The sequence below is a fragment of the Pholcus phalangioides genome, unplaced genomic scaffold (assembly GCF_987345545.1).
Source record: "Pholcus phalangioides strain wild (caught in Gottingen) unplaced genomic scaffold, Ppha-v1.0 ptg000003l_1, whole genome shotgun sequence".
In the NCBI taxonomy this organism is placed as follows: Eukaryota; Metazoa; Arthropoda; class Arachnida; order Araneae; family Pholcidae; genus Pholcus; species Pholcus phalangioides.
Window position 1 is genome coordinate 3,659,371 of NW_028301596.1, and position 67,752 is coordinate 3,727,122.

Here is a 67,752-nt window from a genome sequence, read left to right on the forward strand (position 1 = left end):
TTTCGAAACAATTCGTCGTATAGTTGGATAAGTATTTATAAAAATAACAGTATTGTATATCTTTGTATTACTCTATTTGAAATTATATTAAAATTCGTATTAACATTGTTAGCATTCCTATAATATACTCGCATCATTTCGTTTAAAATTCACTAAATCCGATGTCATTTTACTTTGAACTGTTATGGAACATGTTTCGGAGTTTTTATATTATTTTTATGTTCTGTTGTTAGGGGTCATTCAAGTATTACGTCAGCATCGAAGGGGGGAGGTGGTTTCGGATTTGCTGACTTTTGATGAAAAGGGGGGAGGGGGGTAGGGTTGAAGGTTGCTCACGTAATAAACCACCCCTTTTTGAAGATATGGAATATTCTAAGCTGCTGACGAAATTTTGCTGACGGGGGGGGGCGTGTCAGTGTTTTGCTGACAAGGGTGGGGGGTCAAAAATGGCTGAAAATCTGCTTACGGAATACTTGAATGACCCCTTATGTGTTATGCTGTGTATTTGGATCACAATTGTGGAGAACCAAATCATACAAATCCCTTTTGGCTTCCTGAAAGGACTAAGTGTCGTGTCCCTTGGGGATACATAGCATATATTCGTTATTATGTCTTTTTTTTCTTTTGCACTCTTAGTGTCCGTAATTGTGTAATGTGTATGTGTGTGTATTTTGTGTATTTAAAAATAAAACTTTCCATTGAAAGGAAACTTTTTTTAGAAATGTTTATGATGGACTTATGACTTATTATATCGATTCATGAATATTGATTTATTCATCATTAACCGCTTCGGTGATCAGAACGAGTCAACTCGTCCCAATTTAATTGAAGGTTTTCTTTTTATGGAAGAGTAGGTAAACTTTGCCGGATAATGCACAGAAAAATCACAAAGAAGACGGCATATACACGGAAAATACAAAACTCCTTATGCATCTCGACACGCTATGTGTGCCATCTACAGAGGATAAAAAAATATCACGCTGACCGAGGATCCCACTTGGATTGATTACCAAATCTTAACTCTCGGTTGCTCAGCGGAAAGAAAAAAGGTCAAACTTCTTGGACGCATTAGTAACTAAATAGAAATCACATTTCCAAACCTCTGTCCATCGTAAACCTTTTTCGGTCTCACTACCACCTAATTTTACAACCATCTAATTTCATCCCATGCAACAGAAACTCTCGGTATTTCTGCCCGTCCACTACTACTGTATTGCGTATATAAACCTTGGCTATTTAGCAAACATGGGATGGGACTAGATTTTGGGACTAGGATGAAAAAGACTTTTTCCATTCAACTCAGTTGTGATGACCGGTTTCTGATAAGTCTATAATATACAGGGGTGCACGACGTTTTCAGTCCGTGGACCCATTAGGCGAGGATACGGGATGTGGGAGAAATTTGCCCAGCGTCAAAGGTGGAGCCGTCTGATCTAATCTATGTGTATGTATGAATTGACATCATCATCATCATCATCGTGCCGCCCCCCCCCCCCCCACAGACTTTCAAGTCTATCTCCGCATATTCGTGGGCCACTGGAAGAGATCTCACCAACGGGTTAAATCCAGTGGCATTCTGACGTTTATTCAAGTCTGCGGGCCAGATATATGCAGTAGTTCTGCCCGTTCGCGGGCCACGAATTTGCATGTGGTGACCATATGATGTGTAATTTTGCGGGACATTCCAGTGTGTGATTTTCGTCGTCCCAACTTTTTCTAAAATTTCCTGTTCCCCCCCCCCTCGATTACAACGAGGATTACTTGAAATTTTGAAAATTAATTATATAAGATAATTTTCGTATTTTCCATTTTTTTTAGGGCTGTCAGGGCCCCAGTCTTGAGGCCCCTGAGGATTGTCCTCATTTTTTGTTTTTTCACGCTATTAACTGACTCGTGAAAAATATAGGCATGGGGGCCCGCTAATGGTCCAAGCTTAAGGGCCCTGCTCCAGGATGTGGGTGGAGGGGGATTTAAGGGAGGGGCTGCACTGTGCGTTCTCCCCGTACTCCGACTTTTGAAAGGTCCCGAAAAAAAGCCAACTATACGCTATTTTTCTAATTTAAGGGTCCCAATATTTTATTGGGACAGACCTTTATCTGCTTCTGGATGTGAGTGGTCCCCAGCATAAAACAACCCACGTGGATATAGGACTTATATCCTGGAAAAGATAGAGCCCGGTTTTAGAAATAATATGAGAAGACAGACTCCTTAAAATTAACCCAACGTAAAAGTGTTTGGAGTTTTTTGAAGTTACACTTCCATTCAATAGATGCCAGTAAAATACAAGGTGTGAAAAATATAATCATATGCTGCCATCTACCGCAACAATTTATAACAACTTCTTATGACACGAACTTCTTAACTACACATTTTAAGTGTGTTAATAAGTGTTTCTTGTACTCAATTGTATTCAAATTATAGAAAATATAAAAAAAAGATATAGTAATGTTTTTATTTCTGTAGTTTATTCGTTAATGAAATTTTAATAACTTATAAAAATTGATTAAAAACAACGATTTGTGTTAAATTAATAGAAAAGTATGATAAAAATTATGTGTTTTGTATAATTAAGGCTGGTCCGTTTAATCAGGACGGGTAGTCACAGTGAAAAAATTTAGTGGTTAATATCGGCTCGGATCCATTCGATTAAAACTTCTGTTAAAAATTTGAGAATAAAATTGACTTTTTTGAAAAAAACCCACTAGATATCTCATAAACCATGTTCTATACAGAAAATTTTGGATGAGTGACCATATTTAAAACTATTTGAATTAATATTTTGATTAAATTAGATTCAATGAAAACTGATGATTTCAAATTGAGTTTGATGAAAGTTTTAGAATACAATACCAAAATTTATTGTCTTCACTATGAAGAGTAGTTCATAGAACATCAGCTCATCCAAGGGTGTAGCGGGTGTGTTAACGCCCCTGGAATGTGAGAAAATGACCGACAAAATTGAAAACGATAGCCAAATCTATTGTTTTCTCTTTGGTCCCCCGAATGAAATTTCTGGCTACGCCCCTGAGCTCATCTCTTCACAAGTACCATTCGAGTTTTTGGGAAACCAAGCAACTGTATAATCGAAAGTAGTTTCGAAAGTGAATAAAATAACCGATTTTAAAAAAAAACACAAGATCCTAGTGAAGAAATTACAGGTTTAGGCAAATTATATGTTCAGCATATTAAATTGCGTGAAGCCTTAATTAATTAGCATATTCCTATATTTGTTAACATCTACCGAATAGGTGAGTTGAAATGAATAAAATATCTTTATATATACATATATATAGCATTTATTATATCATAGCTGCCAAGTCTCCCGAATTTTTCGGGAATCTCCCGAATTTTAGCTTCATCGCTCGACCTCCCGAAAAGTTCTTAAATCTCCCGAATTTTTACGAAAATCACAAAAATCCCTAATTGTCCCTAAAAATTTCCTACTTCATTAAAAAAAATCCCCGCTTATGAAAACAATCCCTAAGGAATTTCTTGTGGGGCATGAAGCAGGGCCGTCTCTGCATGAGGCCTCTTTTTTTCCCTTTCGAAATGATGTCACACGTCGTAAATGGGGAAATCCCCTTTTTAAGGAAGTTTTACAAACCCTCTGATGGTAACAAGAAAGTTCTTTGTCTTATCGTGCAGGGGAATGGCTTAGCAGCCAATAGTCCTGGATAATAATTAAAGATTATAGTGACGCTCATATGGTCAAAATTTCTTTTGTTGGAGTTACGTACGTGCGATATAACAAAGCATGAATACTGATAAGCAAAAATATATTTAATCAATTTTAAAGATACTTATTCTGATGAATTTCCTTTCATCAAACGTTCCAGAAGAGGGCCGACTTTTCCTTTTTGAAATTGACGTTCTTTCCTTCATCTTCCGATGATTTTGGGGTCATTCGCGCAGAATGTTTGTTCACAGCGTTTCTGATTGAACACAATATTTATTTTTACATCATTGAAGTTTTGGCCTCCAATTTCACTTGTTTTTCGCGTAGGAATTTTATTCCCAAGGGTTTAACTTCCATGTGTGTAAAATCCCTATTTTAATTTGACTTCAGTTTTTGAGTAGGGATTTTATTCCCTACGCTCTAACTTTTATGTTTGGAAAATCCCTATTTTATTTGGAAAAATCCCTATTGTATTTATTAAATAATGAATACAATACAAATACAACGCCACAACACAGGCAAATTGCCCAACGAGGTGGCTGACTTAAGAACATCATGGATACCCGAGCCATTTTTTGGAGGCCCTACCTACTACTGCTACACCACACATGCACCCCCCCCCCCCGCGGAACCCCCCAACGAACCCCCCAACGAATCGGTACATGCGAGAATGTGCGTGTACGTGTAGTGCAACCTGACGTAAAGTTTGTTTCTGTGTAATGCTTGTTATGTGTTGTCATCCGCCCCCAGTTTTACTAACTATGAGTGAAGTGTTATGGTTGAATGATTTACCGTTGTAGGACTGTTGCTCTCTGTGGCGAGACTTTTTAACGGGGAGATCGGCTCGCATTTGCGCCTTGAAGTTGGGAACCACAGAAAACCAACTTCAGCCGACCACCACTGTGGGGTTCGAACCCGGATCCTCGCATCACGAGTCCGGCACTATAACCACTCGACCACCACAGCGGCCACCACAGCATAAAATACGGGTTTGCGCGAAAATCTCCCGAATTTTCATTTTCAAAAGTTGGCAGCTATGTTATATAATGTATATATATAAAGATATTAATATATATATATATATATATATATACTAATATTATATGCTCACAAAAATATTCGATTAAAAAATTTTGATTAAACAGTTAAAAATTTTAATCGATTCGCAGCCTTAGTTATAACTATGCTCTGGAATCCCGATAGCACCAATTATGGCTGTTTTCGGGTGATTTGGCACTGGTGATTCTATTCATAACTCACCAGCAATTATTTCTCTGTTATTTTAATGAAAAAATGAATGAAGCTACGTTCATTCACGCAAACGTCGTTTTTAATAAAACTAATTTATGAGTTATATAATAACGCTTAGTAAACATTTTTTTTTTATTATTTTATTTTGTACATCAAAAACAGTAATAAACCATAGTTTTTTTATTGCCTTAGGGGGGTGTGCCAAAGGTGACCGGGCCCCACGTTTATGGGTGTGGGGGGAAAGGGAGCACTCTGCTGAGAGATAGGGAGAGTAATTTATTTCCTAAATTCTGAAGTTTTCTTCAATCCTTTAATTATTTTTTTTTCATAAATTGTGAATTTTCATTACTTTGGAAAAAATATTTCATTATTTCTGGAACTGTTTCTTTCATTAATTCCACACGCAAACTAAGTACATATTTGAAAAGCGCAGAAAAAATCCTCTAAGTTCACAGCAATTTCATTGAAATATCTGGTTTTAATGGAGAGCTGCACACAGGCACTGAAAGATTGGCGAAATTGAAAATCGAATTGTCGCCAAAATTTTTAATCGCCAATTCTGCAAGCATCCTTTTAACTATAATCGGCCAAAAACTCGTCCATTTTTGTTTTTCTAGAATATCTATGTAACATTTTTCACCCTGTTCAAACGATGTGCATACGCCTTTCTATTGATGAATCGGATGATTCGAATTTTGGATAATTCGAACTTTCTTGCTGTCCTCTTAAGATTCAAATTTACCAAGTTCGACGGTACTACTAACTATATAACTGTACATGCACCTGGGAAATTAAAAATTATTTTAAACAATAATATCAATAAATTCTATACTTTATGCCTATGCATATTTTTAGACACACCTTTGATCACTATATTTTTGAGATCGTAATTCTTAAATATTCCTGCAAATATTCAAAATATAAATTCTATTATTTTTCTTATACAAATACAAATACAAATACCACGCCACAACAGGCAAATTGCCCAAACGAGGTGGCTGACTTAAGAACAACATGGATCCCCGAGCCATTTTTTGGAGGCCCTACCTACTACTGCTACACCCCCCCCCCGCGGAACCCCCAACGAATCGGTACATGCGGGAATGTGCGCGTACGTGTAGTGAAACCTGACGTGAAGTTTTTTTTTGTCTTACCAATTACTCAAACCTAGTATGACCATACATCCCGTATTTGCCGGGACAGACTTTTTTCCAGAAATGTCCCGCTTTCTCACGTATTTTCAAAAAAGCCAATTTGACTTTTATTCTTCTAATCAACGATTAAGATTATCTTCCCACCTAAGGAATTACATTACTATAATTATGACTACAAATAAGAATATTTCTTTCACATTTGTCATGTTTTTACATGGGCGGAGATACAGGGTAGCGGAGTGGCAATCCCTCTTCCTCAGCGTCAAAGCTGAAGCCGACTGATCTAATGTATTTGCGTATATATGAACTGACATCATCATGCTCCCCCTAGACTTTCAAGTCTATGTCCGCCCGTGTGTTTTAGCTCACTGCAATTTATAGTGCTTCATTTACCCTGAATTAGCGACTGTGCTTACTTTTGGCATCATTTTCGGCAATTATTATCAATGTCCCTTATTTTCCCTGTATTTCGCAGCCCAATTTCACATATTTTTCTCGATCAAATATGGTCAGCCTACTCTAACCGGAAGGGACAATGTAAATGTATGGTACAGAATTAATAAAGTTTATAGCGGATATACATTGCTGAGAAAGTGCTGCCATCTATGAGCAATATCACGAATTTTCAGTTTCGATTTTTATTCATTGCGCGTAGCTATAACTTTAGTTATTTTTTAAGTCAACGTTACCAACCGAGAAAAATATATATTATTTATGTTTGATTTATTGAATATAGTATTCAATTTCAACTCCATAATTCGGAGAATTTGAATACATTGAAACTGATATTAGGATCGTGGTAAATAAATTCGGGGGCGTCCCTAGAGCTCGAATTGGAGCGAAATTTTTTGGAGAAAAGAAATTGGCATCCAACAGTAAATATATTTATCTTTTATATTATATCTATTTTTATGATTTTTATTTGTTATACATTATTCGTCATATTTAGCATAGTATTTTATCATATTTATATATTAATATTACAATCTCATATCTGATTGTTGATCTACAAACTACTAATATACAAACTACAACGATTCCAGAAATGGCATCAGGTGCTTCACTAGAGCACCAAAATTTTTCCGCCCCACCAATTTGCACAAATATTTGAAGGTGTCAATGTCTTTCCACATCAAGGAACTATCTCAAAACTACTTCGAAAAAGAAGAAAGGTCGCGTCACCAACATCTGAGAGAGATCTCCAATTATGATGCTCGCGGATTTCTGAAACACCTAAGACCTAAAAACATCCTGCATACAAAATATGTATCCGAATTCTGAAACATGTGCGTGCGCTTGTATAAACATTTTGTAAATATCCAAACATTCAATAGTTCATCTTTTAAGGCAATGTTTAAGACAGTCTCATGAACGAAGACATCAAATGTGTGACAAACTGGTGGATAAGACAATTTTCCGCAACAAAATGTTATTCCTTCCCCCCCCCCTGTAAATATTTTCATTTTATGCCATATTTTATACCAATGTAATATTGTGATACTCCATAATGAAGGAGAATAGGGCTCTCTTGAGCTCGGCGCTCTGTATAATGGTCACGGTCACTGTTGATCTAGACAACAATCAGATATGTTGTATAATAACGCGTAATTAGAAACGCAGAAATCTTTTGAATTTCAGAACTATCAAAATTCCAGAATCATTCAAATTTCAGAATAATTGGCGATTGAGTAATTTATGGAAAGATTATTTGAGAATAAATGAAAATATTTTGAGTAATAAAAATTCAGAATTTATGAAAAATATGAGTTTAGATATTAAAAGAATTTATTTTAGAATTAATGAAAAAGAACATATATATTAGAAAATAAATGAAAAACATTATTTCGAATAAGAATAGTTCAGAATCAATGACAGAAATAATTTCGGAAATATTTAATGAATTAAATGAGTTATAATTAATTAAATTAATTAATAATTGACAATTAGTAAAATTTTTGAACTTTTGAAGAAGAGAAAGCAATTTCAGAATTAATTAAATCAATAATTAACAAATGAATGAGTTAATTAATAGTTAATGAAATGAGAAAAAAAATTAACCTATATTTTTTCAGAATTAATGAAAGTTCATCCATCATTCATAAAGATTCAGAAATAATGAAATATATTGTTTCAAAATTTCGATGGAAATTCAGAAACAATAAAAAGAATAATACTGTATTTCTAACATCTGACGAAAATTCAAATTAATGAAAGAGGAAAATTCAGAATTAATAAAGAACAATAATACAGAATTTCTATGGGGAAAAAATTCAGAATTAATGAAGGAAGAAAATTCAGAATTACCGTATTGAATACCCTGAATTACTCAAAGTTCGGAATTTTTGAACATTCAGGAATAATAAAATAAGGAAGTAACGTAAACTTTCAATAAATAAAAAAAAAATAATAATAATAATTTCAAAAAATAACAAAATAAATAATTTCAAAAAATAACAAAATAAATAATTTCAAAAAATAACAAAATAAATAATTTCAAAAAATAACAAAATAAATAATTTCAAAAAATAACAAAATAAATAATTTCAAAAAATAACAAAATAAATAATTTCAAAAAATAACAAAATAAATAATTTCAAAAAATAAAATAAATAATTTAAAAAAAATAATTAAAAATTCAGAATTTATGCATAAATAATTTCTCAGAATTGTAGGAAATAGTTATTTTGAATTCACAGACTTATTGAAAGAAAGAATTTTCAGAATCATTGAAAGAAAGAATTTTCAGAATCATTGAAAGAAATAATTTTCAGAATCATTGAAAGAAATAATTTTCAGAATCATTGAAAGAAATAATTTTCAGAATCATTGAAAGAAATAATTTTCAGAATCATTGAAAGAAATAATTTTCAGAATCATTGAAAGAAATAATTTTCAGAATCATTGAAAGAAATAATTTTCAGAATCATTGAAATAAGTAATTACAGAATACCGAAGTATTGAGTCTTCAATTAATACCGAAGTATTGAGTCTTCAATTAATACCGAAGTATTGAGTCTTCAATTAATACCGAAGTATTGAGTCTTCAATTAATACCGAAGTATTGAGTCTTCAATTAATACCGAAGTATTGAGTCTTCAATTAATACCGAAGTATTGAGTCTTCAATTAATACCGAAGTATTGAGTCTTCAATTAATACCGAAGTATTGAGTCTTCAATTAATACCGAAGTATTGAGTCTTCAATTAATACCGAAGTATTGAGTCTTCAATTAATACCGAAGTATTGAGTCGTCAATTAATACCGAAGTATTGAGTCTTCAATTAATACCGAAGTATTGAGTCTTCAATTAATACCGAAGTATTGAGTCTTCAATTAATACCGAAGTATTGAGTCTTCAATTAATACCGAAGTATTGAGTCTTCAATTAATACCGAAGTATTGAGTTTTCAATTAATACCGAAATATTGAAATGCTTCAATAACTCTAGAATACCGAAATATTGAAATTCTTCAATAACTCTAAAATACCGAAATATTGAAATTCTTCAATAACTCTAGAATACTGAAATATTGAAATTCTTAAACAATTCCATAATACCGAAATATTGAAATTCTTAAATAATTCCAGAATACCAAAATATTGAAATTCTTAAATAATTTCAAAATACCGAAATATTGAAATTCTTAAGTAATTTCAAAATACCGAAATATTGAAATTCTTAAGTAATTTCAGAATACCGAAACATTGAAATTCTTAAATAATTTCAAAATACCGAAATATTGAAATTCTTAAGTAATTTCTGAATACCGAAATATTGAAATTCTTAAATAATTCTAAAATACCGAAATTCCCTTGAATGTTTTGCATCATTTTGGACTGGCCCCGTCAGCCCACTTATTTGAAACTCTTATTTTTTAAACTATCTAATAATTTCCAGCCTAAAAACTCGCAATAGTTGAAACAGTTTCATTTCACGTCTTCTTCAAAACAGAAATAATTGATGGTTACGGTTTTTTTGCCCTCTCTTTGTTTCGGCTCAGTAAAATTTATTCATCGATGATGATAATCGATTTTTTTAAGAGGATTCGGAGATGTATTTCCAAATAAACGTTTGCACACACTGAAAGAAGTTTTACAATAGAGGATTGAAAAAAAATAATAATAAGTTAAGGACGCATGCGCATTGGAGGGGTTTTTCGAGGACCTGAAAACTTGGTGTTTTCGGTACCCACACAATCGAGAGAGAAGAGACATCTCTCTCTTCTTGAAAACGCACATCAGCGTTAAACCGCATTTTAGTGAGTGTTACTTCACTGTGCAATACGGATGATGGCAATGGCTGGTTCCTATTTGTTTCTAGTTGCCTTAACGCTTCTGGATTTGGGTAAGTTTGATGGTTTTTGTTTTATTTTTAAAAATTCCTTTTACCGTAAAAATCTTTCCACGTAATTTCATTTTTATTCCTAAATTCCAGATGAAGACAAGCAAATATATTTGTTTTGGAAACTTATTAAATTCTTTATATCTTTAATATAAATTTTTTGGAGAGATTTGATTTTTTGAACACAATTTCTTATTATATAAAATCTAATTTTACTTTGAAAACAAAAGACGTTAGAGATGCCGTTTTGTGAAAATTTGGAGGTTATATAAACGTATTTGAAATATTAAAAAAATTACATAATTATATTAATCCCATTACTTTGAAGAAAAAAATTTTTTTGGATATATTTTCTTAAAATTGTTATTTCGATGAGTATTTTGGAAAAATTTTCTCTAATGCCTTTTTTTCTCTAAAATCTATCAATTCTATCGGATTAATAATATTTTCCTTAGAATTTTTTTTGAATAACTCTATTGCCCTTCTATGGTATATTTATACGGATAATTGTTAAAGTCACTAATAAATTTAGCTTAATTTACTTTTATTGTCTTAGTCGGAAGCGGCTCTGTTTAACTTGTTGTGTAATAAAATTTTCTAAGACATCCATTCTTCGGGAACACTTCGATATCTCTCTGAGAGATGTGAAGTGGGGTACGTCCGGTCCTTCAATGTTCATTGTGATACCTTTAACTTTTAGAAAAGAATTTTTGAATACAAATTCTTACGTTGCAAAATACAAATGAAATACTTTGAAAACATACAGTTTAGAGAGATTTTCTGAATATTGATTCTATGAATTAAATAATTATTTCCAAAAAAATAATGTTTGAATAACTCTATTATCTCATTTTTATAAATTTTGGGCTACTTAATTTTTATATTGTGAAATCAAGAACTTTGAAAACAAAACAATTTGGAGACATTTTTCGAAGAATACTATCTATAAAATAGGTTTATTTTAGAACTTTTAAAATAGTTCAATTGTCTCTGTGACAACTTTCTTATAAATTTTTCGGGATATTTTTTGAATATTAATTATTTTAAAAATTGAATGAAACAAAAACTAAATTAATTTAATCTATTTGTTAATTTTACTTCGTTAGTTGATTTCACAAAAAAAAGTTGGAGAGCATTTTCTAAAAGCAAAGAGAACACAACCTGGAGAACATGTTTATTTTCTATCAATTAAAAAATATATTTTTAATTTTCTGAATAATTATATTGCGACATTTCTCTTATAAATTTTTTGGAGATATGTTTTGAATTCCAATTATTATAGTGCGAAAAAAAAATTTACTGTGAAATGAAAAAAAAATCGGACAAATTTTTCTAGTAATCATATTAATTCCTTTCATTAGGGTTTTTTAAAGAATTTTTTAAATACATCTATTCTATCAATGTCTCTGTTACAGCGTTCTTATAAATTTTTCCGAAAATTTTTTTAAATAATAATTGTTTCTTTCTAAAATAAAAAAAAAATTCACTAAGAAAAAAATTTTGAGTAATTTTTGAATAATTCTGAGAATTCTTCCAATTAAATAGTCATGTTTTACAATTTTTTTAAATAAATCCATTGAAACTCCATCCATTGCATAAGTCTTTCGAAGCTTTGTGAATAATTCTATTTTCTCCCTGGTATCTTTCTTATAAATTTGTTGAAATATTTTTGAATATTAATTCTTATTTTGAAAAATCGAAAGTTTTTACTTTGAAAACGAAACAATTAGGAGAAACTTTTTTTGTTTTCTATATAATGATATTAATTTTATCAACTATAATATTTTTTTAGATTTTTTTTAAATACTCCATTGTTTCTGTGATATCTTTCTTATACTTTTTGGGAGAGATTTTTTGACCACTAATTCTTACTTTGTAAAATAGAATAAAAAATTTACTTTTTAAAAATCTATATTCTATTGACGTTCCATCAGTAATATTTATTTTAAAAAAATTTAGAGAATATTTTTCTTCTCTAAATTTATAAACCCGTAGAATTCTCTGAAAAAAATTTGAATAATCATGTCAACTCTGCGGTAAATATGAATCTCTTGCAATTTTTTTTATGGGAATTTTCGCGCAAATATATTCACTAGCTGGCATCCCATAAAGTTTTCTGGAGAGATTTTTGGAATATTCTATTAGATCTCAGAAACGAATCTCTTTCATATGAATTTTTCGGGGGAAAAAAAAAACTTTTCGAATATTTTCCTTCTATTTGTGGTGCGTTTCGGGGAAAAAATTGAGACATTTTTTGAATGATTCTTTTACCTATGTGGTTTACCATATTTTTTTGGAGAAAGTGTGAATAATTCCATTACCTCTTTCGTATCTTACGCACTTTTTAGAATTTTTCTAAATAACTCTATTAATTTTATGGTTTCTGATAAATTTTTACACGGAGAAAAGTATATATTTATTCGGAGAAAAATTTATATATAAAATAAATCTAGTAACTCGATGGCATCTTTCGCATGAAATACCAGAAAAATTTTCTTGTGATATGAACTTGCTATTGGAGTTAGAAAATTAAATTCTCATATTTGTCTTCATACTTAATTATTGTATTTATTTCAATTACAATAAATATCTACGAAAATATTTTCTATGCTGTAATAATTGCCGAGAATTTAAATATTATTGATATGCATTATCATGCATGTCGTATGAATTCATCGGTAAATTACTTGTTGTCTGGTTAACAACAGTTTTCTAAATAATAAAACGAGTTATATTATCTATACATTATGACTGAGTAAATATAATGACATATCTATAATAAATGATATTCCATATTATTATTGCTACAATTAATCAAAGTATAAATACAAATAATTTCTAAACCATCTATAAAATATCCATTTCTAAACTCGTAGAAACCAAATTTACATAATTTTATCAAATTTCTTGCAGAAATTGAATGTTTTGAGTGTTTTAACTGAAATGGAAAAAGTAAACATAGCTTTTTTAACCTTTTAATCTCCACAGCGGAATTCACTAAAAATTCTACAAAATGTCGTATCTTTTTAATTATAATTTTGTCATATCTTTCTTCCCATTTTCAGCAGGTGCAGACTAAGGGAAATAGAAAAATGTGTTTTTCATTGTATGCTTATATCAATGCTAAACTAATAAGCTCTTTAATAGGCGAGATATCTCGTCAATGTCGCTTAAAGGGTTAAATATATTAATGATATTTAAATGATCATTGATAAGAAATTATTTATCATGCTGTGTATATAAATCAATTATATTTGATTTTTTAAAATCTTAAATGGGTTTACTCATAACATGGTGCCATCAAGGTATTTACGTTGAAATCTGCAATTCTCAATGCCTACCTATGAAATTCATTTTTATTTTACTGATGAAAACTAATTTTTTTAAGGGCTGATTGATTCATATTCTAAGATTTTCTTCATTCCTAAAATTTTTAACGCTGGGATTACACTGTAAACTTTAGGCAAAAGTTATTTTACAAAACTTGAAAATGCAAACAATAAGCATATCGATTGCATGCTGGGATTACACTATAAAAGCTTGATGAAAGATCTTTTACGAAACTTGAAAAAACAATCACAATAAGCCACATTGATTACATTCACTCGAATGTAAGCGATATGCTTGTTGGTTGCATTTTTCAAGTTTTATAAAAGAAATTTTGCCAGATTTTTATAGTGTAATCCCGGCCTAATTAAATATTAAACTTTATTCTTCATTTCGTGGGCATTTTATTGAACAAGCGTGACTGGTTTAAGCACGGCATTTAATTAATTTTTTTTTAATATATGGATTATATTAAAAAATATTTATCAGTTAAACTTCAAATCCGTGATATCCAATGGAAATGTGGTAGCTAGATGTTTTAGTGCTCCCGTTAACGTGAGAAAATCACGAAATTTCTAATATTCAGATATATAATGTCAAAAAAACTTGACTAATAATTAGTTAACAAATTATTCCGTAACAAAAAAAGAACATGATATCTATTGTTGCAAATTGTAAAAATATTTTACAAAAATTTCACTAGCAGTTAAAGCTTTTAATCCGTATGTAACATATGCAGGGTACTTCAAGAAGTGTGTCTGAAAATAATTAAAATCCTTCTTCAGATTTTCCAAAATGTAAGTAAAATATGAAATATCAGCGAAAAAAAAACTCAGCTGTAATAAATTGAAAAAAGAGAGAAATTTACCTTATTACAGACGAAGATTTTTTTTCAACGAGATAATTTATTACTTTTGATACTTTTTACGACTCTCTCCGTATTCCTTGGAAGAATTGAATACATATGAGCAGTGTTCCCGACACACATCTAGATGCATGACTCACGCATCAAAATTCAATTTCCCTCTGCCAAATTTTGCTGAGGAGTGAAAATACTCCTATATTTAAACTTGAATATTTTGAAATCTGGTTATTTTAAATCTGATCATTTTTAATTTGAATATTTTGAAATTTGATTATTTTAAATTAGAGTATTTAGAATTTCATTACTTTAAATTTGAATATTTTAAAATTTTATTATTATAAATTAGAATATTTTAAAATTTTATTATTTTAAATTAGAATATTTTAAAATTTGATTACTTTAAATTTGAAAATTTTGAACATTTATATTTCCCACTACTGAAATTTAACGGTATACGGTTCACGTATATAAGCTCAATTTATCTATTTTACCGACTTTAATTCCACAATGATCAGTAGAATCTTTATTCCTTTCGGATACTCCTAGGGCAACACCCTGTATATATAGTATAAGCAGTGATTAATACCTCTATTGATACAAATCAAGATTTTCGCGGCTGTTGCATACATTGTCTCAAATAATGAAATAGAAAAACGAATCCATAATCCCAGCTAGATAAGAATCATTGCTGCCGCACCCGGAAGATGTTTCTTGAATGGAAGATGTTATCGTAGAAAAAAACTTGGCAAAAGATGTTAAAAAAATAACATAAAACTACATGCATATTTTTTTCCCCCCGTCCTCTCTTTCACGATCTGCCAACAGTGGCAATAGGATCATTGCCAGCTACCATTTCTGTAGGAAAGCAAAAAAAAAAAACTTAAATCATTTCTGTGTTCTTCGGGGCAACGTGACGTGTTATTTGGTGAAGTGTTTGTCTGAATTAGCTTATCGCTCTCACGTTTTCTAGGTTATACGAGAAATTGTTGAAGAAAAAACAAAAAAAACTCGCTAAACAGAAACTAATGTTGTTCTTAAGGTAAAGTTTGACTTGTTTTAACGCCAATGTCGCTATCGCTTTCCGGATCAAAGGAAATCTAGTCCGGATAGTTTCGGTGCAGTTTCACTTCTCTTGGTCGAAATTGCGCACTTGTCCGCGAAGGATCTCTTGAAGACGCTGAGTGTTATTGCCGGCTTCAAGCGTGTTTTTATTTATCTCAATTATTTAATTATTTATCTTTCTCTATGGTGTCGGTGCCAGTAATTAATTATGTTATGTTTAGAAAAAACTAACTTAATTGGCTCTAAAGTAGTGTAGGGCCCAAATATTTTTCTGTGGTAGTGCATATATTTATCGGGGTTCATAGACCAATATAAAAAAATATAGTTAAAAATAATTTAATAAATATATTGAAATAGAATTATTTTTTTAAAAATTAAATGAAGTTTGAAACTTTTTAAAGAAATTATTTTTCAAAAATATTATAAAGAAAGCCTAATACAGAGTAAAACCTGTCCAAGTTGGACACCATTAAAATCTGCCCAAGTTAGAGAGGTGTCCAAGACAGAGATATAAAGAAATATTTTACGGCATCATTAAAACTAGTAGAATATGACAACAAATTAACTATACTTACAAGCATTAATCTTTTGGATAGGTGTTAGAAAATAATTGTGTGCAAAATATCGTTTTACTTAATTACAATAAAGAAATTTAAAGGCAGTGATTAAATATATCCATTAAATTAATCAATAACTTCATTTTTGTTTTCAATGATCAACTCCATCGACTTTTACGCACTTATAAAGCAAAGTTAAAATTTACTTTCACACTTGTAGAAAGTCTAAAATGATACCTCCTCACATACAGAACACTATTGAGGACTGGATGAAAGTTTGAAATGCAGAGAGATCAGGGGGGAAAAAACCTAAGAAATGGAAGGGATGTGCAAGAAGAACACCATAATCTGACTGTTCCACAGTACTTTTTAGGTTAACAAAAAAGTTGTTTCAGTAAATCTGTTTTTAAATCTTCCTGAGAAATGGGAAAACCTACTCTCACAACAACAACTACGCATAGAGCTACATTCAAGTATTCAACACTTAACTAGATAATCAGCAGACTAATAATCAGCTGCACCTGTCTAAGCTCAGAAGCCAGAGAATGTCCAATGTCCAAGATATAGAATATTGTGGAAATGCTTTGATATAGGATTATAGCTGGTTATATTCAAAACTGCCCAGTATAGGGAAGTGCCCAGGATATAGAGGTGTCCAAAGTGGCAGGTTATACTGTACTTTGTGACACACACGTGATATTCTAGAATGTGCCATCCCGAAGAGGATGTTTCTTGCTGTGTCTTTTTATAGCAGTTGTTCTTAACCAGCGATCCTCGGAGACATTTCAGGGGGGTCTTTGGATAAGAAAGTAATAATTGCGTTGTACTCAAAATTCATATATGCTGAATATTATACTGTTGAAGGCATTGTCCATTTCATTAATTTTCTTAATGAAATGAACATTTACATAATCATTTTTATATATAATTTCAAGCGTAATTAACGAGAGAAATAGTTTCAGAATTAATGGAAGTGAATTTCAGAATTGATATACGAAATCATCAAAATGAATTTCCAGAATATTTCTGAAAATATAATAAATATTCAAAATTAATAAAAAAAAGTCAAAGATGAATTTTCAGAATTAATAAGAAAAATAATCGAAATAAATTCTCAGGATGAATAAAAGAAACGAAAAGAAAAAAAATTGGAAAAAGAAATTAAAAAATTAGAAAATAAAAAAGAATTAGGAAAAGACAAATTAGAAAGAATTAGAAGAAAAAGAAAGAAATTAGGAAAAGGAAAATCCAAAGAAAGAATCAAAACAAAAAGGAAGAATTCATACATGTGATGCCTTTTTGTCATCCGCAAGGGAGAACGCAAACACACCGAGCATCCATCGGTTAGAGCAGGAGTGCCAACCCACGGCACGCGTGCCGCAAGTGGCACGGCATGGTATCAGGAGTGGCACTCGAAGGTTTTTTGAAAAAACTTAAGGGGGTTAGGTCAAGCAAATTTTCCAAAAAACAAATTTTCCAATTGTTAAATACTACGAGATTTTCTTCGTCTAACCATGTTCAATTTTTTGTTCTACCTAAACCGCTGGCAGGCATTATGCATGCTAATGTTTTCTCACTAAAATGATTTTTTAATAAAACTAAGTTTTTTGTTAGATAAGGAACAGTTTTTCGAACACCACTCATTCAAATGTCTTGAAATTTTGTGTCTTTCAACACCCTGATGTTACAAACTTTAACACGGGGATTTTTTATTAAAATTATATAAAGAAATTTTGTTGAGCAAAATATGATAAATATTGGGGATTTTTGAAAAAGTTGTATGTTATTGAAGTTAAAATTCAAGAAAAAAATAACTAACAGTTATAAAATCCTAAAAGCCAGTGTTAAAGTGTGTAACACCATAGTGTTGAGAGACACACAAAGGTTCAAGACATTTGAATGAGTGGTGTTCGAGAAAATGTTTCTTATCTAACAAAAAACTTAGTTTTTGGAAAAATGCAATTTTAATGAAAAACATTTGCATGTGTAATGCCTGTGCCAGCAGTTTATATTAAAATATTTTACAAATATTTTAGTACACTTAGAACAAAAACTTGAGTACGGTTAGACGCAAAAAATTTATAGTATTTAAAAATTGGAAAATGTGTTTTTTTTTTGGAAAATTTGCATGCACCAATTCCCTTTTAAGAAATTCTATTTCATTTTTAATCGACCAAATTCTCTCCAACAATTTGTAACAATCATTTCCTTATGAATGTAGGTTACGAATGATTTTGTATTCTCCAAATCTATATTTAGTACAGTACGTATTGTTATTAAATTTTTATTCAATGCGTTTCTGTTAGTATTTTCGTCTTCGGGGCCACATTTGTTAGACGTCCCATACATACGGGATTCATGGACGTCCTCATAAGGGGGCATGCATTGATATCGATGAATGTGGTGTTCAGCTCTACAGCAAAGTTCACTGGGAATGGGGGCGGGGGCAACTACGTCGAGGGCTCAGATTCCATGCCCAACATGGTGTAGGTAAGATGAACTTCTATCAAGATACGTACACACATACAATCTGCATTGCGGTAATCGACTTTACAATTCAGAAATGAAAGCAGTTTCGAATTCAAAAGAGTGACAAGATCAACATTGCGAAAACAAGAGGACAGTCGAACAATATTTTTTGGGGGTGAGGGAAATCAGGACCATATGATACTTAAATAACTTAATATATATACAGCCCTGGAGGGAAAAGCTCATGTCCTGCGAAAACGGGACGCATGGTCTGCGTGTTAAAAGTTTGTAGATTGGCATTCGCATCGGAAATTGTGGCACGGTTTGGAAAAAGGTTGGCCACCCTTGTGTTAGAGCGTGTCCGAGAGGTCACATTTAAAATAATATAATAACAATACGCTTTTAAACGTTTTCATATCACCCCGTACAAAGTGATGATAAGCATGCGATGACTTCTCCTATAAGAAGAAACACCTGGAAATGTAAGAATTTCTTTTGCTTTTAAGCATAAACACGCGTTACCTTTCCGATGAGGAAATGTTCCATAAAGCAGAATAATAAAAGAAAAACTAGGCGGCCTATTGTTTACATTTTGCTCCTGGAGCAGGTTTTTCTGACGTATTTACTATGAGGAGACGTAAAAGGGTTACGTGAGAGGTTTTCTTTGTTTTTTCACTACGGAACCTCTCAGTATATTCCGTACAAGGGCAAGGCTAAAGCGGCCTTTCGCCGAATGCCTAAAAAAACTTGTTCCGTTCGCCCTTGAATCTGGCTTTGGCCGTGGGCCTTGCACTAGCCCAGACGTTACATTATTCATTCTTCACTTCTTTTTTTTTTATATACGCATGCGCGTGTTAAGAAAAGCAATGTTTATGAAATGGAAATCTCTTCCTGCTCCCACGCGTGGTAATAATTATTTTACGTCACGTGTTAAAAAAGAACTAACGTTAAATACGCGGAAATGTGTCAGTTACGCAATTGGATTTTCATTCAAATTCAGCAATGAAAAATTGCAAACTAATTAATTGAAATTTTGTCAAACACGTCAATTTATTTTGGCCAATGATAAAATTCTGAAACAAATTCAATTTTTAGTTTTTGTAATTTTGTATTTTTGTCATTTTTATCCCAGTGTGTGCCACCTGCTGCCCAAATAACAAACTACACCAAGGTCGCCAGATTAGCTTTACTTATGCTGTACCAGTCTTTTCCTTACCTTTTTTTTCACTTATGCCCCCTTTACGCCAGGGTATTACACTAAATAAATTTTATAAAACTTGGAAAAATGAAAACAATAGCCGTATCGGTTATATTCGAGCGGATGTGTTGTTTTTTTTTCTGTATAAAGTTCTGTGGAAAAGATATTTTATCAAACTTTAATAGTGTCGAGTCACTTTTTAGCTCATTGACGTGTTGCATACTCTCTAGGTCACTCACCGACCCAGTCCCTTGCTGTCTGGGCAGAGGAGGATTTACTGTGAGGGTTATGAAATTTCACTTTTCCCGTTCTACTAATTTTTCTTGGCCACTAATTCCTCAAATTCCGCTCTCTGAACTTACCACCTTAGGCTATCGCCCGCTAAAAGCCTCCCCCCCCCCTCCCGTAAATACGCTACTGGTAGGACCCTCTATGGCAATGATTTCCAACGTGGGCGTTAACGCCCCCTAGAGAGCGATGGGATGTTTTAGAGGGCGGTAGAAGATACGAGTATAACATAGAATTCTATGGATTAGATTGCGCTGGGGAGCGATGGAAGAAAAAAATTTCTGAAGAAGGGGGCGATGAGGGGGCAAACATAGAAATTACGCTCTACAGATAAATAGATGTCAAGCCATGCCTGAATGGGTCCATATGTTAAAATAGCCCTGCCCCATGAATTTACATACTTATTCTCGAAAATCGTGATATCAGATCCCATTATCATGACACACCTTGTGCATTCGTGACCCTCGGTTTGCCCCATCAGATAAGACAGCTCAGGTTCTGATGGATTCTGAAAGTAGTCACACTTTTCCACACCATATTTTATGTAAATGCTTCATTTTTCCGCATCCTAACATTATTTTTTTTTTTCAAAGCTCTCTGTGGTTCTCCCTAACGACCTGCCATTGCTCTCCCTTCAACGTAACATTATGCGAAGTCCCGATAAATTTTTATTAATTTTTTCCCCCACGATACGATATTGGTCCGTTCCATTCCTTGTAATAGTGATAACAATACCCGATGACAACATTATCCGTGATTCTAATAGGCGATGTCGATTTTATAGCCAAGAACTTTTAAGGAAACCACTCGTACTTCGAGAGAGAGAGAGAGAAACTTCTTTTTTTCTTTCTTTTTTTCTCTGCTTTTTTTTTTTACTTTCCTTCAAAGCGAACGTGAAAATAGTGTTTATGAATTGAGAAGTGATTTATTTCCCTTGTGTTGGGAACGAATCTCTCTGATGAGTGACGTTGCGGAAGACGACTGCAGCAATAAATAGGACTTAACTTATCTTAAACTTTTAAGCGACGTACGCGGTACATCAAGAGTGCGTTGAATAAACTCTTCTTTGTACGTATTTAACTTATTTGGCACTTTCAAAAGATGTGTGTATATATTTATATATATACCCAGAATATGCGCTTGAAACCAACGCCTTATAGATAAGGGGGGTTAAACTTTAGGGGCCATTCAAGTATTACGTCATCATCGATGGGGGGGGGGTTTCCGATTTGCTGACTTTTGATGACAAGGGAAGGGGGGGGGTTTGGATAATGCTTACGTCATCAACCAACCTTGACGAAAATAAGAGTTGAGATTCAAGGGGGCAGAGCTGATGACGAAATTTTGCTGACAAGGGGGGAGGGGGTCAAAAATGGCTAAAAAATTTGCTTACGTAATACTTGAACGGCCCTTAGGACAGTAATTCCTAAAAAAAAGTTTAACCCCTTTATGATCATGGACGTAATATCGCGCCCAAACGCCAGTGGAATAAATCCAAACAAGTTATCCGTGTTTGCATTCATCTCTCTTCGCCATCGCGAAGCTTTATATAAACTCCAATCTCAACTGAAGTTGATTTTTTTCCCCTCCTTTCTTTCTATACTCCTGTTAATGGTTTTTTTCCCCCATACATATAGTTTATCCTATATGCATATAAGAGCGAAAGAGAACACTTAGAGTGAAGGTGAAAAGATACTCTTGAAAAACTGTTTATCTACCTTACACTTTTACTCTTATCTGATATTCTTTTCCTTGAATATATTTTTTTCCTTTCCCCCCTTCCTTTTTCTAACGTGTGTTTAGATTTGGGCGAGGTTACCAGATTTATCACCGACTCGTCAAATAGAGCAATCCAAATTTCACGCCAAAAGCTTCTACGAGAGAGAGAGAGCGAGAAGTGGTTAAATATCACTATAGTAGGCGATATCACCCTTTATAGTAGGGATGCACAACCTCCGGCCTGCGGGCCAAATGTGGTTCGTGAATGATGTTCCGGTGGAAAAGTATCAACACATACGAAATACGATAAATACCTAGGCTGATCATATTTCACCAAACAAAACTGTCAAAGTACAAGTTCATATTAAAGCCAAAAAAGTTATCAAAGAAAGGAAAAGTAGATAATTTCAGCCAAAAAAAATTTGTAAAAAGCAAAAAAGTTGCCATTTACAACCAAAACTTTGTCAAAGGCAAGCAAATTTCCCAACTATCGCTAAAATTGCTCAAAAATCGCAAATTGTGAGTATGGGGGAAGGCTACTGCAAATCGCAATAAATAAAAATTTAATTCACCAAAAACTGCATATTTTAAAAAAATTTTATATGTACATATTCATTTGATTATAATATATAATGATAGACTCATAATTATGGTGATGTAATTTATAAGTTGCGAAAATGATCTTAATCCTTCATAAGGGAAAACACTGTATATTTTGTAAAAAAAAAGTTTGGGCGGCCAAAATTGCTGAAATTTACCGTAAAATACAGGTACATTAAAACAAAAATAACAAGTTGTTTAGCAATGTCTTCCTAACTTTTTTGCTCACAGTAACCAATCACAAGTGTGCTAATGATTTCTGTGTTACTAAGAAAGTAGGGATTGCACGGCCCGGAGGCCATACCATAATGAGGTCCGATTAAGATTTTCTAGAATAAGTACGTACATTGGTAGGCAAGTGTATTTTTAACCAGGTATTAGGCTTCAGAAGAAGAAAAAATTAAAATTCGTAGTGGTAGGACAAATAAATTGAATGGACCGGACACTGCGACTGTAATAAATAGGAGAATTTTCATTAAAAAAAACACTTTGCTTGCTAAGGGCTTCACGCCTTAAAGTGTTTCGTCAGTAAATCTAGGACACATAGAGAATTTACGCTTTTAATGTTATTCTGGGGTCGTCGAAGACACATACACATAAGGTAGAGACGGACCACCACCATCTCAGGCCTGATACACGAGAGAAGGCTGACATTTGCTAATGACGTTCATGATCCTTGTATAAACATGGGACCAAATCTGTCTTCTCTTAGAGAGAGTCTCTCTCTCTCTCTCTCTCTGGCTCTGTCTCTCACATATGTGTATACTTATACGCAAACACGCATTTTGTTTTCTCGAGGCCCTTAACTATGTTTATTTTCAGAACACACAGCTCTTGCATCTTCAACCCCTCCGTGTTTCTCACCTTGTGGTAACATATGCCTAAGTGAGGTTTGGCTGAGAAATTCAATCCAGGTTTGTGGTGGAATGCAAATTACTCAAAATTACACTCGTTACCGACAATATACTGCATTTAAATAAAATATTTTAGACTAAGATGTATTGTCGGATCACAGCGATTTAATTTCTAAAAAAAGAACACGTCATTATAAGAAATTTTGTGTTTAGACTAGGGTGGCGCAGCCTTTTCAGTTCGCGTCCAAATATGCGGTGTTTCTACCATTTTCGGGGCAGAAACTTGTATATAAAGCACGAATGCACGACATCTGACCAGCGGCAAAATGCGGCCCCATGGGGGAGGGGAGGTTCCTTCCGGCCCACTGCGAAAGGTGTATTTAATTCATCAAAATGCGGGAAATCACTACGAAAACAATTGTCAAATGCAATAAAGTTGTCAATTACATCGAAAAAAAATTGTTAAAATCAAGTGAAGTTGCCAATGACATCCAAAAAAAAAAAATTGTCAAAGACAAGTAAAGTTCCCTTTGACGACAAACAAAAATATTATCCAAGGCACGTAAAGTTGTTAATGAGGGCCGAAAATTTGTCATAGGTAAGTGAAATTGCCAATGACGACCAAAAAACTTTTCAAATTCAAATATACTTTTCAACTATCGCTAAAAGTGCTGAAAAACCACCAATCACTAAAAAAAAATAGATTTACTGTAAGTTTTAATGGATACAAATGTAATTCACTAATAGCACATATATGTTTGACAGTTATGTGAGATGAACATTTTTATATCGTTATAATTACGTATGATACAGATTGAATCATAATAATTATGACTCATGGAAATAATCGTAGTTCTTAATTTCAAAAATTTGGATAAGCCTCATATGACCATATGAGGCTTATCCAAATTTTTGAAATTTTACCCGATGTAGAAATTTCTGGCCCGCGACCAGCAGAAATACCGCATGAGGACTAGAGAGGTTCTTTACCCTTGATATAATGTAAAGTAGGACCCTATGACCCGTATTTTACAGTATATTTCTGCAATTTGGACATCCCAACTTTTTTTAAAAATGTCCCGTTTTTTGCCTCTCAATTTCAACTAGTCTTACTTGAATTTTTGAAATCAGGAATTGAAATTATTTTCAGACTTATAAATTATATGATGAGATAATTATGACTTTATCGCAATTATTTTTTTATGGTCATATAAATATATTCATCTCGCACATTTTTCAAACATATAATTTTTTTGGTGAATTTAATTTCGCCTTGTAGTGCCTAGTATTTTTCAACTGGAGATTTTTCAGCAATTTTAGCGAAAGCTGCAAACTTTACTTGCCTTTGACAAATTTCCCGGCAGTAACAGGCACCTTTACTCGCCTTTGACAATTTTTTTGGGTGTAAATAGAAACTTTACTAGCCTTTGACAATTTCTTTGATTGAAATAGAAACTTTCCTTGCCTTTGACAATTACCTTTGTCTGTACCCCACTATTTTTAAAAGGGAAATATGATCAGCCTAGGTATTTATTGTGATGTGTGTATTGATGCTTTTCTACCGGATCAACTTTTTGACGGGCGGCATTTGACCCGCGGGCGGAAGGTTGGACACTATTGCTTTAGACATTCATAGAAAGAGCCAAATATGCTTAAGATTATGGTGCCATCAGTGAGTCACGTAATTCTCAGAATTTTTTTACGATGATTCCATTTCACCGTTGAAAATCTCTTCACTAAGACTTATTTTGGTTGTCAGAGACACTTCATCCTGTCTGGCCATGCGTCATTTCAAGAGCCACTTCTCCAATCCCAGAGCTTAAAATTTCTCGAAAAATAGTCTCGTGTTTTTCTAAGCTATATATAACGGTCAATCGCCGTTTACGTCTTCGATACAGAGTTGAATTGAAGAAACTACGTCACTTAGAAAATAGACAAAGAATAAATATCATTTCAGTGAGCGTCAGGGAATGTGATTAGTTTCTGAAAGTGAAATTTCTGGGATTGCCTTTAATATACTCTGGCATGAAAAATTTAAAGAAAAGAGGAAATTGTTTATTTCTTTCGACTTTCACAATAGAATGCCGAACAGGAATTTAATGAATTCGGATCGAAGAGATGAAGATTTAAACCATACAATGATCAAATTACTCCCGTCATGATCATAAAAATTGCTCATGAATATAGGAATGTCCAAAAGATTACACCTGAAATAAGGCTAATAAGATTTGTGTATATAATACCTGTAATATAGACACAAAAACCGCAAGGTGAGTGTCCCCGTGCTATTATCTAGACTGTTAATGATACCCTGTAGCACAGGAGTTCTGATACTTTTGTGTTCCAGGTACCCATTGTGTCAATATGACGAGGTCGGGGACCCCTTTGGCCAGTAAGATGGTGAGCCTCGCCACAGAGAGCATCCGGCCTACAACGATACAATTATTCAATCATCACACTTCAGTCATAGACAAATTGATGGCAGATGGAAGCACTACACATAGCATGCCTTACGCCGAAACAAACTTCACATAAGGCTCAGAACACGTACGAGCACATTCCTACGTGTGCCAAGTCATTATAAAGGGGAATATGGACGACGTGCATGTGTGGTTTAGTAGTCGTCACCTCTTAAAGACCGGTTTCGCACAGCTCAGGATCGCGTAGCACGATGTGGACCTGGTTTTAGATTTGCTATATATTTTTATATTATGTTTGGTTTAGTAGTAAGATGAACGCCACGAAACGCTTTCCAGAATAAAATTCAGCAAACAGCAATGTAAAAACGATACTTTAATCGTTATCTCATCCAATCTCGCTGACTTCCTGAAACATCTTCCATTATTGCCAAGTGCATCCTTGGACTTCCAGTTAAGAACAACTGTGGCACCTCTCCTCCGGCATCAAAACAATTATCAACACCTGGGTGGTTTTATGGTTCTCGGAGGTGGTTTCTGGATTCGCATTTACCCTGAAAAAAATGTCACAGAAATGTTCAATCTCCAAACAGCGTGATGCAAAGTGAAAATTTGATCATCACTTGCTTAAAATTTGATTTGTTTTTTTTCTGTACCAGAAGAAAATTCTTTGCGAGAATAAGTTTGTTGGCGAGAAAAGAGAAAACCACTCTAAAAATTTCTAATTTCTATTTTTTAATCTTTAAAATTCATGTTTACAATGTTCCTGTTTAGCTGTACAGTTAAATTTGAATACAGTAAAACACTTCTTAATAGACACCCATTACAACTTGCAATACATGTGTATTTTCTCTTCATCCAGTCTTATCGAGGGTCACCCTGTGTCCGAGTTTGCGGTTGTACTTTTACGGCGAAATATTTATTTGCTCATGTGCAATAAATGTAACATTTCAAACCCCTGATTTTTTTTTTTTTTTTTTGTCCTGCCGGTGTCCGCAAAAGAGAGGTTTTACTGTATCATGTTTTATATCTCTCATACGATCATTAATTTCATTCCGTAGGCACATACGTCTTCTCACAAACGTGCGAAGAGCCACACTACGAGAGATGCCTGATGCAGCTGCATGAATTCACAGAAAAACAGGACTTGATTTATGCGAATTCGCGACAAGAATTACAAGCGAACTGTGTGTGAGTATGAAAAAATATATATATATATATACATTTCATTTATATAAAACAACCCCGATGCGTTAAATAGAACTTCTTTATCCCCCCCCCGCATCATATTAAACAGGACAAGATCTATCAGTACCTCGGGGGACACATTCACCATGTTAACATCGTTCAGCGCATTTTCTACCCACGTTAATGTTATTACCATCACACGCATAACTTACTGTGTTTCTATCTATTTATTTTTTAACCTTTAATGGAAACAGGGAGGAACAAAAATGATTTTTTATATTTTTCCTCTCTGGTGATGTCGGTGCCGTAAATTGATTCGAAAGCATTTAAGGATGAAATTTACGGTCTTTGCTTTAAGCCACAAATCATTCGAGATTACTTGTTTCGGTGTCCGATTTCGGACTCGCGAACTATACGGTAAAAGGGTGGGGCATGTACGGGGTAATAGAGAAAAAATAATTAAAGCGTGGGTGAGTTTATTTTCGCGAGTTATTACATCCTTTAAACGTAACTGCAAGCTTCTCATTGGTGGAATTAAAACCACACGAACGGATATCTAGAAAATTACGTTGATTATACTGGGTGGTAACTATCGACCGCCAAATAACTACACACGTGATTCCTTGTTGAAAAACTAATATGGAAAAGTGTTTTCAGTTTTTTTTTTATCTGACCCATAATTAATGCGTTATAACGCTTTAAAAATTGATGACGTTACTTCGAATTCCTGCCAAATTCACCAAACGTATAACTTGGCATTTTTGGAAATGCTGAAAATATATTAACCCCCACAGAGTAATACAGAAAACGAAAGTGATATAAGAACAAGGCTTTTTCCCTCACACTATTCAGGAAAGAGGAAAAACTTTTTTCACAAGTCAATTAGAATATGTTCTTTTGCGTCTCACAACGCCAGCTTTACAGAGGTTATACAGGGTGTTCAAAAAGTCCATAAAAACTTTAAAAATGAATAAAACCCGTAAAAAAACCGAAATAAAAAATGCTTTGAAAGGGCTAGCATCGCTACGTCACGGGGATTTTTTGAACACAGGAAAAACTCACAAAACAGGCAATAGGTGGCACTGACGTGTACACAAGTCAAAGAAAAATTACGCAAATAACGAACAGAATGCCTCCATGTTTATTACCGCAGTATGTGTTCCATATGACCACCACTACAGGAGATAACACATTGCAGGCGAGTCACAAATCTAGCAACGACAGAGTGCAGCAAGTCCGGATGTATACATGACACCTCTAAGCGGATCGCATGTTTCAGTTCCGATTGGACCGGATCGATACACCCAGGACCGTATCACTTGTACGATTAAAAGTTTTCGATTGAATGTTGCTATTATTTTACTGTTTCCACCAGTTACACATTCGGGAAGCTACCATATTTGCATCCTTCTTTGAAGCTCTTTGCGCGTAACAGTTTCGATGAAAGTTCAAAAAATTCCAAAGAAACATTAGCATTTTATTGATCAACATGTGATTAAAACGACAACGTGAAATAACGATCGCGCAGTAAACACGTACGCAATGTATGCACATTCCCTCAAAAAATTTGACTTGATATTAAAGGTAAACAAATTGCCACATTTTGGCAAAAAATTGTTGATTTGGCTAAAAAATTTTCAAATAGATCTCTCTTGGCTAACACTTTACAAATCTGGTGATACATTTTCCAACATAGGGAACGCAGCTAGTACGTAAGTTATGCATAATAACAAGGTTATAATATCACGCAACATGGGGAGAAAAAAATGCCAATCGTGAAGGAAGAAGGCAGAACTTGGCCTCTGATAGGATTTAATATTTCAGTTAATTTTCAAAAACTGACAGCCCGCTGCTGGCGGAGAAATGCTTTCGTTCGGAATTTGGAACATAACTGACCGTTAGAGAAATGATCAATTATGTGCCAAACTCTGAACAAAAGCATATCTCCGCCAGCAGCAGGCTGTCACTTTCTGAAAATTAACTGAAATATTCAGTCTTATTAGATGCCAAGCTCTGCCTTCTTCCTTCACGATTGGCGTTTTTTCTCCCCATGTAGCGCGATATTACAACGTTGTTATTACGTATACCTTATGTATTACCTTCACGTCACAAAATTTCAAAAGGTTATAACTCGCTTAATATTCGTCCGATCCAAAAACGGAAAGCACTTTTCCATATTAGTTTATTACAAGGGATAGCGCGTGTGTAATTATTGGGTGGTCGACGGTTACCAACCTGTATAAATAATCATAGACCTAATAACAGCCTTCGATAATGCTAATCACTAGAGTCCGATTATACAGAGTGTCCTGTAAGTGCCGATTCGGCCTTTATCTCATCAACCGCTTGTCGTAGAGGTATGGTTAAAAAATGCTCAAAAATCGTTATAAATTACCCCGTACCAGTTTTGAGAGTGAAAATACAGTGCGTAACAAAAAAAAAAATCCAAATTTTTATCAGGTCTCTCTGACCTCTAACTTAAAATTAGAAAGTTGTCGCCCTGTTTCTCCCGAGACCAACAGAAAAAAATTCCAAATATCTAAGTGCAATATTCGCTGAGATATTCGAATTCTAAAATGGAATAAAAGTTGGGAAAGGACAGAATAAAAGAGGAAAAGGGTTTAGCGTTAAGGGAGGAAAAGGGTACCCGTTAGTTTTTACTGTTTATCGTAATTTTTCTCCGATTTTTGAATTAAAATATCTGAGCGAATAATATTGCATTTAGAAATTTGGAATTTTTGTTGTTTGTCTCAGAAGAGACAGGGCAACAACCTTCTAATTGGAACTTACAGGGCAAGGGGAACGTCTAAAAATTCAGATTTTTTTTTATTTTCACTCACATACACCCTTTATTACTATATTATCACTCTCAGAACTGGTATATGTTAATTTTTAAAACTTTTGGAGCATTTTTTAAACTGTAGTCATACCTGTACGACGGACGATTGATGAGATAAACGCTGCATTAGCACTTACAAGACACTCTGCTTAAAGCACTGTTTCTCATCAACTTGGTATAAATAGCTCCCTCGCGGTACTGGGATAGTGTAGGGACGTACACGTGTGAAAATCAAGTTTATAGAAGGCATGCCGTTCAAAGGAGGGGGCACAGAATACACTGAATACATGCATACACATAGCCATGTTCTGTTGCTTACGCGATATAATCTCATTGCCCTAGAGGGCGTGGTTATACCAGAGAAAATTCTGAGTTACAAGGAAAAACAAATTTGTGGTCCATATCATGGACCTAATCATCCTAAAGGATCCCAAGTTATGTATGTGCATTCACATACCATTTCAAAAAACATATGCAAGGTCGGACATGTACGAGAATTATCAGGTTGCACAAAGAGTTGGGGGAGCCCCCTATTTTAGGATGCCGATAGGATTCTTTAACAATATGCAATCAAATATGAAATTCAAAATAGCGTATACAAGTTACATACTGTATATATATGTACACAAAAGTGCGAGACTGTACAAATAAACTCATGGAGCCCTGGCGTGGGAACCTAAAGTTATGTTCATTCAGATATAATTTCAAAAAACCATGCGCAATCGGGAAAAAAAGTATTCTTCTGGAAAAATAGGAATTTCTAGAAGATTCAGCGATTTCCACTGTGGCAGTTATAATGCGGATCAGGAAGAATTTAAGTTTGCGATCCTTCTCTCGCAATAATTTCGACTCACGAAAGATTCGTCTTACGATCTCTTCGTAAGTCGGATAATGATTATATTTGAATATCGCACATGGACATCTGCGTTATGTATACAAGTGAAAAGCCGGATGAGGAATGAAAGAAACCAACCCGTTTCTGACGTAAAACACATCCCCCTTCCCACTTTTTTTTTCCTTTGAAACAATAAATTTCAGAAGCAGGTTTTGAACCGCTCTCAAGCAACATCATGCACGCTCCGAACGAATCTTTGGCAACTAGTGAGTTTTGGCAAACTTTCCTGCCTCCGATAATCGTTTTCTGAGACCTTCTCGTGCTGTTGCTGCTGACGCCATCCTTAACGCGAAAAAATAAAATAAAATACTCTTTAACATATAAATAAAATACACAGTTTATATATATATGTTCAACCCTTCGTCTTGTACATGACAAGTTCAACATTTCTTTGAACCCGTCTAACATGAGTGCATTTCCAGAGAGAGATTTTACTTTTCTCCATGTACAACAGAATTGAATTTTTGAACCACAATTTTAGTTCGTTCAATTAATCTCTGCTGAATTCGAATTTACGTGCTTTCTGGGAGTCCAAATACTGATAAAACAGCGGGGATTTTTGGCACCCTCAGCTAACATCCTCTTTAACACTAAGCTGTTTCGCCTAGTTAACTGATTTAGTTTGCATTGATGTTTCTATGTAAAATGTGATTTGATTATGATGACAAGATTTTGTTATAACGGATCCTTGACTTGAGCTGCAGGCTGGAAGTCGATCTCTTCGGTCATTGCTAGTGGTGAAGCAACCACACTACTCAACCATGATCAACCTTAGAATGCATTGGTCCAGGCTGGACACGAGTGCAGCCCTAGCTTATGACATACATCTAGGTCTACCGAATGAAAAGTTAGGCGGTTCATAGTTTCTAAGTCCGAAAAATTCCTCATCCCTCATTAGGTCATAAATATGTTTATGAAATTGAGGGTTTCCCGCATTTGGTAAACTTCTGCAGAAGGTTTAAGTCCATTCGAACAAGATTTCACACATTCTAATCACCGATCATTCCAGAAGGCATTCGATCTGGTTCAACATGGTAAACTCTTGAAGCGTTCACGAGATTGGGATTGGGCAACTTGTTGAATTGGATAGAACCGTGGTTGAGAGATAGGTCAAAACGTATGACGGTGGTTCGGGGAATTCTCTGATTGAACAGGTGCCACAAGTGGCACCTCAAGTCCCTCAAAGAAGTGTCCTTGGCCCTATACTTTTTTCACTTTTTATCGATAAACTCGATCAGGGTATCAACGGGATTGCTAGAAAATTCGCAGATGACGTGAAGCTGATGGGCGTAGTCAGGAATCCAAGCGATGCGAGATGCTCCAGAATAACTTGAATATGATTGCAACATGGGTCTAATGAATGGAGCATGGCCTTCAGTGTTGATAAGTACGAAGTGCGTGTGTGGTTTAGTAGTAGTAGTATTGATAAGCGAGCATGGTCGCTCATTTTGGTTCGAACAAGCCCACGTTCGAACTTGGTCCCAAGTTACATGTTCGAACAAACCCACGTTCGAACTTGGGCCACCGTTTTAATAATTATCAATTCTTAAAACGGTTCTCCTAAAGTCATTCGTCTGCTTTTCCGAGGCCTAGTTTGTACTGGACTGGCGTATGCTGTAGGGTTTTGGAGACCATACCTACGGAGGGGGACATAGACTTCGTTGAAGGGGGGTGCAGAGAAGAGTGTGGTGTTTTGGGCACACAGGGCATGAGCTTGAATATGGTTGCATTGGCGGAACGGAGAAATCTGGGAGATATGATCGAAGTGTTTAAATTTTCCAACAGGATGGGGATAGGATGAACCATGAGTTATAAACACACCGTCAGTCAACTGCTTCGACAAGGAGGCACCAATATCATTGAGGGACAGTTCCAGGTTATTGTGTCGCAAGGAAGTTTTCTCTAATAGGTCGTAAATAGGATTGTCCAACGCAATTGATACGTTCAAAGAGAAGTACGATAAATCGAGAAGCTTTCAATACTTAGAATAAGACAATCAAAAATATTTTTTTTGGGTAGTGTATTATGCCGTATTATTATTAATGTATTATTAATTAACATTTTTTCATCCGTGACATACGCTTTCATTAAAGAAACAGATATTTTCTGTATTTCATGCCGAGGTGAGCCAGCACCTCCTAGACATAGAAGACCTCTGCATTGTTTGTCATAAACGTCATTCAGACACTACCTAGCAAGTTTGTCACATTCTGAAACACCGCATCCTATTCCGTTACTTCTTCATTTTGACGTAGAATCTTCCTGATTGCCTCACAAATACCGCATATTTGATTGGGTGTGGGACATAGAAATCGCCAATTAGGAATCCGATCATTTCTTTTCCTCAAAACGATGATACTCCGACTCAACGATGATACTGGCACGAGCAGGGAATTTTTTTCCCTGAATATTCTGAGGGTAAAATCGACTACTTACTGACGTCACAAGCAGACTGCGGAAGCCTTCTATCTCTAGGAGGTGCTGGGTGAACTTGGAAAGAAAAGTCATCTGGTCTCCGCTAGAGGCACTCTTGCATGCTGCCATCTACACCACTGGAAATCCGACCCTACATTCCTTATTTCACGCTCTGGTAGATGGCAGTGGTGCTGATGGCAGCATGCTTGCCCGGAATGCAAAAAGGATTGGGTTCGAGTCCCGGTGGTGACCAGATGACTTTTATTTCAGAGTTCACCTCGATATGAAATCCAGAAAATATATTTCCTTGATATATGTTGGGCTGAGAAGAAACCGTCAATGTCTATCTAGACGCTCTTATATTGGGTTGCTGTATTTTGGTTATATTGGACATCCATATCTGTTATGGTCATCTTTGCTCAGGCACCTCGTTGGGTGATTTGCCTGCTGTTGCCTTTGTTTTCGTATTTATATAAAGTTAGTAGGAATATGAGAAAATAATTTCTACTTTTAATTTAGCGGGGAACTCACTATGAACATGATCGAATCACTCAATAAGTCCGGATCCCTGAAGAATGGATACACGCGAGGGAGGGATGTGAAAAGCCGATTCACTTCCAAACCGTCGTCATAAGTCTGGAAAACTCTTGAAAGTTCAGGCCACCGTCGTTGTCCTCGTCGCCCTCGAGGAAGAAATCGTGGACCTCGGCGTTACACATCTGGATTCCCAACCTGCGGATCGTTTGTCGGAACTCGCACTCGGAGATGATGCCGTCCCTGTTTGCGTCGTACATCCCGAAAGCCTCCGCGAGCTCGTCTTCGGACATGTAGGGGTTCATCCTGTGGCGCATCAGTTCCGTGAACTCGGCGAAGTCGATGGTCTCGCTGCCGTCTTTGTCGAACTCAGTGATGATGTCTTGCAGCTCGGATTCGGTCGGGTAGTAGTTCAGCGAACGCATTACGATCCCCAGTTCCGTCAAGTAGATCACGCCATTACCATCGATGTCGAACTTGTCGAAGACCTTTTTGAAGTCATCCAATTGGCTCTCGGTGAATTTCGAATCCATCTTCAGGGAGCTCAGAGACCAAGGATTTTCGGATTTCGCGGTAGATTTCAATAAAACATTTTGTGTCTAGTCCTCAAGCTAAATCCTGCTGATTCTGTGGTGACTAAATAGAAAAGGATCCTGGAAAGAAAAGAATTTGTAAACAACTGGAAATTTTATTAAACGAATTTTAAACGGCTGCCACTCTAATATGTATTATTATTTTCTATTTTTCCGAGGAGACCAGAGATGACTAGCCGACATACACCGCTGTGCGGTTTGTTGTGTTAGTGAATTAATGGAGGCAGATCATTGAAATTTTATCCTGAAGATTATTTGAGATGGGCTCCTAAACGTGTTTCCAACAGAAACCATCCAGTGGTGATAGACAACAGGGGTGGACAAATCTACTACTGCTACTTAATCGTACATGCACCTCGTACACATTCCTATGCGGAATTTCTCACGAGTCGGTACAATGTGCTGTGTGATGGTATTTATATGCATGGCCCTAACGTATGTGTGTTGCCAGAGTTATGTTGGATTCCTGTTCTTGTAGATACTGTGATCCGTCTTCCGTATTTTGAAGTAAAGATGGTAAAAGCTCACCTCTTCCTTGTATGTAAGGGGTCATTCAAGTATTACGTCAGCATCGAGGGGGGGTTTCGGATTTGCTGACTTTTGATGACAAGGGGGGGGGTTGAAGGTTGCTTACGTCATCAACCACCCCTTTCTGAAGATATAACATATTCTAAGTTGTTGACGAAATTTTGCTGACACGGGGGAAAGACGGGTCAGTGTTTTGCTGACGGGGGGAGGGGGTCAAAAATGGCTGAAAATCTGCTTACGTAATACTTGAATGGCCCCTAAATATCGTGTTGAAGATCTGCTTGTTTTCTACGGGCAGACTTTTTCACTGATAAATTCACTTCATTTTATTAACAGACGCGCCCCGCTCCCCATCTGACTTAAATATTAGAGTGTCCCCGAAGATTAACACTTGAAAGGTTAACATTTTTGCCCGGTATGACCAAGGGTATGTCAAAAGTTCAATCAGGAAATTCCATTTTGCTCCTCCAAATTTTTTTGAGGAGTAAAATTCTCGTCAATTAATCCTCCAAAATTTTAGGTAATTTTTTTAATACTGTTTCTTCTCACTAATGAAAAAAAAAACACTTCTCTTTCTTCAAAAATAGCCCTTATAATTTTGAAGTGGAGTGTGAAACTCTTCAAAATTATTTTTTCGGACAGCACTGTTGGCAAGACGTCCTACACTGCTTTAAGACATTCCTCCTCCAAAAAGGACTGACAAGGAAAGGGTCCCAAGGTGACTTCATCAAAAAAAAAATTAGAAAAACTTACCACCCTTATTCTACTCATTTAAATACAAATACAAATACAATATATATATACAATATATTCACAAAAATGTTTTAGAAAAATCCGGCGGAATTATTTTTTGTCACTCAGGAAATAAATCGCAAATATTAATATTTTGAACATCAGTGGGAACAAAGAATATTAATAAGTGTAAGATTTTGACGTTATTCAAAAACAACACATGATCAAGTACAGCACAGAAAAAGAAAGGGGGAAAAGAGTAGAAACTAGAGAGAGAGAGAGAGAGACGAACAAAGAGAGAAACTAGTATGCAACTAGTTTCTAGAACAGGGAAGCTGGAGGGAAGAAAGGAAAAGAAAGTGGAAAGCAGTAGTTTTTTATAGATATCGCCAAGAAGCGCTAAAGGCGATAAGTATCTAACTGTTACCATTTTTAATCATCTATGCAGCTTTAATCAGGGCCGCAACTAGATATTTTGTCACCCGGGCGCCCATTATAATGTAGAATAAGCAGTTAAAGGATGAATTTGGCACCCCCTTCTGGTTCAGCACCAGGGGCACCAGACCCGGCTGCCCCCCCCCCCCTAAAGCGCCCTCCCGCGGCTATCCGATCCCACATTGTACGGTGAAAGTTGTCTGTTTTGGCGAATTATATAACCATCAGGTTAGTTACATCATGCATATGTTTGCATATTTGGATGTATTTTAGATTAGGTCGAATACAATATATATACAACTATCTTGTAAGTTTTCACCACCGTCGTTCATCGATTCGGTTTAAAAGTTAGTCAAAAGTATGAGTATTCACCGACTTTTCACCAATATCAGTGGTGGGCATCATCACCAGGACAGGTTTTCACTTATTGATGATTCCACCTTTTTCGTTAATAACTAGTTTTGTACTTGATTGATAACTAGAAAACTATAGCACCAGCTTGCGAAGTGTGAAACACAGCATCAATCGACTATTCATGTCTTTATTCAATCCCCCTGATATCAGTATTGTTAGTAATCGGTGTGCAATCACGTGGGCATCGTGCTGGGCTCTCATAGAGACGATAAAGGTTCGAACCCTGTTGGTGGCACAGTGGAAGTAAGCTGAAATTTTTTTCTGCGGGTTTTCAACTTCGACGCAGACGCGAGCCGATCTCCCATTTGATAAAGTTTATCCACAGAGAGCAGGCAGACACAAACACTGTACTTACATAACATGAAAAATTAAAGAATTTACTATCTTCACTTCAATAAATGAAATGCAGATGACAGCACTAACGAGAACACGAAACAAGCACGTCTTAGATAGTACAGATGCGTTAGGGATACGCATACATACACACACGCGCGTTCCTTCATGTGCCAATTCGTTAGAAATTAAGCAGAAGAATGTGTACGAGATTTGCATGTACGTTTAAGTAGTGTTGCTAGTAGTTATTCAGAGATTTGAAATACTTTGTTTCTGTTTAGCAATTCCCTGCATTTGAACTGTAAGGGCTCAAAAGATTACGAAGTACCTAGACTCACGTCTCAAGAACAATTTCTGAGAAAAACAAAAGGAGTTAGCGAAACTATTGGCAAAGAAATCAGAATACTTTTGGACACTGTAACTCTATACATCTAGAGTTCATTGGCACTTGATGACGTAACAACACCACTCCAAGACTGTTTCTGAGTTTCCAGGTGGATCTGGACATTCTCCAAAATTGAATCCGGTTCATCTTTGATTCATTTACACAATCAACAGTCCAATATACATAAATAGCAATCAGGATACAATATCACATCGATATTACGTGCATAGGTATCACTCTATCGAGACCTTTGGTATTTGTCCCCTTGTGGACAACTTCTCCGAATAGGACTGCACTTGACTGCAGCTAGAACAATGATCCTGTTTGTGAGATAGACTCGAGAGTATAAAGAGCGATGTTTTGAAATTTGATAAGAGGCCTAGCGTACTCTACTTGGCTCTTTAGTGTGTGTGTGTGTTTTCTTTATTTTTCTTTTCCTGGAACACTGCCACTGTTCTTGAGGAGTCTGTAGACCGAAATAGAAGTCGTGTGATGAATGTCGTCGAAGAAGAAAAACAAAGAATAAGTAATAGGAAAACAAAAACATACATAAGAGAAAGGTAAGTAAACCACGGGAGGCAAAAATCACACGAGATACGACAGAAAAAGAAAAGCCTACCTGTGGATAATGTGATGACTGAAATGATGGCTTTTCTTCCTGCCTAGTCATCATTACTGCGTTATTGCCGTCGTATTCCCTTCCGGAACATGCGGATTGGTGGCGTCATTAATCTTCATACTCAAATGCACGAACAATAATTGAAATAACAACCGTATCACATAATGGTGCCTACAAAGTATGCCACACTTAGCCTCGACTAAGTTGTTTCACAATAAATTATACGGGGAACGGTTGAGATGTGTTTCAAAATCTTGACATAATTATCTGTACCGTTCTTCAAGGGAACTTGATGAAAAATTGACCACGTTATCATCAAGAGTCTGAGAATTCCTCAGATTTTCAACAAGCCAGAAGCTATTCAACTTTAAAAGCGCTTCCTTCATCTATGAATGATGAGTGTGCGTAGTTGCCTGCTCAATCATCCTCTTGTGATATTGAATGTGTGTTGAAGTTTTTTTTATTTTTCCATTCTGTGACCATTTGCCTGTACTGTATGGGCTATGTGTGTGCAGACAATGGTGTAGTGTTAGAGTATCTGCACCCAATCATTACTGTGTGGATGACAGTGGATTCGAACTAAGGTTTTGTGCGTGTATCTTTTTTTTTTTGTTGATTGCATTGAATTTTCGACGTCTGAGTTTGACTGCCATGTACCGTTCGCGAAAGAAAATTGGAAGAATGGGATAATTTTAAGGCTATTTCGCTCCCGCAGAGACAGAAGCATTTCTCTGACTATTCCCGATGCCAAAGGGACAAACTTGAAGTCTAGTGAGATGGAATGCGTATATACTTCCGGATGATTCAGGTGTTTACCCTATTCGTGAGAGAGTTGACCTTGAACCAGGATTGAACCATCCTGGTAATTTCGATTATATAGTAAGAAAAGGTACGATAAGTAGTCTTAATCTGGCTAGTTTTGCATCCCAACATAGTTATCCTACTGGTCAAAAATTCAATAATCACTGGGGACTGTAATGATAAGTAAGCTGAAGTAAGGGGGCCCGGCGGTTGGGAAACACTGCATTAGACCAATCTTTCGAAGGGGGAGACATTGGGTTTGGAAGCACGAAATTTCTTACGCACCGGCAGGCCCGTCATTTGGGTGGGGGGGCCGCTGGCTTTTGAAAATACACTACCAATGGTATATATACATATATGTACCTTTAGTACATGCTCTTTGCCGCCCCCCCCCCCTGGAAAAAGTTGAAATGACGGCCCTGCTCACCGGTACATGCCGGAACTTGTGTTGCGGGTGTGTGTGTGACCCTACCGTGTTTATGGTGCCAGACTTTTACTTGATTCCTGTACTTGTTAGTACTTAAATCCGTCTTTCGTATTTTGAAGTGAAAATGGTAAATCCGTGAATTTTTTATGTTATGTTAGAATTATGTTGAATGCCTCTACTTGCTCTATGCGAAGAGACTTTTCCATAAGGGAGACTGGCTTACATTCGAGCCTCAAAGTTCGAAAACTGCCAAAAACCTACTTCAGCCAACCACCACCTATGCTGCCAACGGTGATCGAACCTGGATCCTGTAGATGAGAGTCTGGCACGATACCCGCACGATCACACAACGACTCAAACTTAAATCTGAAACAGTTGCTTTAAGTCTGATCACGATCTGGCCTGAGAGATCTAAAAGATTTTGCTTTATGTCTGATCAGGATCAGGAGGTCTTAGAGTCTAAGTAAGTCTGATCACATCTGCACTGGGAAGCAGCAATTCAGGATCTCATCAAAGGTCTGGGTCTGATCAACATTTTGTTGGAGACTTGATCAGACTCCTCTATTGCTTGTTCGGTTGGCAGAATAGTAGCACCATGATCTCAGACTAAATATTCCAGATATTGGTTCGTCGCCTGATCAATCCCATGCTAAAAACCAAAACACACTACACTAACGTGACGTGTGTTTCGGCCTCTAAATGGACTCAGGCATGATCAAATCCTGCTGGCCTTTTGCTAGATCTTAGCTTAATCATTCTGTTCACTGAGCTACCAGTGGAAAATCGCCAGGCTAGTCCTGACGGAAGCCTCAGGTCAGTGTGATCACGTGATCAGTTTTGAATCAACTGTTCATTCTTTTTCAAACGGCATCCATTTTGGTCGAAACGTAAGCCATGATTTTTAGTTTTTCATTTGATTTATCCATTGGATCTACTCTTCAAAAATTATCTACTCTTCCCAAATTATAGGGTATGCGCAAAAAGAAAAAAAACCATTCTCATATTATATTAACACTTGTTATTAATTGGTGTTGTCGAGTTAATTAAGGTCCTTCTTTTTCTTCCAATCAGGCAAGCCCAATCTGCCCTGAGCTGCTTGACGAGGTATTCGAGAAAATGCATTCCTCTGGAGTACAGGGACGAGTTTCTCGAGAAAATTGCGGGACCACGCAGTGTTATTCTGGGCCTTTGTGCTGACGAAGGGAACCTTCGAAAACGTAAGTTGGTCTTCTCTATCCTTCTCCTCCATTTCTCTACCCTTTTGAAATTCTTGTTTTCTCGTTGAGAAAGCGGCGCACTTAATTGGCGATGTCAATGTCTCTGCAAATTCTCCTGGAAGAGTCCAAGTACTTAAACATTCCGATCGTAAAACAGTATAGTTGAGTGTCCCAACAAAATTGACTTTTATTCAAGACACTTTTCGACAATTTCCGCCTTATTTAGTCATTCTTTAAGTCACGCTGATAACATTACAGTGATCTTTCTTGTTCACTTCTCATCTAAGAGTTTAAATTCTTATTTCTTTCCAATGAATTTCGCCATCCTTTTGTAAACCAACGTAAAACTGAAAAATTTAAACTCAATTTTGTGTTTGAGAAAAAACGTTGCGACAAAGCGGTAAAACACTGATGTACCTCAAAAAGATGAAAAAAAAGGATAAAATCATAAAAAATTAATAAAAATATTGATGTACCTCATAAACGTAAAATATTGATGTACCTCAGAAAGATAAAATATTGATATACCTCAGAAAGATAAAATATTGATATACCTCAGAAAGATAAAATATTGATGTACCTCAGAAAGATAAAATATTGATGTACCTCAGAAAGATAAAATATTGATGTACCTCAGAAAGATAAAATATTGATGTACCTCAGAAAGATAAAATATTGATGTACCTCAGAAAGATAAAATATTGATGTACCTCAGAAAGATAAAATATTGATGTACCTCAGAAAGATAAAATATTGATGTACCTCAGAAAGATAAAATATTGATGTACCTCAGAAAGATAAAATATTGATGTACCTCAGAAAGATAAAATATTGATGTACGTCAGAAAGATAAAATATTGATGTACCTGAAGAAAAAAAGATAAAATATAGGTGTACCTAAAAAGGAAAAACAATATTGACGTATCTCAGAAAGATAAAATATTGACGTATTTCAGAAAGATAAAATATTGACGTATTTCAGAAAGATAAAATATTGACGTATCTCAAAAAGATAAAATACTCATGTACCTCAGAAAGGTAAAATACTTATGTACCTCAGAAAGGTAAAATACTCATGTACCTCAGAAAGTTGTCACTATTTCGTATATAACTCATCTATATTTTCATTCATTCATTTTCACAGAATATCTAGAAGCACTACCCTGCATCCAAAACTACACAAGCGGTATACAATACTGCAGAGAAAAGTACGATAGAAATTCAAGAGACATCGCCGTTGTCGATTATCAAGACAAGAGGCATCTACAGTGCTGGTACGTACCTGTATCATAAAAAATCCTATTTTGGCAATTTTGTCATGAAACATAAATAAATAATGTAAGTTATTTTTCTCTCTCTCTCTCTCATGCCTTCACTGAAAACTTTAATTGAGGCATTTTAAAACTGTAAATTTTAGTCCATTTGAAATATTTACACTCACGCTAGTTTGTCTAAGGCTGGTATTACACTATAAAACTTTGATAAAAATTCTTTTATAAAACTTGAAAAATGTAACTAATAAACACATCTGTTACGAGTGCCAGCGGAGACCAGGTGATTTTTCTTTCCAAGTTCACCTCGGCATAGTACCACCAGACCAACCGTGACCCCCGCTCTGTCCCCCTAGGGCAGCGGCTCTCAACCGATGCTCCGCGGAGCCCTTGGGACTCCTTGTTCACATTCTGGGGGCTCCGCGGCCTCCGTAGAGAAAAATAAAAGAAACAGTCAAATTTTAAAAAAAATGATTATAAATATTTTTAAATAGTAAAAATAAATCAATAACTTTGATGAATAATTAAGAAATGGGCCTGCGGGGCTCCGCCATAGAATATTTTTATTAAAAAGGGATCCGCGAGCCAATAAAGGTTGAGAATCGCTGCCCTAGAGGATATAAGCTGCCGCTGTGGTGGTCGAGTGGTTATAGTGCCGGACTCGTGATGCGAGGATCCGGGTTCGAACCCCACAGTGGTGGTCGGCTGAAGTTGGTTTTCTGTGGTTCCCAACTTCAAGGCGCAAATGCGAGCCGATCTCCCCGTTAAAAAGTCTCGCCACAGAGAGCAACAGTCCTACAACGGTAAATTATTCAACCATAACACTTCACTCATAGTTAGTAAAACTGGGGGCAGATGACAGCACTACACATAACAAGCATTACACAGAAACAAACTTTACGTCAGGTTGCACTACACGTACACGCACATTCCCGCATGTACCGATTGGTTGGGGGGTTCCGGGGGGGGGTGCATGTGTGGTGTAGCAGTAGTAGGTAGGGGCTCGGGGATCCATGATGTTCTTAAGTCAGCCGCCTCGTTGGGCAATTTGCCTGTTGTGGCTTTGTATTTGTATAAGCTGGTGCGTTTCAGGAGACGTAGGCCACGGTGGAAAAATCCAACGAAATCGAAGACCAACAAACCACCCACACCAGGCCACACAGCCAACCAGCAGGCAGGACCCCTCCCACAACTTCACACACACACGCACACTTCCCCACTTGTTGTATATAAAATAATATATCGATACAAAGATATGTGGGAACATGGGCAGGTGCGGAGACGCACATCGCCTGCAGGACACGAGTGGGGCCCACGAAAACTAGTTATACAAGTTATATGTATGTTTACGCGTATGAGCATGTAGACAATAATGCAATTATGAAAAATACAAATATAATGAAGAATCGACCAAACATCAATATATATACATAGGAATGTCCTCTCCACTTGTCAATACAAGATTCATCGAAAGACTGGTTATTTGTGGAGATGAAGATTACAAGGAAGAAAATTCATCACTGCCCCCTCCGGGACTCGAACCCCGGTCGAGTGCTCTACCATCTAAGCTATGGAAGCAGATAGAGCATTTCAACCTTGTAGCGTATATATATGTTGAAAGGCACCGTATTGACAAGTGGAGAGGACATTTCTATATGCACGTGGCCATCTGGTTGGCCTATGTCATTCACGAGCTATTAGTTGATTGTTGACGCCGTCCATTATTTTGTAGTTCCTTCGACGGCTACCGAAGATGCCTTCGCATGCTACTGAACCAAAGAGAAGAATGTGCCGATACCGTCGACGAGATCGTCTTTAGGTTAGGGGGCAATTTCAGTGGCAAAGACTGCATGGAGTACTACGAAATCTGCACCGGCTCAGGATCTTGGCGAATGGTCGGTTCGACGGTTCTAATACTACTGCTGCCAGCGTTGCTTTCACTGCGTTACTTACGGCAGACTTTGTAGCGATATTCTACATAAACATGGACATGCGTATAACACATTTAGCACTGCCCTCCCTCCCCCAAGAGAGTAAAAGTCTTTTTTTTTTTCAAATTGAACCTCTGAGAAGTATTTTCATTATTTGTATATAATTGTTGCGCGTAATTAGAGTTTTACGAAGACGTTTATTTCATCTCTTGTTTTCTCTTTCTCTTTTGAGCTACTTATTTATAATTGAAAAATAAAAGATGGCTGATGAAAGTTTTTATTTACAATAAAAGAATGTCATTTGTGATGTGATTTGGTGGTTTCTTTTTAAATTAATGTCTTACTGACAATCAGTTTTTTTACCAAATTATGAAAGAGCGAAGTAAGTCTTCCCAAGCATAAATTAAAATAAAAATATTGATTCAGTTACAGTTGTTTTCTTTCCAAGAAAACATTCTATTCAACTACTTCACGATCAAGGACGTAATATTGCGCTTAAGCCCCAGTAGAATAAATTGAAACAAGTTTTCTTTGTTTCATTTCCTCTCTCCTGTGATCATCGTGAAGCTTTGTTGTAAATTTCTATGGGAAAAAATTGTGCTTTTTACCTCCGCTTATTTCTAGTCGTATTAGTGATTTTTCCCCCGCATGTGTGATGCATATTTCTACTATATACATATATGAGCGAAAGACAACAGGTAGGGAGAGAGTGAAAAGAGAAATCTACTTCATAAGTACTCTTTTATCAACTTATCTATCACACTGCTTTATTTTCGTTTGTTCCTTTACTTAGTTTTCTTCTTTTTTTTATTGTACTTCTGTTTCTTTTTCTAACGTGCGGTTAGGTTACGACAAGGTTACCATATTTATCGCCGATTCGTCAAACAAAGATCATCCGAGTTTCTTGCCAATAGGTTGCAAGCGAGGGGAGTTAATGATGATAGAAATCATATTCTAAGGTGAAGTATTGTTAGTATAATCACTATTACTCGTTTGATCCTTCTTTTTTCCGCACGGTTATCATAAACATGATATACATATACCGGGTGCATAGCACATACGGAGTATGGCATTTTACTGGCGAGCCTTTGATCCTGAAGATATAGTTCCAATTAGAAAAAGTTTTCAAACAACGTGTAATACCCAGATATGTTATTCATGTCTGAAGGGGCAGTAAAGTTATTAAACTATAACTTTTTATACAGTTCCCGTGTGCCCCGAAACACAATTACAAAGTTGTTGCCTGATGTCTCTCCTGATGCCCACTAAAAAAATTCCCCGCTTCTAAGTACAATATTTGCAGACATATATATATATATTCGAATTCAAAAACAGGAATATTGGGAAAAGAGTAAAATACGGATAAACCGTTTTACCCGCATTTAATGCTGTTTTTTCCCCAATTTTCCTTTTTTTTAATTTGACTACCTCAGTGATTATTACACATAGAAACGCGGAATGTTTTTAGTTTGCATCAGGAGACACAGAGCAACAGCTTTCTAATTGGTTTTCAGGGAACACGGGGACTGTATAAACAATTATTTTTTTTTATTTTAATAATTACACAAGCGCTTTCAACATGAATGACATATCTGTGTACTACACTTTATTTGGAAACTTTTTCTAGTTGGAAGTATACCTCTAGGTTCAACGTTTCGCCAGTAAAAATGTCATACACCCTGTTTGCTATGCACCCTGTATATATATAAAATCATAATTTACGTATGAAATCATAAATCAAATATAAAATCCTGAATCGCCCTGGATTCGCACTAAAATCCTGGGGCCTTGAACAGACTTCAGTGCGGGAACTTTCTCTTCACTGATCAGTCGGGATTCAGCCCGAGCATTCTCGACACGCTTTCATTTGGAAAAAACCTAGCATCACGATATATCTTTCCTCCTCCCGTACATGAGCGAAATATCTCATATTATATAGAATAGATAGAAGAAATACAGCAGGGCTGTTTTAGGAACATCATGGGGCCTGAGAAAAGTGGTTTTTCGGAGCCCGCGCCACCTGGTCAGAAATGCCAACCTCTACTAATCGACGTGCTCACTCTGGAATATTTGATCCCAAGGGCGTAGCGGACGGGGGACTTGGGACCTATCCCCCCCCCCCCCCGAAATGAAAATGGTCCCTCCCGAAGGAAATTTCTGGGAACGGGCCTATTTGATCTAGATCTGTTTCATGAGGCCCGTCTGCACTTAAGGTGCCCGAGTAGGAGCATGAGTTAAGACGGCACTGAATAAATACAGTGCGATTACGAAACAACTTTGCCGATTTATGAGCCCCTAGCGGCAGCAAATATTTTTCGAACGATCCTACACGATATCACAATTATTCAATCATTACACTTCGCTCATAGTTTGAAAAATTATTGGCAGGTGGCAGTACTATAACAAGTATTACACAGAAACAAAAACTTCACGTTAGGTACAGAACATACATGCACGCTAATTTTCCAACATAGTCCAAGTCTTCTTCGAGATCACCTGCTTATATATCTCTTCATTGAGACAGAGCGATGGGTCATCATTTGGTTAGGAGGAGGAGGAAGCCGCAAAAAAATCAACGAATGAGAATAAAATTCGAGATGTAGGTGTTTTTTAGAGGTATGCGCTCGAGAATGAAGAGAACCCCGAAACCCAAGCTCTCGCGGTTACGCCACAGTAACAAAATTTAAAAAAATTCAAATGGCAACGCTCACGTTAATGATTTTCCTTTTGCTAAGTGATCGGCGCAGTGAAACACCATGAATGGCAAGATTCATCGAAAGACTGGTTATTTGTGGAGATGAAGATTACAAGGAATAAAATTCATCACTGCCGCCACGGGGACTCGAACCCCGGTCTCTCGCATGCCGGACGAGTGCTCTACCATCTAAGCTATGGAAGCAGATAGAATGTTTCAACCTTGGAGCGTATATATATTGAAAGGCACCGTACATGGACGGCGTCAACAATCAACTAATAGCTCGTGAATGACAAAGGCCAACCAGATGGCCATATGCATACATATACGCTCCAAGGTTGAAATATTCTATCTGCTTACATAGCTTCGATGGTAGAGCACTCGTCCGGCAAGCGAGCGACCGGGGTTCGAGTCCCCGTGGCGGCAGTGATGAATTTTCTTCCTTGTAATCTTCATCTCTACAAATAACCAGTCTTTCGATGAATCTTGTATTGACAAGTGGAGAGAACGTTTCTATAACCATGAATGGCGTTTGGAACGGTTCATGTAGGATGGTAAATGCCACAGATCACATCATTGCCGCATAAAATTCCCCCTTCGAGGGGATAGCGCACCAACTCCTTTGTTATATTTTCTTCCTTTGCCCGAGTCCTGCGCCCGCGTTCTTGTGGATGTGGTGTGGGGAGGGAGCACATGTCTCTTCTTCAAATGTTTTCTTCAAGTCAGTGTTTCTGGGGTTCGGTGTTTCCGTTTTTTGTCTCTTCATCGAGACAGAGCGGCGGGCCATGATCAGGTTAGGAGTAAGAGGTTCAATGTCAAAAACGAGCAACAACACATCGAATAAAAAGTTATACAAATACAAAACCACAACAGGCAAAATGCCCAACGAGGTGGCTGAGAGAAAGATGCCCATGAAATTATGGATGTCATATATTCCAATAATTGTTGTCAAAAATGCATATCACACCAAATATAGGAGGTTACCTTGTTAACGGTAATTATTGAAGATTGAATGAATTCCACTCCTGATAGTGTGGCTTGCCACTTGAGTATCAAAGAACTATAGAGTGATTTTGTTCGGGGGGGGGGGGGGTTCACACATGGTGCATATGTACCACTTGTGCTCCGCCAAGCTCTTCGGTAATATGTGTTCCGTAAAGCTTAGCAGGTAGACCTTCAACATGATACTGTACTTATATAACATGGAAATTCACGAATTTAACATTTCAATATTCAAAATATGTACGACAGGTATTGGCAGTAGTAAGAACAATAAACGACCACGCATAAAGGTGAATACATACATTCACGTAACACGTTGCTGCATGTACGTTAGGATACACATTCCGCGGGAAAATGTGTGCGAGGTGCATGTACGGTCAAGTTCGTTAGCAGAGCTTAGTGGTCTGCGGTTCGTGTTAGGAACGCTTCGATATCTCATCGATGTTTCAGGGTGGAGGGGGGGATGTCCGAGCCTTCAGTGTTCAGTGGGCCTCGTTAGCAGAGCTTCCATTAGTAGTAAGTGTAACAGTTGCAGTCGCACCGAGCTCCGAGGTTTGTGGGGGCTCGGGCACGCTCTTACAAATATACATATATCAAACTCCCTTTTTTTTGTTATAAATACAAATACGAGGCCACATCAGGCAAAATGCCCAACGTGGTGGCTGAGAAAAAGATGCCCGTAACAAATATGGATGTCATATATTTCTATACTGCTTACAAAAACTATAAACAATATATATACATGATAAAATATTAAACAATTCTCATAAAATGTATTTATGGTTGTCTGGTAAACGAAATATCAGAGTTTTAATTGAATATGATTCTAAAATTTTCATCAATTCTGGTATTCTGACTGTCATCAATGTGAATTTCTATCAATATTCTGGAATTGTGTCATTGATCAATTCTGAACTTCCATCTCCCAATTCCGGGATTTTTTCTCTCTCATTATATCTGAATTTCAATCAATTCTGGGAGTTGTATTTTTTCTTTCATTTACTCTGAATTTCACTAATTATAGAATCATTTTTTTTCATTAATTTATAATTTAATCAATTTTCCAATTTTTTTTTTCCTATCATTAATTCTAAAAATTTTCTCTCTCTCTAAATTCTGTAATTTTCTTTTCTCATTAATTCGTATTTTCAATCAGTTCTGGAATTTTTCATCCATTAATTCTATGAATAGTATTATTTCTCAATTCTGGGATTTATTTCTCTCTTTATTTCGGAATTTTAGACAATATTCTGGAATTATTTCTTTCATTAATTCCACTAAAAATTCTGGAACTATTTTTTTTTTCATTACAATTCTGAATTTCCATAAATATTCTTCAATTACTTCTTCCATTAATTCAGAATTTCAATGAACTCTGGGATTTTTTCCCCTTCTCGTTAACACTAGAAGAGCCGGACTTTACGTTATACCTAGAAGGGCCGACGGCAGTCATTTTTACTGCTGCTTCATTCTAGTACAATAAATTTAATCGCACTGAATTTTTGCAATAAAAAACAACAAGCAGTATCCCACATGGTTAATTTGTTGATTTTGAAGAAATTTGCATTTTCTTAAGAATACAGGGTGTTCATAAATTCACTTCCCAGGTATAAATATGAAAATTTAGAGGGCAACTGTGGGCAAGATTTTACCATGAATAAAATATGGATAAACATTTCACTTACATCACATCGTGCATTTTGATGATGCGTACCTTTTTATATGTATATCATGGTCTTTTCTCATTCATTTTATTTAGTTGTTCTGCACGCTGTTGATAACATACTATTATGCCACCGTAAATTTGTACTACCGAGGAAAACTAAAGCACTATTACATCCTTTTTCGAAGAGTCATTTCTACACACTGTGGATGAACCTCTGTTTCCTAGGAAGCTTTCGAAGCAGATTGTGGCATGAAGAGTTACGAAATGGCAAACTAAAACTGAGTTTGCCAGGTGAACGATCAGGAAAATAAAGTTTCCTCAACTTTGATAACAGAGGCTACAGCTCAATAATATATGGGGTATTGATTGTGGATACATACTGTCCCTGCCAATAGAGGTTTTAGATTTTGCCCAGTGTATAGCACGATGCTAAACAAATAGCATTATTTCATTTATGTTTTCTCATTGATATGTTGCTCCTGAATATATGTTGTGTTGTGTGTGCCATTAAAGAATGATGGGGAATAAAAACCTAAAAGCAAAAGTTTACATCAACGCCCACCGCAAGGAGAAAACATCTGCAATTTACACAGACAAAAACCTCGGCCGTTCTAGGTATAAACGTCGATATTTCCCGAACAAAACCTTCAATGAAGGAAACATTTATTTTTCTGGGTATTGTGCTGAGGTGAACCCGGAAAGAAAAGCCATCCGATCTCCGCCGGGACTCGAACCCAGGCCCTCTTGCATACCGGGCAGGCATGCTACCATCTACACCACTGGAGACACGACCCTGCCTTCGTTACTTCACGCACTGTTGCGTGAGGCTCTGAAGTAGAGGCATTAGTAGCCTCTCTTAACTTCAGGAAATGGCCTCCCAGGTGGGACGGTTTAGAGAGAGAGAGGGGTCTCAAAACCTTCAATGTTCCCAAGTTTTTGTACAACGAAGACAGGTACATAAATAATGAAGTCACCAAAAATGAAGTGTGTGCGTTTAATACTGTTGAGATTATAGCGTTTTCAAAATCAAAAACCGTCGAAATGACTGCTCCGGCCGTTCTAGTGTTAACTTTGAAATTTCATTGGTGAGTAGACACGTTCATTGGCCAGCTTTCCGATATATCCCATGATAAAGCATGTATTTTTGGATGCCGAGTCCCTATTGGCAACGAGGGGGGGGGGGGCGCCCTTTTCGCCGAAGTAACCAAGTAATGTAGGCACCTACATCAGGGCTACTTCAATGATTAGACAATGTCATGAAACCCCTCTTTAAGCATATTTATAAATACTAAAATAAAAGTATTCATTTAAAAAAATTTAAATTTTAAATTGAAGCTTAGTAGGTTTTGAATAAAAATTTCTATTAAGATATATATATATATCAAAAATTTTTTTACAACTATTTCCATAAAATGATGCACGTTTGTCAAACTTTGTAAACACAAAAAAAACATCTAGCTTCAATGTTCACTTACAGATGTCGCCACTGATATTTCGTTAAATTTCTTGAAAATGCAATTATTTTTAAATTTTAAATATTCAGAACCAGAGTCCGAAATAAGACATAATATTTTATTATTTTTTTAATACCAAGAAAAATTAATTATAAAAATAATTAGGGTAAGAAATCGGTGATAACCTATCATTCGAGGCACGTTTTGGAAATTGCACTACGTCGCCATCTATAGAGTACAAGACGAAATAAAGCCGAAGTTGCTCAGATCGTCGCATTTTTTTTCGAATTTTATAGTAATAAAAGCAGTTTATTTTCGTTAGTTACACTCTATAACAACAAAATTCTAAATTTAGCAAAAGTAGCCAATTCTCATCGATTTGGTGCTACTTAAAACGAAAGTGACGGACAAAATTGATAATTAGCTCTAGTTTTTCTTCCACAAATGTCTTTGTGGGGGGGGGGGGTAAATTTCGAAATTTTAATTTTTAAATTTAAAGGAAAAGTTTTAAATTAAACGGGGAAATTTAAAGAAATAAATGTAACGGGGAAAAAAATTCACTCCTACCAGTAATAGCTGAGAGAAGAAAGGTACTACAGTGTCGCGCTCTTTACCACGACAGGACGTTATAGCGATCATTCCATTACAACGAGTGGTAGGAAAAAGTCCCGAATGTTTTCATATAACGAGACTGTGCTACATGTTTTCCTTCTTAAATAACGACCTCCCAATATAACGTCCGTTTTCCGTTTAATAATGGGCGTCTTTATATAACGAGCGTCGACTGTATATACAAGAAATTATAGGTGTTATATGTTTCGCCGCTATAAGTGAATATTTCGAATTTATTTAAATTTTCAATTTTTCGTAAATTTTTGTTTATGGTGAGGGTCGGCCAACCCGCGGCACGCGTGACACTCAAACGCTTTTCAAAAACTAAAGAAATTCTATTTCATTTTTCAAAATTAAAGAAATTTGCGGGCACGGTAGCCCATGTCGATAAGGTACTCGTTCAAAGTACAAAAAGCTGTCAACAGGTGTCACGAGTTCGATACACGGTTCGTCCTTGTCCGAAACTTTCCTGACCTGCGGGTACGACAGAAACGACGACATGGCCGCAGAAAGATAGAGCTACCTCAGGGAGTCCCCGTACCGAGGGGTTAGTGCATCAATCTCTCGGTGAGTATAAAATCTGCAACCTATTGTTATGAACGACCGTCTTGTAGGATTCCAAACCTATATTTAGTATGGTGGGTACTCTTAAAATGATAACTATGTGATGACTTCCCATTCAACGAATTTCTGTTCGGTTTTTCATCTTTCGGCGTAGTCGCTGGACGTCCCATGTGTACGAGATCCAGGATCATCCATAAGGAGGACATACATTGTATAATACAATTACATAGAAATCCATGAATTCTTTTGGGGGAACGGGGCAGGTGAGTCCTCAGGTTCCGCTGTCTATCTACACACACAAGATATATATATATATATATCTAGTGCGGTGTTGTGTCTATGCCCTACATCAGAGGTCTTCAACCTTTTTCCAGTCGTGAGCACTCTGCGTGTACCTATCATCAAAAGAAGAGCACCCTTAGGAGAAGTTTGGCATACCAATGCTTGAAAATAGGATGATTTCAATCCTTCAATGCGATTTGTACAAGGTGTTTACTTTAGGGCGTTGTTAAAGTGCTCGTGAGTACGAAATCGGACACGAGGATCGAGCTCTCTGGGTGTTTCAGGGAGGCCCACGTGCTCGCGAGCAACGGGTTGAAGATGCCTGCCCTACATGGTGTAGGTAAGATGAACTACCAATACACCTTCTACCTATATACACAATCTGTATTGCGATAATTGAATTTATGACTCAAAAATAAAAACAATTTAGAAACTGAGTTGCAAACAGACATTTAGAAGATAGAGGCACACTGAACATTTTCACGAACATAAAAGGACAGCGAAACAATATTTCGTGACAACAGGGAGGATGTTCGTGTCCCGTAAAACGGGACTTATGTACTGTGTGTGTCAAAATTCGTGGAGTGGCAAGCGAGTATAAAATAATCTTGATTGTGGCACGCCTTGGGGAAAAAGGTTGACCACCTTTTTTATGGCTTGGTGATCTCACTTTCTCGTTTTAGAATATCTGGAGTTTATGTGAACTGGCTTGACAGCTTTTGCTATGCGCTTTGGCGTACGGAAGGGGAGGGATGGGTACCGCTGAGTTCATACTAAGTACGAAAGCGAGATGTGGTCCGGAAAGAAAAATCACATTCATCTGCGGGGAATCGAACCACAAATCTCTCACTGTCCGGGTGAGTGCTCTAACCATTGAGCTACAAACGGCAGACATCTTCTTTCCTTAGAGCATATGTCTGAATGATGAACGGGACTGCGCATGGACAGCCTACTAGCTCAGCTAATAGCTATTACGACATTAGCCCTTTCCTCTCCCCCCCCCCCCAGATGGCTACATATTCTTTCCGAACTACATTCTCAATCTCTGCTTGGTTATCCAGGCTTTGGTGCTTCGCTTTTCGCCGTGCCCATGATTTGGAGTGAATTCACAAATCATTCAACGGGCTGCTATTTCTATGTGGTACCACCTACTCGGCAAGGAATATCTAAAAACAAGTAAAGGAAATATAATATAACCCCAAAAAAATTATCAACGAATAAGGAAATGCTAAAAAATTCCTAATGCATTTCGACACACTATGGGTGTCGTCTTCAGAGAATAAGAGTATCAAGCTGACTGAGTTTTCCCAATTGGATTGAGTACTGAATCTCGGTTACTCAGCGGAACAAAAAAGCAATGCGTCTGTTCGAGTCAAACGTCGTGGCAAGAACGAAGCGAAGCGCCTGCGTGTAAGTCTTTTGCAACAACCTGATTGGCTACTTTCGAAATGGAGCTATTCATTTCGCAAAGTTAGAGGGCGCATTTCATGTAGGAATAAAAAATTTTCCTTTTGTCCGCGAGCATCTCTGTGTTCTCATCATGTCCCTCTCCCCCATATCTTGGAGCCAGAGCCCCCCCCCCCCCCCAAGACTGAGATCTTTAGTGGGGCGTCCTCTATAGTGAATTTATAGTATAAAAAGAACCGACAACTCAGATAAACACCCTAAGATAAAAATTGTTTTTTCGGGTTCGAAGACCGTCGTCCGTTTGAGTTTGTTCTCAACGTTTCCCCAACACTAGTGGTTGGCATCATCAGGAGAATTGATAAACTGGATCAAAGTCAAGTTTTCCGGAGTCTCAGGTTGTATTTATGCACATAAGTGGCTTGAACTACACTATTGTTTTGCGATTGGTCAGTTGATTCTATGGCTGGCAGCGCATTGTAAACAGTTGTTATGCTGGTAGAACCTGATTGGCCGAGAGATGTGGAGTTATCTGATTGGCTGTTGTCATCATTCTGTTGCTGGACCTTGAAGGGGAAGGTTCTTGTTCTTCTGAGAGCTGGTGTCCAGGATCTGCTCAATTTCAAAGTTTCTTCTCTTCTATTATAGCTGTTTTTGTGCTTGTATATTTCAATAGCCTCTCTGTAGATTCGTGGGAAGAAGTGGTCAACATTAGCTATTACCTGTGTTTTGCTGAACTGTACACTGTGGTTGTCGTAAAGCGCATGCTCTGCCACCGCCGACTTTTCTGTTTGGCCCATTCTGCAGCATCGCTCGTGCTCTTTTATTCTCGTGGCCACAGATCTTTTTGTGGTTCCAATATATACCTGACCACAGGTGCACGGTATTCGGTAGATCCCCGGTGTTGATAGAGGGTCACGGTGGTCTTTTGGTGATCGCAGCATTTCACATATTTTTCTGGTTGGTTTGAAAATGGTCTTTATACGATGTTTTTTCATGACCTTGCTGATTCTTGCCGTCACTCCGGGGATAAAAGGCAGCACAGCTTTTCCAATTGATTGTGACTGCTCATTTTCCGTTGGTGATTCCTTGATGGAGCGTAAGGCTTTCTTGATGTCGTCTTTCGTGTACCCATTAGAGCGGAAAACTGATTTTAAGTGCTCAATCTCTTTACCTAGATCTTTTCCTTCACATAGTCTTCTTGCCCTCTCGATCAAGGTTTTCAGTACGCCTCGTTTTTGGTGAGGATGATGATTGGAGAGCTTATGCACATATCTGTTGGTGTGAGTAGGCTTACGATAAATGTTGTGGCCTAAACGTTGACCTTGACGGCTGACTAGAACGTCCAAGAACGGGATCTGACCTTCTTTCTCTATTTCCATAGTGAACTTGATGTTCGGATGGATTCCGTTGAGATGGTCCAAGAATCGGTGTAAATTTTCTTCACCATGCCCCCAAACAACGAATGTATCGTCAACGTAGCGGAGCCAAATTGTTGGTTTGAGAGGCGCTGTTGTTACTGCCTGCTCCTCGAATTTTTCCATAAAGAAGTTGGCAACTACCGGGCTCAAGGGGCTTCCCATAGCTACTCCATCCGTCTGTTCATAGATGACGTTGTTCCAGGTGAAATAGGTTGTAGTAAGGCAAAGCTGGAAAAGGCCTACTATATCTTTTTGGAATATTTCATCGAGTAGTGCTAAGACGTCTTTCAGTGGCACCTTGGTGAACAATGATACGATGTCGAAGCTCACCAGTATATCATCAGGTTGCAAGTTGATATTTCTTATTTTTTCGACGAAGTGACCAGAATCTTTCACAAATGTGCTTGTTTTTCCTATGTGTGGCTGCAAGATGGTGGTTAACACCTTGGCTAGATTGTAGGTGGGAGATCCAATGGAACTCACAATCGGCCGCAACGGAACCAGTTCTTTATGTATTTTCGGCAAACCATAAATGCGAGGAGAAAGTGCTTCTGTTCTGCAGATACCTTTTTTCTCATTCTCAGGTAAAGACGAGGATTTTACCAAACTGTTCATCTTCCTCAGGATCTTTTGTGTTGGGTCTTTTTTGAGCACTCTATACGTTGATGGATCCAAGAGTTCTGTCATTTTACGGCCGTATTCTTCTGTCTTCATTATTACCGTTGCATTTCCCTTGTCTGCTGACAGAATGAGAATATCTTTATCGGAGTTGAGGCTCCTAATCGCTCGTAGTTCAGCTGCTTTTAGATTTTTCCGGGGTGGCTTGGCTCTTGTCAGAATTCTGGATGTTTCTACTCGTATTTCTTCTGCTTGCTCTTCTGGCATGTTTCTCATGGCTGCTTCAACATTTGCGATGATTTCTTCAGTGGGAATTTCACGTGGGGTGATGGCAAAATTTCCTCCCTTGGCGAGCACTGATACTTCGTTTTCTGTAAGCACTCGATCTGTCAAGTTCACCACAGTCTTTTTCATGTCCATGGGTGGATGCTCAAACCGGCATTGGTTGATCTTATGAAACTTCACTTTTTGACGTTCTGTGTTGCGGTTGATGTGGTTCTCCATACTCCTGTACGTGATCCCATCGATTTTATTCCAGTCCTCGGGACTCAGCTTGCCACTCAGGTGATAGAATATATCCAGTATGTTTTTGTCGGTTCTGGCAAGTTCTCTTCGCGTGAAGTGAATACGTTCGCGAAGCAACGATTTCTCCAATCGGTTGTAGATGCGGTGAGCTTGTGCAGTAACGAAGAGGCGTCTCATCTTCAGAAAGGCGGGAATGATATTCGAATCTCGGCAACGTGACAAGAATGCGAGCGACGACAGCAGTTGCGCTTTTGATCTCCTAACTTTACTTAACTTCCGGTAAGACTTGACAACTCCCTCCCCGTAGAGGCGATGTAAATAGTCTATAAGGTTTTCGCGGCCATCATTTGATAAAAATTGTTTTTTCGGGTTCGAAGACCGTCGTCCGTTTGAGTTTGTTCTCAACGTTTCCCCAACACTAGTGGTTGGCATCATCAGGAGAATTGATAAACTGGATCAAAGTCAAGTTTTCCGGAGTCTCAGGTTGTATTTATGCACATAAGTGGCTTGAACTACACTATTGTTTTGCGATTGGTCAGTTGATTCTATGGCTGGCAGCGCATTGTAAACAGTTGTTATGCTGGTAGAACCTGATTGGCCGAGAGATGTGGAGTTATCTGATTGGCTGTTGTCATCATTCTGTTGCTGGACCTTGAAGGGGAAGGTTCTTGTTCTTCTGAGAGCTGGTGTCCAGGATCTGCTCAATTTCAAAGTTTCTTCTCTTCTATTATAGCTGTTTTTGTGCTTGTATATTTCAATAGCCTCTCTGTAGATTCGTGGGAAGAAGTGGTCAACATTAGCTATTACCTGTGTTTTGCTGAACTGTACACTGTGGTTGTCGTAAAGCGCATGCTCTGCCACCGCCGACTTTTCTGTTTGGCCCATTCTGCAGCATCGCTCGTGCTCTTTTATTCTCGTGGCCACAGATCTTTTTGTGGTTCCAATATATACCTGACCACAGGTGCACGGTATTCGGTAGATCCCCGGTGTTGATAGAGGGTCACGGTGGTCTTTTGGTGATCGCAGCATTTCACATATTTTTCTGGTTGGTTTGAAAATGGTCTTTATACGATGTTTTTTCATGACCTTGCTGATTCTTGCCGTCACTCCGGGGATAAAAGGCAGCACAGCTTTTCCAATTGATTGTGACTGCTCATTTTCCGTTGGTGATTCCTTGATGGAGCGTAAGGCTTTCTTGATGTCGTCTTTCGTGTACCCATTAGAGCGGAAAACTGATTTTAAGTGCTCAATCTCTTTACCTAGATCTTTTCCTTCACATAGTCTTCTTGCCCTCTCGATCAAGGTTTTCAGTACGCCTCGTTTTTGGTGAGGATGATGATTGGAGAGCTTATGCACATATCTGTTGGTGTGAGTAGGCTTACGATAAATGTTGTGGCCTAAACGTTGACCTTGACGGCTGACTAGAACGTCCAAGAACGGGATCTGACCTTCTTTCTCTATTTCCATAGTGAACTTGATGTTCGGATGGATTCCGTTGAGATGGTCCAAGAATCGGTGTAAATTTTCTTCACCATGCCCCCAAACAACGAATGTATCGTCAACGTAGCGGAGCCAAATTGTTGGTTTGAGAGGCGCTGTTGTTACTGCCTGCTCCTCGAATTTTTCCATAAAGAAGTTGGCAACTACCGGGCTCAAGGGGCTTCCCATAGCTACTCCATCCGTCTGTTCATAGATGACGTTGTTCCAGGTGAAATAGGTTGTAGTAAGGCAAAGCTGGAAAAGGCCTACTATATCTTTTTGGAATATTTCATCGAGTAGTGCTAAGACGTCTTTCAGTGGCACCTTGGTGAACAATGATACGATGTCGAAGCTCACCAGTATATCATCAGGTTGCAAGTTGATATTTCTTATTTTTTCGACGAAGTGACCAGAATCTTTCACAAATGTGCTTGTTTTTCCTATGTGTGGCTGCAAGATGGTGGTTAACACCTTGGCTAGATTGTAGGTGGGAGATCCAATGGAACTCACAATCGGCCGCAACGGAACCAGTTCTTTATGTATTTTCGGCAAACCATAAATGCGAGGAGAAAGTGCTTCTGTTCTGCAGATACCTTTTTTCTCATTCTCAGGTAAAGACGAGGATTTTACCAAACTGTTCATCTTCCTCAGGATCTTTTGTGTTGGGTCTTTTTTGAGCACTCTATACGTTGATGGATCCAAGAGTTCTGTCATTTTACGGCCGTATTCTTCTGTCTTCATTATTACCGTTGCATTTCCCTTGTCTGCTGACAGAATGAGAATATCTTTATCGGAGTTGAGGCTCCTAATCGCTCGTAGTTCAGCTGCTTTTAGATTTTTCACAGTGTACAGTTCAGCAAAACACAGGTAATAGCTAATGTTGACCACTTCTTCCCACGAATCTACAGAGAGGCTATTGAAATATACAAGCACAAAAACAGCTATAATAGAAGAGAAGAAACTTTGAAATTGAGCAGATCCTGGACACCAGCTCTCAGAAGAACAAGAACCTTCCCCTTCAAGGTCCAGCAACAGAATGATGACAACAGCCAATCAGATAACTCCACATCTCTCGGCCAATCAGGTTCTACCAGCATAACAACTGTTTACAATGCGCTGCCAGCCATAGAATCAACTGACCAATCGCAAAACAATAGTGTAGTTCAAGCCACTTATGTGCATAAATACAACCTGAGACTCCGGAAAACTTGACTTTGATCCAGTTTATCAATTCTCCTGATGATGCCAACCACTAGTGTTGGGGAAACGTTGAGAACAAACTCAAACGGACGACGGTCTTCGAACCCGAAAAAACAATTTTTATCAAATGATGGCCGCGAAAACCTTATAGACTATAAACACCCTAAGATTCAATGATTAGCATCATGCTTATTTAAATCATTTTCATGAGTATTTAATACACATGCCAGAGTTCTTGTACGGGGGCTCTGGTGATGATTACAATCAAAGCTCTTGACGCGTGAATGAATATGCCTCCCCCCAATAGGATGGCAGGGCTCCAATCTCTCCAATCCATGGTCGGGGCAGGAGTCCCGACCATGAGTTCAATCTGGCACGGCACGGAGACCCATGCCCCCTTCCCATCCTGCAGCAGGGCCCTAAGCTAAGATCTTTGGTGAGCTCCCAGTTAAGACTCTTCACGTCCCCCCCCCCCATAATGTACTTATAGTGTATAAAACAAAAATGAGAATAATCCCGTGCCCCCAGGCTGAAGCTCTGTCAGCCGCACCCACTCGTAGAGGAGGCGTGCGTGGACCTCAGTTGAACAGGGGTCCCACGATAAGATCTGGCATAATGATTTAGGACAATAAATATGTATATTAAGAGTAGAGACCCTACGCAGGGGGGGGGGGAGGGAGCGGGGGTAGTGGGGACGTACACCCCCCCCCCCCTAATTATGAGGTGGTGCCTAAGCCCTCTTTCATTTTGCCGTGGGGCTATGATGCTGTTGGTTGAGACGGCAATAGGGACCAGCTGTTTTTTTGGATAAATATTCAAAAATTTGCTCCGGAGAACAGCCTCATTATCATCACGGATCACACTAAACAGCCCTATAACCATTACGGGTTCCACGAGCGAATTCTACGTTGGAAACCGTTGCTCTATAAATGTATCGCGGGCCGCTTAAATACGCTGGAACTGTGCCACATGTCACTCACGCGATCTTTAAATCTTCCACGGACCGCTTAAGAGTTCTGGAACTGTGTCGAAGATCACTTAAGTGATCTGTAAATGTGCCACGGCCCACTTAAATGCTTTGGAATTGTGCCACGGATTAGTCACTTGAGCGATCAGTAAATGTGCCTCATAGTTTATTTTTACAAAATTAGGTGTGAGGTGGCTGGTCACATTTGGTCCGCGGACCAGGGGTTTACCATATATGATTTGGAGGGAGGGTCGTAATGAATTTCTCAAAAAGAAATTTTGAGTTCTTAGCCTTCAAATAACATTGAAATTAACAGAAATCGATTATAATATCCTATAATGTTAGGGGTAATATCGTCTAAGGGGGGTGCCCCTCTCCCCCAGCGTACGTCTCTGATCCCAATATGCGTTAGACGGTAAGGGGCAAGGGGCAGAGCTGACGAAGTTTTCCTGACAAGGAGGGGGGGAGAGTTCAAAAATGGCTAAAAATATGCTGACGTAGTTACTTGAACCGCCCCTTAGGCATACTTCCAACATTTCTACAAAGTCTGCAGCTACTAATTTCTGCGTCAAAAATGTTTACTTTCAATTACTAATTTACGTTTTTCAATATGCAGAGTAGTTAAAAATAGACTGACACTACTCAGACGTATGTAGCGCCCATTCTGGTGGAGATATAAACTTTTATATAGAATATTATATTATGTACCATGGGGAATAGAAAGGTTCAATTTAAAAAAAAATTCCATTTTTATCCTATATGCCAGTTTTATCAAAATACAGTTAAGCCTACCTAGGGTGACCATACGTCCCGTATTTCCCGGGACAGTCCCGGTATTTTCTGTTTTTTTGGCCGTCCCGACTTTTTGGCAAAAGTGTCCCGGTTTTTCCCGTATTTTACACGAAGCCAACTTGAATTTTTATTCTTTATTGAAGTCAAAGATTGACATTATTTTTCAACTCATAAATTATTTTACGATAATTACAACTATATATGAGAATATTAATCTCCCACATTTGCCTTGAACGTTTGTCTTTCGTGGAATACATTGTAATTCACTGCAATTTGCATCATTTCCCGCCATTGTGATTTTTCCGTAATTTCAACAATATTTGGCAACTTTGTTTGAATTTGGCGTTGTTTTTGGTGTAAATTGGCGATGTCCCGTATTTTCCCGTATTTGGAAACGCAATGTCCCGTATTTCTCTCGAGGAAATATGGTCAGCCTAGTTAAGCTCCTCTTAGCGGACACCTCCCCAGATGCGGTCGTCCCTCTTTTACTGCCAAATAATAATTTCCCTAATGCAATAAAAGTATTCGTTTCAAATCCCTCATTAACGGTCACCCGTCTTTTACGGATGAATTTTTTTGTCCCATCGGTGACCGTTAAAGGGAGGTTTCACTTTATCTCCATCAGAAGGGACGCTTCATACGTCTGAGTAGCCTCAGATTATTTTTAGCCACCCTGTATTATTACATTTATATCATGATCAGACATCTGATTATGTCTTCACGTATTGATATTAAGTTCATTTTTGATTTACATTTCGCACAGTTTCAACGTGATTTTGTGTGCTACTTATGGCATCAGTATTCGAATTTAATTTACACTTTATCTCTAAAGCTAGAGCCAAACCGAAAAAAACCAATGCCAAGTTCGGATAAAACGACCCGAATTCACTTTAAAACCACTACTGCTACTACTAAACTAGACATGCACCTCGTCCGTATTCCTCTGCGGAACCTCTAACGAATTGCTGCATGTTGGAATGTGTGAGTGTATGTATAGTGAACCTTTTCCGTGAAGTTCGTTTCCGTGTAATGCTTGTTATGTGTATTGCTGCCATCTGCAATCATTTTTTTAAACTATGAGTTTTTCCTCAACTCACAGTGCTTGAAGTGCAATGAATGAATAATTATACTGTTGTAGGCTGCGGCGAGACTTTTAAACGGGGAGATCGGCTCGCATTTGCGCATCGAAGACTCTAAAATCACTGAACATCTTTGAGAACAAAATTAGTGTTGAGCAGTGTAATTAAACTGAGGAAAATAAATAAATTGTTACATTAAAAAAAAGTAGTGCAGTATACTGTATTTTGTGTTGGTAAATGAAAGTAACTTAATCACAGGATCGTCCAAAAAAAGTGGTCATTGACACAGACATATTCAACCCATTTATGGGGGGGGGGTGTTCTGAGCTGGTTATAGCCCAGGCAAGTTCGGAAGGGTGGAAAACTTGAAGAATGGGTGCTCACGAAAAAGACAGAGAATCATAAATACTGATTCCTGTGCCTAGAAAACGAAGGAGCGGGTCAGTGAGCGACCAAAAGAGTTTCTTACAACGGACAGGAAAGGGTCGTGAGAAAAAAATAGTGGTCTGGAGAGTGTGTATGGAAGTGACCAACAGAGTGATCTAGAGAGAGCATGGGAGTGATCAAAAAGTGGCTTAGAGAGCGAGGGACTAGGTCAGTGATCGACCAAATGAGCGACGTAAAGAGTGTGTGAAATGATGCACAGAGTAGTCAAGAGAGTGTGTGAGCACGGAAGTGATCTAGAAAGTGCGCAGGTATGGGAAGGAATCTAAACAGTGTGTGTATGCATGGCAGTGACCCAGAAAGTAGGCTAGCATGTGAGTGACAAGAAGAGTGACTTTTATCGTGAGAATCCAGGTTCGAACCCTGTTGACGGCGTAGTGGGGGGTCGGCTGAATTTGGTTTTCCTCTCGGCATGAATTGCGAGCTGATCTCACATTTAAAAAAGCCTCTCCGCAGAGAGCAGGCAGATCTACCACTCAATACTTACATAACATGGAAATTCATGGATTTACCATCTTTCTTTCAAAATATGGAAAACCGATGATAGGATCAGCAAGAACATGAAATATGCAATAAACTCTGACTGCATTAATAAGTTAGGGCCACAGGTACACTCCGAGAACACACATTCCAACATATACCAGTTCGTTAGAAATTGCATAGAAATATGTGTACGAGGTGCATGTAAGGTTGTAAGTGGTTGTGTGCTTCAAAACAGAGGGTGGGGAGTGAAAGAGGGGGTAGCAACGGCCCGGGCTGAAAATTTAGGGGACGGCAAATCTCAGGTGGGAACAGAAATATTGTACAAAATCATCGAATTTTAATCTTATCTTAGCAAAATAATTTCCGACTCCACCCGCTTCTTCCCAGAATCCTGAATCCTGGTAACTTCATTTTCAGTAACGCAGTTACCAGGTTTCGCTAGCGGTGTTTTATTAGCGGTGCTGCCACCTTTCTCCAATATTCTGAAATGAAAATGGCAGATGTCTGAGTACGTATATCCATTATTTCGTGGGCAGGTAGCCGTAGCTCGACGTTAAGATAAGTAATTATGATCACATGATTGATTTGTCCTCAACTTGAGACCGATATGATACTGAAATGAAGCTTCCAAAATCTATAAATCCTAATCACATGAATAAATACACAAGAAAACTAGATCATCCAAAACAAATCAAATACAGTGCCTCCCCCCCCCCCGTATTCGCGGTATGTTTTTCCTTTAAAAAAAGATGTTGTAAATAATGTTTTTCCTTTCGAAAAACATTTTTGCAACACTCAGAAATCATCTTTCATGAGTTTTGTTTACAAAATTGGAGTTGCGCATGATGGCTCGCTAACGACATTAAAAAAATAAATCATTGTCATCACACTAACTAGAGCCGTGGCAGCTCCAAAAGCCGGTTTTTCCACAAGCACCTCCACACTTGTCCGACTCTTTTCTAGTGTCGGATTTGATTGGATAGTTAGTATCACGTGATCAATGACGTCTGATTAAGGATTTCCTCTCTAGTTTTGGCTGTTCTTCGTAGTTATGGCGATTTTATTTATATTTTTTACATTATCAGCCAATCAGAATCAGGCTACTGTGACGTTATAGAAACATCACCTTATGTGTAAAGTGTACCTCTTGCTGTTACGTTTGGCAACTTATCGCCAAACACCAGCGTCTATTAACGATTTCGCTTTTATTTTGTCATTACGTCTCGTTTGCTCTATAATAAATCATATTTATCCCGTGCAACGGTAAAAGAAAAAAATTAAATGTAATAAGAAATTAAACTTTTCAAACGAAGATGTTAGAAAAAAAAAATTGGATGGTTACGAAGGGACTTGAACTCATAACCTTCGTTTTAAGCGTCCCGTGAACTTCTCACTGCATCAATCTTGGTTGCCGAAGGGAAGTTAAATTTAGAATATCCATTATTAAATGTCGCTAGGAAATATGGTGGCGCCAAATGGATCAAAAGTTACGGTAGCCTCGCGGTCTACTGTGACGTTTCTATGACGTCACAGTTGCTTGAAAAAAAAAATAGCGCCAAAGCCACATGCAAAAGGTTACAAGGAAGAAAATCCTGATTTTACGTTTATGATCACGCACGTCCAATCAAATCCGACACTAGAACAGAGTCGGACAAGGATTGAGGCGCTTTCGTTTGTCCTAGGAGCAGGTTTCTACATTTGCAGCGTGAAAAACGATGATTGGTAAAAAAAAACCTGAATTTCAGGTTTTTAACCAATCAGCATTTTCACGCTGCACACGGCGCATACATTTTACTCCTAAGAAAATCCGGCTTAAGAGAGAGATAGTCACATCGGGTTGGATTAACTTTTGGCCATAATCTGCGCTTCGGGACACAACTATTTCTACAGAGCCAACTGAAGGGATTCCAAAAGACATTGTCACGTTAGCGAAACAGGTGGGTGGAGAAGGGTTCAATGATATGGATATAGAAGAAGTCGAACTGCTAAATTAATAGCAATTCAGAGGCATTGACCGAGTAGGAATTAATGCAGCTGACTGGTCCCGAAACCGAAGCGGTACCACATGAAGAAGATCAAGATAATGAACTGGCTTTGCAAGTTCAAATCAGCAATAGATTATTTGTTCATGATATAGGTCCTTCCATGTTACGTTCTTGACACGTAGAAAAATTGGTAGAGGAAGTCTTGTCAACATACTTGATGATATGAAGGAGAAGAAACGGCAAACACAAATCACAATGTTCTTTCAGAAAACATCGCCAACAATCGCTGCACCCTCTTTTGCATTCCCTTCTGCTTCACCCTGCTCATCTCATTATGTTCAATTGATTACTGATCATTTTTGTCTCACCACGGTCATTTTCTGCACACTAGGGCTAATTAGGCCGGGACCTACAATTTATTGCCGATTCCGAACGGCAGGCTTGTTTTTTATTCCCGTCGATGAATTCGTGCGCTAACACCTCGATGGGGGACTCCTTGCGGTAGCTACTTTTCCCTGCGGTCTTGTCACCGCTTTTGTTGTAGCCCTGTGTCTTTCGACAAGGGGTATCGAACTCGCGACACCTCTAAACATCCTTTGGTACTTTAGACCAGCATCATATCGACCTGAACGAGATAAACAAAAAAAACCTTTTTGGGTTATTCGTGAATTTCCCATACTCGCAGTCACCCCCGGAACGTAACCCCTTCGAATACGGAAGGGGGGCGGGGGGCCACTGTATATGCAAAATAAATATAACACCGAATGAAATTTTATGGATAATCTTCATTTTTTACCGTTTTTATTTTTTTTTATCCATCATTCTTTATAACAAGTAGCTAACATAGATACATCCCAAAAAAAACAAAAATAGATTCCAAAAAGAAATGAACAAAAACGGAAAAATTGGAATCAAAAATCCAAAGCAAAAAAAAAAAAAAATAGATATAGAAAATCATTAAATTATTTTTTCCCACGTCATTTTCTTAGGAATCTTCTTACATCAAAAGACGAAAAATCGATAATAAAAAAAAAAAAAAAAAAAAACCCACTATCTTCTAAGTTAATCCGCGCTTCATACATTTTTTTGGAAAAAAATATATATTTTCCTCCTGTTCCAGAAAATCTCAAAAACTGAAAAAAAAATATTGAAAAAGCTCGTATCAATTATCGCAAAAAAAAGTATATATATATATATATAAAATTTTTTATGCAAATGACACGCAAATTAATCTTCAGTTTAATTATATTCCTCTATCTTTTCTTATTATGATTATCTAAATTCCATTGTAGATGTTAAAGAAGAAAAGAGATGGTTAACCGATAGCTAAGAGTTTATTTCACCGTTAAGGCTCGGTTCTTTGGGAAGCGTATTCATTATTTTTAAAAAAAATATTATTATTATTATTAATAATAATTTTTTTTTCATTGAAAAATGAAGAAAAAAGGATGTAAGATGTATATCTTATCTTCTCTTTGTTGGATTTATTATATCTCTTTTTCTTTTAAAGAAATGATACGAGATTTTCGTGGGGGAAAAATATGCGAATATTTTTGAGGGTTGCGCTTTTATTCGTGCTTAAGAAATGGGATCAGTGTTGGGAAAAAAAATTAACGCTCCGATGGATTTCTTAATGAAGTTTTCTATCCTGGATAGAAATTCTTGGAAATTGGGAGAATTATTCTGCGTGGGGAAATTGGGATTTTTATTTATTTTTTAAGAGATATAATGAATGTTGTGTTAGATTTTTTTTGGACTGTAAAAATGTGTGCGTTTGATTAATGTTTTTATTATGAATCTGATTTCCAATGATTTCTGCAATTTGGTTATTAATAATTGGTATGTGAAAATTTAAATAAATGGTTAGATGGAATTTGAAATTGGTAATGAGAAAATGATGTCGATAATTACAAAATATTAGAGTCCAACTAATCAAATCCAATTAAAGTAAAATATCTTCAAATAATGAAATCAACAGTAGCTTCCGATAGAATTCGTACTTTGCAATGGTTTCGTCAACAAGTTACAAGTCTTACAACATTATTTTGTAAAAAAGTATCATGCAATATTGTTTTGTCAACAATGATCTTACAACATTCTTTTGTAAAGAATTATCAACATTGTTTTGTAAAGAATTATCAACATTGTTTTGTCAACAATGATCTTACAATATTGCTTTGTCAACAATGATCTTACAACATTGTTTTGTCAACAATGATCTTACAACATTGTTTTGTCAACAATGATCTTACAACATTGTTTTGTCAACAATGATCTTACAACATTGTTTTGTCAACCACGCTCATGCAACATCATTTTGTAAAAAATTATCACGAATGTTGTTTTGTCAACAAAGATCATGCACCATTTTTTCGGTCAACAAAGATCATGCACCATTTTTTCGGTCAACAATGCTCAAGCAACATTGTTTGTTTAGCCAAGAATCATCGTACAACATTATTTTGTAAACAAGTATCATGCAATACTGTTTTGTCAACAATGATCTTGCAACATAGTTTTGTGAACCAAGCTCATGCAACATTATTTTGAAAAACAAGAATCACGAATATTGTTTTGTCAACAAAAATCTCTCTCATGCACCGTCTGCATTTGGTCAGGAATGCTCAATGTTTGTTTGGCCAACAATGATTTTACAACATTGTTTTGTAAAAAATTATCAATATTGTTTTGTCAGCAATGATCTTACAATATTATTTTGTCATCAATGATCTTACAACATTGTTTCGTCAACAATGATCTTACAACATTGTTTTGTCAACAATTATCTTAGAACATTGTTTTGTAAAGAAGTATCATGCTATATTGTTTTATCAAAATTGATCTTGCAACATTGTTTGGTCATTGCTTCCCACCGTACACCGATGCTTGGAACAGCGATAGCTTTTGAACAATGCTTGAAATGCAATAACGAGAAATTTATAATTTACTAGTAAGGTTTTACTAGTAAGGTTTTTCACCCGTATGCACTCATTCATGTTTGCGCAGATGACTCTGTATAGTGAAGTGTTTTAGGTACCCGTTTTCATCACAATTAAACATATTACTCGTATGTATCCTCTGATGCGACTTCAGTCTTTAAACAAAAATAAAATATTATCATGTAAATCTTATATTATCTATTGAGATCAAACTGCATATAACGCAGGTTTTAAAATATAAAAAAAATTGAATGTGTAATAGATACAAGGAAAATATTAGCAATTACAAAAGAACTATGCTTGAAACAGCAATAGTTTATGAACAATGCTTAAAACTGAAAAAAGCTTCTGAACAATGCTTGAAACTAAAAAAAGCTTCTAAACAATGCTTGAAACTGAAAAAACTTCTGAATTATTCTATTGAGTTTCTATTCAATGCTGAACTATGCTGCAATAATTTCAATACAATGTTGAACTATGCTGCAATAATTTCAATACAATGTTGAACTATGCAGCAATATTATCTGTACAAGACTGCAATTGTTTCTAAACAACTCTTGAAACTGCAAGAACTTCTCAACAATGCTGAACTATGCTTCGAACAGCAACATCTCCTGAACATTGCTTGGAACAGCAATACTTTCTGAACAATGCAGAATTATGCTTGGAACAGCAATAGCTTCTGAACGATTCATGGAATAGGATGCTGCGCTATGGCTGAATCGGCAATGCTGAACGATGCTTGAAAAAAATATATTTTGTTACTTCAAACTGTTATATTTCTTCAAGGCAAATAAAAATACAA

General features: G+C 37.0%; 2 protein-coding genes across 2 annotated transcripts; one reads left to right on the forward strand and one right to left on the reverse strand.

The window, feature by feature from the left end:
* The first annotated feature begins 10,276 nt into the window (after positions 1-10,276).
* On the forward strand, positions 10,277-43,648 carry LOC149087908 (uncharacterized). Its single transcript, XM_089242514.1, has 5 exons — positions 10,277-10,426; positions 26,841-26,970; positions 39,989-40,134; positions 41,279-41,408; positions 43,138-43,648. Exons 1-5 carry the CDS (start codon positions 10,369-10,371, stop codon positions 43,370-43,372), a joined length of 699 nt encoding a protein of 232 aa, XP_089098640.1. The 5' UTR covers positions 10,277-10,368; the 3' UTR covers positions 43,373-43,648.
* Positions 33,728-34,552, reverse strand: LOC149087909 (calmodulin-like). The gene has a single exon (XM_089252707.1). The coding sequence runs from the start codon at positions 34,181-34,183 to the stop codon at positions 33,728-33,730; it is 456 nt and encodes a 151-aa protein (XP_089108833.1). The 5' UTR covers positions 34,184-34,552.
* Positions 43,649-67,752: the final 24,104 nt, after the last annotated feature.

What these genes read in the sequence shown, in the direction of transcription:
- LOC149087908 (XM_089242514.1), top strand. Translation starts at nt 10,369, where the DNA reads ATGATGGCAATGGCTGGTTCCTATTTGTTTCTAGTTGCCTTAACGCTT. An exon ending in CTTAACGCTTCTGGATTTGG is followed by an intron (nt 10,427 to 26,840) that starts GTAAGTTTGATG and finishes TTCATTCCGTAG; the next exon opens with GCACATACGTCTTCTCACAA. An exon ending in GAATTACAAGCGAACTGTGT is followed by an intron (nt 26,971 to 39,988) that starts GTGAGTATGAAA and finishes TCTTCCAATCAG; the next exon opens with GCAAGCCCAATCTGCCCTGA.
- LOC149087909 (XM_089252707.1), bottom strand. Translation starts at nt 34,183, where the DNA reads ATGGATTCGAAATTCACCGAGAGCCAATTGGATGACTTCAAAAAGGTC.